Raw genomic sequence first — 68,589 nt, forward strand, 5'->3', positions numbered from 1 at the left:
CTAACCAGCGTGGTAAACACCACTAACCAGCGTGGTAAACTCCACTAACCAGGGTGGTAAACTCCACTAACCAGGGTGGTAAACTCCACTAACCAGGGTGGTAAACACCACTAACCAGCGTGGTAAACACCACTAACCAGGGTGGTAAACACCACTAACCCAGCGTGGTAAACACCACTAACCAGGGTGGTAAACACCACTAACCAGGGTGGTAAACACCACTAAACCAGCGTGGTAAACACCACTAACCAGGGTGGTAAACACCACTAACCAGGGTGGTAAACACCACTAACCCAGCGTGGTAAACACCACTAACCAGGGTGGTAAAACACCACTAACCAGGGTGGTAAACACCACTAACCAGCGTGGTAAACTCCACTAACCAGCGTGGTAAACCACCACTAACCAGGGTGGTAAACACCACTAACCAGGGTGGTAAACACCACTAACCAGGGTGGTAAACACCACTAACCAGCGTGGTAAACTCCACTAACCAGCGTGGGTAAACACCACTAACCAGGGTGGTAAACACCACTAACCAGGGTGGAAACACCACTAACCAGGGGTGGTAAAACACACTAACTAGGGTGGTAAACACCACACTAACTAGGGTGGTAAACACCACTAACCAGGGTGGTAAACACCACTAACCAGGGTGGTAAACACCACTAACCAGGGTGGTAAACACCACTAACCAGCGTGGTAAACTCCACTAACCAGCGTGGTAAACACCACTAACCAGGGTGGTAAACACCACTAACCAGGGTGGTAAACACCACTAACCAGGGTGGTAAACACCACTAACTAGGGTGGTAAACACCACTAACTAGGGTGGTAAACACCACTAACCAGGGTGGTAAAACACCACTAACTAGGGTGGTAAACACCACTAACCAGGGTGGTAAACACCACTAACCAGGGTGGTAAACACCACTAACTAGGGTGGTAAACACCACTAACTAGGGTGGTAAACACCACTAACCAGCGTGGTAAACACCACTAACTAGGGTGGTAAACACCACTAACCAGGGTGGTAAACACCACTAACTAGGGTGGTAAACACCACTAACTAGGGTGGTAAACACCACTAACCAGGGTGGTAAACACCACTAACTAGGGTGGTAAACACCACTAACCAGGGTGGTAAACACCACTAACCAGGGTGGTAAACACCACTAACTAGGGTGGTAAACACCACTAACTAGGGTGGTAAACACCACTAACCAGCGTGGTAAACACCACTAACTAGGGTGGTAAACACCACTAACTAGGGTGGTAAACACCACTAACCAGGGTGGTAAACACCACTAACTAGGGTGGTAAACACCACTAACCAGGGTGGTAAACACCACTAACCAGCGTGGTAAACATCACTAATCAGCGTGGTAAACTCCACTAACCAGGGTGGTAAACTCCACTAACCAGCGTGGTAAACATCACTAACCAGGGTGGTAAACACCACTAACCAGCGTGGTAAACATCACTAACCAGCGTGGTAAACACCACTAACCAGGGTGGTAAACTCCACTAACCAGGGTGGTAAACTCCACTAACCAGGGTGGTAAACATCACTAATCAGCGTGGTAAACTCCACTAACCAGGGTGGTAAACATCACTAATCAGCGTGGTAAACACCACTAATCAGCGTGGTAAACACCACTAACCAGGGTGGTAAACTCCACTAAAACCAAGGTTCTAAACACCCCTAAGCAGAGAGTCTTCAACACCCTACCCAGCAGCCAAGGTCCAGTCCCGAGATAACGACAGCGAATTATTCGGGCCACATAACTCTCAAAACCCACAACTACAGACGACACACACACGCCTTTAAAACTCAAAATCCCACCACCACCAAACACACATACATCAAACACAACACGTGAATCTTCTTACGTTCGGCAAACCCACACACGCACCACGCACACACCACACGGCAAGTGCGACACGTGTGGGGAAAGAGCCTCTACATTTTAACATGCGTCACACATCAATGCCCGCCGAACCCCTTCGCCATGTCTGCAGACTCGCGCAAACTTTACAGTCACCAAAGCCCCAAAAACTCTTCCCCGACACCGCTAAGAACCCTCCAAACACTCAAACCCCTAAACAGTCAAACTAACGTCCCAAATGGTCCCATTTGGGACGTTAGTAGAGCGTGGGACCAGAGCAAACACAACCAACTCAGAGAATTTAAGACGTCAATATATCCACGGGAGTAAAACTTTTTAAAGAGAGAGAAATTTTTTTTACGTGACATTTAAGAAAAGCCCCCCCACCCCAAGCCGAGACCAACTCGGGGGCACATCGCGGCGACAGAAATTCTGGAGAACCAGGGAACTCAAACTCAGCCAGATCCGAAAATCCACCAAAAACACATCATCTCAAACTTGCAGTCTTCCAACAATAACAAACCCCCACCACCACCTACCCCAACCGAGACAATTCAAGATACGGCCGTAAGAAAACTCGCCAAATAAAAATGTAAACTTTCACAATTTAAACCGTGACAAAAAAATAACTCGATATTATGCATCACGCGTTTTAAAAATCAGCAAAGCGATATCGTGAAAGCGTTCAAGCCCCAACGCGGACGGATTGAGCGGTAACACAGCGACTGCCCCCCGACTTAGTGGGGTGAGCAGAGCCGCCCCCATCGCCACCACCATCATCATCACCACGGTCCCGACATCACCTGGGTTCCTGGAAGCGCTGGGCGGTCCTCTCTCTTCCCCGAATGCGTCGCCTTCTGAGAAAGTGGCGACGCGCAGTTCTCAGAACCAGCTCCGGGCGAGCCCATCTCGAGGGGCGCTGGGGGGGGGGGAAGCACCGGACGAGTCTAACTCGAGCGGGCGACGGAGCTGGCAGCCGCCGCTATGCGCCGCCACTGGTCGATTGCCTTGAACGAGGCCGTGACATCCCTCGGTTGTGTGAGGCCGATGGTATCGCCCGCCGGGGTGGGCTACGAACACCCCCGCGGGTATTTCGCGGGTGGTTCGCTCTACTTGGAAAAACTCGAAAACAGCAAAGCAGGGTCACGTGGTCCGCGGGGGCGGGGTATTGGTGGGTGGGGGTGGTGGGGTGGGGGTGGAGGGGCGGGGTGGGGTGGGAGACACGTGCTCTGCGTGTGTATGTATGTCTGTGTGTATGTACGTCTGTGTGTGTGTGTGCCTCGAGCCACACTTCTCCGTGGCTTTGAAGTGCACCTAGCCTGGCACAGCGCGGTGGTGACGTCGCTGTTGATGAATGTATACGAGTGAATGTAATCGAATGTGCGTCCTGTATATTAACGAAGGGCACACGTGTTATATTTGTGCGCGTGTGCACATGCGTACATTGTGCATATACACACACACGTGTACGCATATGTACACGTGCTCTGTATTTATAAAGCCGTGAGGGTATACGCGTGTGTGAGTGTACGTATGCAGGTGTCTGTGTATACGTGTGTAGATGCGTACACGCCTACACTTGTTAGTGTGAAGGTATGTGAGCATACGTGTACATGTGCGTAACGGTATACGCGTGTAGCTGTGTAACACGCTTGCCTGCGCGTACACACACATACACGCGTGAGAACAGATGTACATCTACACTCGCACACGCGTGTACACGCACACCTTGTGCGTGTACACGTGTGTACGTATACACACGCGGTGTACACACACACACCTTGCGTATACCGTGTGTAGGTGTGTATACGTGTACAACACACTCTCACACACACACGTGTATATATTAGTACACACACACATACACACGTGTGTGTGTGTGTGTACACGTGTGTAGGTGTGTACACGCATGCGTGTGTGCCACTGTACACTGCTACCCGTGTCAAATCTCGTCTGCCCCTACCCCCGCTGTTCACACGCGCAAGCTGATTGGCCACTCGCCCCCCCCGCCCCCCTCGCGCCCCCTCCCCCCCTCGCTCCCCCCCTCCCCACGCCGCCCTCCCTTTCCTCTCCCCCCCCCGCTTCACTCTCCCTCCCTCCCTCCCACTCGCCCCGCCCCCCTCCCCCCCGTGTACTCGAATGACCCCGCCGTCTCGCGCGTTCTCTCGACATTTATTTCATTATTTCTAGCGGCGGGGCTTGGGGAGGTTTGGCGGGGGGCGGCGGAGCGAGGGGGGAGGGGCATCGGGGGGAGGGGAGGGGCTGTGGTCGAGATCGGCCCCGGCCACTGTTTCAGCGGCTGGTTTGTGTTGCAGTTCAGCTGTACGAGACGCTGATACAGCTCCTGCTGCAGCTGATGCTACAGCTGATGCTGCTGTTTGTGTAGTAGTAGCTGTATCAGCTGCTGATACAGCTCCTGCTACAGCTGATCGTGTTGTTTGTGTAGTGGTAGCTGTATCAGCTGCTGCTACAGCTGATGCTGCTGTTTGTGTAGTGGTAGCTGTATCAGCTGCTATATCTGCTGCTGTATTTGTAATGATAGCTGTTATCAGCTGCTGTATCACACGCGAGTATACGCTCACACATTAATACATGTGTAATGACGACTTGACACACTTTCTTGAGATGGTTTCTTTTATTGAAGACACGTTCACTTGAACTGCAACAGCCCCGAGTCTCTCGCGGCATCTCCCTTACATACGGTCCGAGACCACGCCCCCATTCCCGAACCTTCTCGCTGGTTCTAGACCGCTCTCTCGACCAGCAGACTCCACCGGCATCTTCCGTCACCTGGCCACGCTCCTATTCTCGATCATTCCCGCAGCCACCAGTCCACTCGCACTGCAAGCTGACTCCCCTGTCATTACCTCCCGTGGCCACCAGTCCAATCGTACTGCAAGCTGACTCCCCTGTCATTACCTCCCGTGGCAACTAGTCCACTCACACTGCAGGCTGACTCCCCTGTCATTACCTTCCGTGGCCACCAGTCCACTCACACTGCAGGCTGACTCCCCTGTCATTACCTTCCGTGGCCACTAGTCCACTCGCACTGCAGGCTGACTCCCCTGTCATTACCTCCCGTGGCCACTAGTCCACTCACACTGCAAGCTGACTCCCCTGTCATTACCTCCCGTGGCCACAAGTCCACTCACACTGCAGGCTGACTCCCCTGTAATTACCTCCCGTGGCCACCAGTCCACTCGCACTGCAGGCTGACTCCCCTGTCATTACCTCTCGTGGCCACCAGTCCACTCGCACCGCAGGCTGACTCCCCTGTCATTACCTCCCGTGGCCACCAGTCCAATCGTACTGCAAGCTGACTCCCCTGTCATTACCTTCCGTGGCCACTAGTCCACTCGCACTGCAGGCTGACTCCCCTGTCATTACCTCCAGTGGCCACTAATCCACTCGGACTGCAGGCTGACTCCCCTGTCATTACCTCCCGTGGCCACTAGTCCACTCACACTGCAGGCTGACTCCCCTGTCATTACCTCCCGTGGCCACTAGTCCACTCGTACCGGAGGTTGACTCTACTGTCATTACACATACAGAACACTTGCACATCGACACACGTGTATGCAAAATATTCGTATCGAGGCCAGTAGCCTATCGAACGTAGGGGACAAAGCTACGAGTTGGTAGCACCCTTTCCAACCACCATGAGATTTGTTTTTTTTTAACAAGGGGCCGTCCATAAATGACGTCACGCGATTTTGGACGATTTTTTACCCCTCCCCCCCTTCGTCACTCTGCGTCACAAAAAGTCAGACCCCCCTCAAATATGACTTCATAAAAAGCTCTGCCCCCCCCCCCAAAAAGTAAAATATGCTTCAAATCGCTTTAAACTATTGTCATTGTAGTGCATATTTAATGTGCCGCTGCACTCTGATGTTGTAAGAGAAAACATTTATTAAAAAGTATATTTAATTAAGTAGAACGTGTTGTCTATATTTATTTAAAGTTGCGCATTTTGATGTGACGTCACATTTCTCAACCCCCCCCCCCTCCTCACACATCGTTACAAATGTCTGATCCCTCCCCCCCCCCAGGTGCGTGACGTCATTTATGGACGGCCCCCAAGAGTGTAAAAGCACAACAACACTTATTTAAAATCTGTCGTAAAAATGCTTTCATTTCCGTTCCACGTTTCACTTTAATTAAATGAGAGCAGCAACGCAACATTGCCAAGAGGAACTACTACGGGGCTCTAGCGTGGCTGCATCGTGCGAAGACGGAGCTCCCCTGCAGCGTTAAATGTTCGAGACCGTGAACGTAACGACGATGCGATGAGGGCAAAGGGGAGGCCGTGCTTTATAACAGCCTCTAGGTGCCACCGTGCGAGACAAATCAAATATTGGGGGTCCCCGCCTGACCGATCGCCGCACCCCCCCGAGCTGATAATGTAAGTTACTATGCCACTGATCTACGCCTGTTCGGATTTTTCCGATTTTTTTAAAAAGCATTCTTACGGAAGTGTGACGTCACGTGAAAATAACGTCAGTTATTTACATCACGACCACGGGTACTTTTCGCGCCAAAAAAAACCGTGTGGCACGTGGTGTTGTGTGACGTCATTTTGGTGGGCACGGCGACGTCACACAACCGGGTAGGATCAGAGGCGTTCTGTACACGATCCGAAATTTTGAAGAAGAAATGTCAAAAATAACAGCTATCGTCCTTAAAACAAAAAAGGTAAATCCGAAACTAATGAATATTAGTAATCTTGTGACGAGAATCGACTATCCCCCGGGCATCTCTAGTGACGTCACTGAGGTGGAGATTGTCCGCAAGGAAGATGGTGGGGGTAGCCAATAAGGATTGTTGGGATTCGGGCCGCAGGAACCAGAGACCTCCGCTAATGATGCACAACCTACTTTCCGTCCTGCCTTGTGCCGACGTCTGTGTCGGCGTCAATCTTATCATGATCCGACAAACGTGACCACAATTTTCTTGATTATCATCATCATCTTTACAGGGTAGATAAATAGTATACCACTTTGTGCATAGTTAACACTTATCAGCCTCCTTGTAAGTTTTCCCTTTGGGAGGCTGGTCACGCCAGGTTAATTTGGAATTTCCACACTTAGGTCACATTCTCAGAGAGTATATGTGAGCAGTCTGTACAGGTGAATAGTATTGTGTCCTCGTATAAACTGTGTACATGTGTACAGGGCATGTGTGTACAGGGGTGTATTTATCGGTGTAGGTATGTATGTGTACACATAGGTTTATTTGTTTAGGTGTATATGTGTAGGTGTGTACACATGCGGATATGTTTGTGTATGTATGTAAGTGTATTTGGGCATGTGTGTGTATACGTGTGTACACATGTATTCGATTCCCACTGACGGCCAACACCAGTGACAATTATTTGAACCGGTCTTGGGCCTCCCTTAGGTCGACTTAGCCTCAAATTGGTACCTGGTGTGGTGTGTAAACATCGCCACTGGGGAGACAAAGGTGGCCGGGCGTGGTATTGGCCACCCACTCCTTTGTGTGCCGTGCCAGTCTTCATAGGTGATCTAACAGTCTGTTAAAGGCTATATGGGGAACCTTTGTTTTTTCTGTATAGGTGTGTGTATAGTTGTGTATGTGTAAGTGTGTAATGACGACCGAAACACGTACTTCGATTCATTAAGAGCCTTCATTGTGGACACGGGCACTGTCTACAAGCACAGTGTTCTTCTCTACAAGCATCCCCACCCCTTGAGCTTCCCCCTTTTATATCCCTCGAGCCCCCCTTTCTCGACGGTTCCCTGACTTACTTTCTAAAGCCAATCCTCGGCCTTCCTTCTCGAATGGATTCTCAACCGTTCTCCTTTCAGACAAACTTAGTTTCCCGCCCTTTGCGTTTGTATCTTTCCTCAAATCCCTTCAATTCTCTGTCTCTAACCAATCCTTTTCCAGGCCTCTCTGTACCTTTCTCCGTGATCTACCCGAAGTGGTCTCTCCCAGACTAGGGGCACCAATCCGAGGCCTTGTTTCGCTTCTTGACTGCCCGTATTTGCACGCACAGCACACGCACGAGGTGTGGCAAGTCGCCTGTTGTGTTTATGTTTTTACGTCATCCCCAATCCCCTAATAAAGAGCCATCCAGGCGAGCACTAGGGAAGGAAATAACCCAGCACAACAGACCAAAGCAAGCCCAAGGAGAAACCCACCAACATGAAAGCGATGACATCACAATGGCATCACGTGTTTGTGACGTATGGGAGCCCCTTGTGGTATGGGCCCACAACAATGTCCTTATGTGTCCGACTTGGGCAATAAACAATTACATGAACAATCGTGACCTCTTGTGTGTGCATGTGAGAATAAGTGACCGGGCAGTGTGAGAGCATTTTCGGCTCGCAAATGATGTACATCCCACAGTTAGCCAAACAACAACACAACAAGACTGCGGGAATGATGGGGTGCAACATTCCCTTCCTCCGTCCAGGAACAGTGCTTGGACAATCATGCATATCTTGCGCGGGTCCTCGTTGCTGGACCGGCGTACGCTGCAGGGCCCAGCGGGTGAACATAACAACAGTGACGTCCCGACTGTGTGTGTAATGAGAGTGCGTCACCTACGTGATGACCGGGGGGTGATTGCAGACACGTGCTATGTTGTCTCACATCCAATCAGAAAGGGGGATCCCATCTGGGTGAAAGGTAAATGGGCGGAGCTAGCGGGAAGCCCCGAGAGCCCTCTAGAAGGTTCCGAGAAGGGCGTGGCTAGAGGCGGGGCCTAGCCCCGCCGAGAGGGATATAAGGAGAAGGAGCAAGGGATTCTGGGTCGTCGGTGTGAAGAGCCTGATGTCTCGACGTCGTCACCGCCTGCGCTACCACCATCAGCCACGTGGCGGGCTCCACCAGCAGAGCCTCCCCTCTCCCCGACACGCCGCCAGCCAGCGGCGAGGCGAGAAGAGAGTGAGTGGCACTGCGGCGGGAGGCGAGCGTGAGCCGCGTCCTGAGAGCAAGAGCGAAGCAGCTGCGACAGAACGAGGGAGACACGTGCTGCACTGCAACTTAAGATTAATGCGCACACATTGCGGCCGATTCACTTAGTTGATTTCGACTGGAGCCTGCCACGGCGATACAATTGTGGGACAGGTTCGTAATGGGACCCGCGGGCAATGCAACCGCGCTTTGTCGCCCACCGCCCAGGGAAGTGCATGAACCTGCCGCAGTGTATTTCGCTCGTAAGCAGCCTGTGCTGTCACGATGTTCACCATATCCGTTGTCCGCGCTTCAAGCAATCGGTCGAGAGCGTGACCTGCAAGGACGCAGGCCGATCGGACACACCTGTAGGAGGCTTACCCAGCTGGGAGGTTCAGGTTCATGGCCGTACATGAGATAGAAGGGAGAAAACCCCGTTGGAGGCATGTGGGGCCAGCCTATATTCTGCCAAGTCCCCCCGAATATGGAGATCTCAGTTGGTTTGCTGTTAGGGTTTTATTCAGTCGTTCCACCACACCATCCATTTGAGGGTGGTACAGGGAAGTCCAAACCGTATTTGTGCCCAGCGCCTCGCACACCTCCTGTAGGAGTTTTGATGAAAAATGTGGTCCCTAGTATCCGTGAAGGAATGCATCAGCAATTGTTGCGGCCGTTTGGTCAGGCAGCGGCCAGGACATTGGCCACCTCGCAAAATACTCGACTCCCACGCGGAGAAATGTATTTGCTCAACAGCACCCTAGAGATGTGGCCACCACCAGACATCGCTGGCGAGCGATCACATCCCACAACATCAGCAACCCCCCGTGCAGCACAAACTGAGACCCTACTAGGGAGGCTGACGCGGATTGGTCTGCATTTACCCCGTGGTCAAGGGTAGCAGTCTGGCGTCATCGACCCGCAGCTGTATGGCAGAGGTCGCAACCGGGTACCCGATACCCGTACCCTACCCGATACCCGGCTACCCGTACCCGGCCGGGTATGGGTACGGGTACCCGTTTGCGACCCTGGTGCGGCCGGGTACGGGTAAGGAATCAAAACCCGTTTGCGACTTCTGCTGTATGGATAGGTCAGACCCAGTGCATAGTCCCAGCGTGGCTCGTCTGCCGGCGGCTCCGCAGGCTGTACTGACGCTACCGTCGCCGGTTCCTCCGGAACCGTGTGCGTGTGCATCGGCCAGCGCCCGATGCACACGCACACGGGTCTTCGCGAGGTGACAACGTGTCAGCATTGCCATGCTTTAGGCCCTTCCGATGTATGATTTGGTAGAAATACTCCTGAAATTTTTCTAGCCAGCGCACCAACTGGCCCGAGGGCTGATCTATGCGTAAGGAGTCCCGCAGGGTGGCGTGATCGGTGGAAACTGAATTTTAGGCCATACAGGTAAGGTCTATATTGCTGCACAAAGTGCAGGATTGATAGTGATTCCTGGTGAGTTACGCAATAACGCTGCTCAGCTGGCGAAAGAACGCGACTACCATAGGCAATGATGACTTCGACCCCGTCCTTCACCTGAGAGAGGACAGCCCCTATCCCCAGATCACCGGCGCCTGTGTCTAGGATGAAGGGCAGAGAGATGTCCGGGTATGCCAGGGGTGGAGCTGTGATGATGAAAGCAGTTTCCTCCTCAGCCCACCAATGAAACTTTTGGTTCTTCACCGTCAACGCGTGAAAGGGCCTCGCCATTGTGGCAAATTTCGGGACAAACCGGCGATAATACGATGTGAAGCCAACAAAGCTACGTACATCATCCATCGATTTCGGGGTCGGAATATTCCACACACACACCTTACGGGCTCACAACGTGGTCCAAATATCATGCGGACGATTGAATCTGGTGACATATGGTTTCAATTTCAGGTTGGCTGTGTGCACTCTGGATAATACCGCGTGGAGTCGCTGGAAATGCCCATCAAACGTGAGACCTAGGGCGATGACATCATCCAGATAAATAAGGCAAAGAGTCCCTTTGCAATCCTGCAAGAACCAACTCCATCAACCTTTGAAACATAGCAGGCGCTGTCTAAAGTCCCATCGGGAGAAAGTTAAAATGGTACAATCCTTCAGGTGTATGAAACGCGGTCTTAGCCTTTGAGGACTCGTCCAATGGTAGTTGCCAAAATCCCAACAAGTTCAACGTGGGAAAAATGCTCCAGAAAAGGCGTCTAAGGAATCATAAATCCATGGGAGCGGGCATGCGTCAGCTAGTGTAACCTTGTTAAGGCGACTAAAATGCATGCAAAAACGCAGATTTCCATTAGTCTTTTTAACTAACGCAACAGGAGCCCCCCAAGGGATAGTGGATTGAGAAATGGTCTTCGTGGCGAGCATGTTGTCCACTGCCTGTTGCACGTATTGTTTTTCTACGCGGCTCATGCGATACAAATTTAATCTAATCGGGGGACCATCTCCCGTATCAAGGTGATGGAACATGCTGAACACATTCGAGAATTGCAGGAGCGTCGATCTCAACAGCTTTTGTAGCCAGGCGTAATTGGCCGATGGCGGTTCCTGTTTTCAGCAAATCATCCAATGCAGGAGACACAGGCACCACATGAGCCAATACCGTCCCTGCCTGAACAGTGGTCGGTTCATATTATTGGTTCTTTCGGTAAAGTCACGTAGAAGGGAAATAATAAAATGATGAAAATAAAACATAATAAAATAAAATTCTCACGACGTTTCGGCCACAACACAAGCAGCCGTCCTCAGGTGAATAACAGAGCTGTCGGAAAAACAGCGTCTGAATGAGCACCGCTAAGCTTGGCAGCGTATTTTTAAGCTGTGTGGGAGGAGCAGAGTGCCTTGACAAATGAGTTTACATATCAAGAGAGGAATTGAGCATATTGATGCTAAACAACTGCAACTACCCTACTACCATAAAATAACCGATGTGAAAAAATTAAATATAAACTACATCAATATAATCAATGTACTCAATATACTCTCCAATAAGCTGAGCTATGAACATTAAGTAACTGGGTATATACTACACTATTTAATGACTACCATATAGTGAACCAATATAAAACAAAAATATAAACTACATCAATATAATCAATGTACTCAATAAACTCTCCAATAAGCTGAGTTTACATATCAACATTGAGCACTTGCAGGAATGGGTCTTTGTTTCGCGCTCAAAGCTGTCTGTGCGCCTGCCAATGTTAACCTGCGGGGCATCTCCTTTGACGGGGAGACCACAATCAGCGAGTCAACCCACGTCGTCACCAGCGGTTTGCAGTACCGTAACGCAATCACATGCCGGAGGCAAAGTCTCCGATTCACTGACCAGCACTTGTGTAGAGGAGTAAAATGTGGACGTGACGTCATGTGTGCCGTTCAGTGCGATGACGTCACGTCTCCTAGAGTACTTAAGGGAGACCCCGTGATGAAAGCGGGGTCACTGTGGGAACGGGTAGAGTAAGACGGGTGAAGAGGGAACCAGGGGTAGAGAGAGGGATCGAGTGGTGAGTCTGGGGAGAAGCCGGTGGTAGCCGTAGAGGTGTTTCTCTCTCCGCTCGGTGGAGTCGGCAGAGTCCACGATCCGACACGAGAGAGAGACCGGAGCTAGCCGGCAGGGACCCGGACTCAGAGTAGGAGCCCTAGCCCCTGGGAGTTGTGTACCCTGCTGTGTGTATTGTGAAGTCTTTAATAAACCTTTGGCGGAAGCCCATAACTTACCTCCGTCTCCGAGTGCGTCCGTGGGAACTCCTCAACACTTGTACAGACAGCCCTGTGCCCGTACACTCGCCCACTGGTTGCAGGAAACAAATACGAGCTCCCGACGGCGTTTCTATGCAACCCTGGTCAGTGAGTATTCGGAGAGGCATCCTATTCAAGAAATCGGTTCCTAGTAGGCAGGCGCCCAGCGACGGCAACTATGTGGTAAAAAGTTGAATTGCAACTTGGAAATAAAAATGGCCGACGCGTCAGTGTCAATTTAAATGGTGGACCTCTACTCCTCCCACTGAGCCCACCGCGACCGAGGTCCCTGCGGCTGCCGCTACGACCTACCGCGGCAGTCAGCGGGATGGCTCCACGCAACAGTTCTCTGGCCGTCCGCTGTCCTCACGGCACCGCAGGTGTCTCCTGCGATCATCCTGACGGGAAAGTTCTTCTCGCCCCGTCCGCCGCTGCAGGACCCATCATCATCTCTGAAGCTCCCGCTCTCCCCTCCTTCTCGGCGAGCTTTGACACTAGCCCAGAGGCTGCATCCACGAGGTGGTTGAAGCGTCCCTCCAGCCTCTCCTAACTCTCGGTCACCAGCGGCGCTTGGGTAATTGGACGCTCTTGTCTCTGCGGCTGCCACGGTTCCATCTCAGCCTCACATGAGTACCTGGGGAGATGAAGGCGATTTGGCATGCGACTAGCCACCCACCTCCTCGTGTGCCATGCCAGCCTCAAAAGGTGCTCGAGAACAGCACTTGGTCCTAAAGAATGTTAAAAGCGATATGGGTGATCGTTGTCTTTGTGTGTAGGTGAGAGGCTTATAGAGCCTCAATGTGGTTTTAGGACGAGTTGGGTCGGCACAGACGTCATAGTCTCTGTCATTCTGCTACAGGAGAGGTGTAGGGAATGCAAGAAGACCTCCACCTATGCTTTATTGACCTGGTCAGTACCATAATCCTCTGTTCACAATCATTAAGGATCGTCATGATGTATGTATCTCGACCATATTTGGTGTATTGTATGTTTAACGGGCCTAGGTAAATCTGTGTGGCCCAGTAGTCGAAGCCATTCATTCGCTGTTCACCTTTGGGTATGACAAGAATGTCCTTTGGTGCCTACATTATTTAACATATTTTTTTACCACATAGTTCGTGAAGCATTCTATTGCAGCTGTACCAGAGGAATGTACATCTGGTACAGATACAATGGGAGGTTGATCGATGCTCGGGTGTGGTCAAGTTATAGCTCCCTATTTATAGGTCAACCATGTTATGTAAGCTGATAACCTTGTAATTGCTGATGACCTGTTCCGGTTCGGCAGCAGAGGTCTCACTCCAAATTAGTTGAGCGGCATCATATTTTCATCGGCTGTGTAACGCTGTGTGGAAGTTACCTGGTCTATGCCAATTGTAACCTCCCTTCTCAATGCTTGCGAAACCTGGACCCCTCTTAAATAACATCTGCGACGGTTTTAAACATTAAGGCTGGCCTGTCTATAATCCATTCTGGGTTTCACTAGGCTGGCTTGTGTGAGGAGCTCACAGATTATTTACAAATCTGGACACCCATTTAATGAACTCCTCCAGCAGGCGAGGCTGCGTTGGCTGGGTCACGTAGCCGCATGCCCAGCCACCACATGCTGCCCAAGCAGATTTTGTTTGGCCGGATAGAGGGGCCTAAACGGACACGACATGGACTGGAGATGAGATGGGCTCAGTGCCGGATGAAGCTAGTGCGGGGCCTGTAGCATATGTTATAAAGGGGTCCTAAAAATAAAAAAATAACGTAACTATTAAAACACATACATTTTGTACTTGCATAGTAAAGTAATTGTATTTTTTCATTTGCTATACAGCCAGGTAATACGACAAAACGCTAACCTTAAACACTCAGTCGTTCATAAAAGTTGACGGCAGTACAGTACTATAGTAATAGAGCAAGTGCAGAATCACTGAATCGGAATTAATAGCTTGAACGCATTTAGCGCGGGCCCCTGAAAATGCGGGGCCCGTAGCATATGTCACTGTTGCTACTAGGAGAATCTGGCACTGGATGGAGTGATGCGGTACGGGAGGATGAGGAGCTGATTGTACTTGCCGAAGACCGGTACCAGCGGTGTCAAGATCGGCCTCTGTGGAGGAGGCTCGTGAAGGACGCTGCTGCTGGGCAGTTGGAGGCAGTCGCCCTCCATCAACAGCGACGCTCACAACGAGTGGAGCCAGTTGGCATAGTCGGGGGCACAGGTGGTGCATCTGCCAGTCATCTCAGTCAGTCAACCGATGGCACCTGGGTCTGTTCCGTGACCTCCTGTCAGCGAGCCTCTGACACTTCATGTGGCCTCAACATGCACCTAGCATGGCACAGGTGCCGTGGGAACGTCACTCTCACTTCGGGGCCAATGGTGATTGTTGTGTGTGTATCGGGGTGTAAGTGTGTGTGTATATCGGTGTGTGTATGTATAGGTGTGTGTGGGAGCAGTAGTGTAACAGTTAGCGCGCTGCGCTACGAATCCTGTTCACGGAAAAGATCAGTGACAATTATTTGAGCCGGTCCTGGGCCTCCCCTAGGTCGACTCAACCTCAACTGAGTACCTGTGTAGTAAACATCGCCACTGGGGAGACAAAGGCGGCCGGGCGTGGTGTTGGCCACTCACCCCCTCGTGTGCCGTGCCAGCCTTCATAGGTGCTCGCTAACAGAACTTGCCCCAACAGTCTGTTCCAGGCTATACAGGCATTCTTTGTCTTTGTCTTGTATAGGTGTGTGTGTGTGTAGGTGTGTGTGTAGGTGTGTGTGTGTGTAGGTGTGTGTGTGTGTAGGTGTGTGTGTGTGTAGGTGTGTGTGTAGGTGTGTGTGTGTAGGTGTGTGTGTGTGTAGGTGTGTGTGTGTGTAGGTGTGTGTGTGTGTGTAGGTGTGTGTGTGTGTAGGTGTGTGTGTGTGTAGGTGTGTGTGTGTAGGTGTGTGTGTAGGTGTGTGTGTGTGTAGGTGTGTGTGTGTGTAGGTGTGTGTGTGTGTAGGTGTGTGTCTAAACAGGTAACCACGTGGTGAAGGAGAGAGAGCGCGCCGGGGTGAAGAGGGTTCGTGCCCAGCCTGCCCCTCCCCTCCCCCGCGGCCCCTCCCTTCTCCCCCAGCGAGGCCCCTCTGGCGTCTTACGTAAGAAGTGCTGTCCCCACTCACACACACAACACACAACAAAGAACCCCCGTATAGCCTTACCATAGTGGTGGGACAAGTGCTATCATTATTCGCGAGCACATATTAAGGCCGGCACGGCACACGAGGGGGTGGGTGGCCAACACCACGCCCGGCCGCCTTTGTCTCCCCAGCGGTGATGGTTGTACACCGCACCAGGTACTTATTTGAGCCTGAGTCGACCTAGGGGAGGCCCAGGACCGATTCAGCAGCGTCCTTCACGGGCCTCCTCCACATAAGTCGATCTTGACACCGCTGGTACCAGTCTTGGGCAAGTCCACTCAGCTCCACGTCCTCCTGTAACACATCGCTCCATCTCTTCTCTAGCCCGTGCCGCGCCCGTTTAGCCCCCTCGATCCGGCCAAACAAAAGCTGCTTGGGCATGCGGTGGCTGGGCATGCGGGCTACATGACCCAGCCAACGCAGCCTTGCCTGCCGAAGGAGCTCATTGATGAGAATGTGTCCAGATCTTTCAAGGATCTGTGAGCTCCTCACACAATCCAGCCTGGTTTATCCCGTGATGGATCGTAGGCAGGCCAGCCTGAATGTTTCTAACCGGCGCAGATGTTCCCTTAGGAGGGGCCCACGTTTCACAAGCGTAGTAGAGAAGGGCGGGCATGACTGTGGCCGGGAAAACACGAAGCTTCGTGTGGAGCGACAAACCAGGTAGCTTGCATACACCATTACGCAGCCGATGAAAATATAATGGCACTCTCTTAATTTGGAGTGAGACCTCTGCTAATATATTGTTAGTACATACTTGTACGTACGTATGTTGAACACTTTTCGCACCGTACGTAGCCAACCGAGCTAATCGGAGGTGCATGGGAAGGACAACAAACTAAACACAAAAAAACTGTTCTCAAGAAGTGAGTTTGTCAACCTCGATGATGATGATCGAAAAGTGCATCACAGCTCCCAGTGGCTTCCTCATATCGGAAGGAGACGAACGTTCCAGACGGCCGCAGAAGCAGCGCATCCGAAAGCGCCGCGCGATGCGGTGACCACCGCCGTCTTTGTTTGATGGGCGTGATGATGTTTATCCTCCTTGACGAGATCACCGAGGGGTCGTGGTTCATTTGTGGCAAGCACTTTGTGCGCGTGGCGAGTGCCAGCTGACAATGGATTCGTTCGGCAACTGGAAGTCAATGCAGCTTGGCGAGCACTGGGCACGACGCGGTGGGATCCTGCAGTTCCCCGTCACGACCCGCGCCAGAGAATGTTGTACTCGCTGCAGCTTGGCCGTGTTTGCCAGACGTCCCCATGTTTTGCAGAGGGGGTCAAATACTTATTTCCCTCATTAAAATGCAAATCCATTTATAACATTTTTGACATGTGTTTTTCTGGATTTTTGTTGTTGTTATTCTGTCTCTCACTGTTCAAATAACCCTAGCATTAAAATTACAGACTGATCATTTCTTTGTCAGTGGGCAAACGTACAAAATCAGCAGGGGATCAAATACTTTTTTCCCTCACTGTATGTCACGACTCAATAGTGCCTTAACAGACTGTAGGAGCCCTGATATGAAACTTGCAGGGCCTGAAGATAGTTTGCGCGCGGCGATAAAACGACACGGTCTGGTCGTGGATGGTGCCCGAGGCTCTGTGGGGGAGTAGAAAACTGAATCCTGGAGTCCGTGACCGCCACACGCGATCCTCCAAGAATTTGTTTCGCCTGAACCTGAGCGCCAACCAGCAGAACCTCCGAACTGTTTTGGATGAAGCAGCGTTTCGTTTGGTGCAGACCTCGGTGTTCAATTGTGTTGCCATCAGCATATCGATGGAACTTGATGTCATGCCATGAGATGACATCGGCCATCGGAGAGACGTTTGTTGAAAATGAGAGCTTGAGGATGGATCCCTGCGGTACGCTGACGAGGCACGGCACAGACGATGACTGATCGTCACTCAGCTTGACGAACTGTGATCGACCACGTAGGCACGACTCAATCCACCCCAGTGCCGTACCCGACACACCGAACCTTGACCTTAGCCACCCGATGAGCATCTCATGCTCGATGGTGTCAAAGGCGGCTGAGAGATCGAAGCCCACTAACGCTACTTAACAACAACAACCGCCATTCGCCATTAAGTGGCGGTGACGTCACCACGACGCTTATGCACACACACACACACGTCTAATACACACACACACATACGCAATACATACGCACACTCATCTAAGAATTGCATGGGTGCATTTACTAATTTTGATCAGCCATATTATTGTAGTGACATGGAATGAGTCACTGTAGCGCGTGCCGCTGTTCTACCAGTTGGACCTGTGGGCAAGGCACGGAGCCACCTGAGGGATCCAGAGGGCGGGGCCTGGCCACGCTGGGCAGGATAAAAGGACGAGCTCCGACTCACAGTCGGGGCTGCTGCGATCTGGAGTGGAACTCGTCGTTATCTTCGTCGTCGCGATCGTCACCGTCAAGATCTTCGCCCTCTTGATGCTGTGGGTCTGTCAGCATGTTGGCTGTCCCGATCCGGTGTGTGGTTATCCCCTAAGGCTGTGAAGGCCGGATAAAAGAGAGAGAGAGAGAGTACCTCCTACTAGTGTCTGTGAATTAGCACACTACATTCTCATCGTCATCGCGATCATCACTACTATCATATATACAATTGACATCGTCACAATCGTCGCTGCCATCATAATCACAATCATCATAATCACAATCAGCAACACTATGATCTTAATCACAATCATGATCGCACTCATAATGGTGATTGTGATTCGGTCATCCTAATCACAATCGCCATTATCACAATCATCACAATCATCATCACGATTATCACAATCATCGCTAATATCATAATCACAATCATCACGACCATCATCATCATCATCAGAACAGAAGCCAGTTTGGCCGCCGTGCACCAAACTTTTCCCCAATGGATTCATTCACGTTGACGCTCGCAGAACCCATGGCACTGAACGTCCTGATGTCACCCGCGGCGCTGCAGTGACACGCGCAGTCTACGTGCAGCAGGGCGCAACGACACCACGAGGAATGGGCCTCCGGGCTCTGGATACCACCTGGAGAAGCTTCCAGGCACGTGTTGACAATGATGACATTTTGAAGTTATGAACATACATTTGTTATCGTGTTACGCCGTATTAGTTATTATTCCTTTCTTTTCCCATTAAAAACGATAGTCCCTTTAAAGTATTCTTGGTTCTTTCGGTAAAGTCACGTAGAAGGGAAATAATAAAATAGTAAAAATAAAACATAATAAAATAATTCTCACGACGTTTCGGCCACAACGCAAGCAGCCGTCCTCAGGTGAAGACCAGGTCTGTCGGAGAGACAGCGTCTGAATGAAACACCACCACGCTTGGAGCGTATATTTAAGCTGGGTTGGAAGGGGGGAAGAGCGCCTTGACAAAATAATTTGCATATCAAGCGAGATTTAGCATATTTATGGGAAATGCAGGTATGTGATTAGTACTACTTGTGAAATGCGTAAGAGGTGGGCGGGGGGTTTCAAAGTCATATTTGATTATGTTTAATTTTTATTATTTTATTATTTCCCTTCTACGTGACTTTACTGAAAGAACCAAGAAGATGAATCCCTGCAGTCACGAAAAATTTAAATCGAAATTCCCATGTAAGTGTTAACTTTTTTTTTTAAATAGCGGGGTATATACACATTATAAACAGCGGGACCACGTGGCGTGTATGCATGTCATTAGCAGCGCACACGCATTGATCATTGGGGATCAACTCTTGCGGTGGTGGAAATTCCTCATTCTTATGACGGGGGGTGGGGGGGGCGAGTCTCTCCATCGGTCAACCGCTCTTGGAACTTCCCTCACAAAGTGGTTACTCGTTTTATCGACCCCGGCGGCAGGGGTGATGATGGGCCGAGTCGACCGCCAACCAGCCGCCGGCGCTATTGCTGAGCCACCGGCTCGGAAGTTTCCCCACACAACAACAACAACAACCGCCATTCGCCACTAAGTGGCGGTGACGTCACCACGACGCTTGTGCCAGGCCATGTACACCTTGAGGCCACGTGAAGTGTCGAACGCCCGCTGGCAGGAGGTCACAGGGCAGACCCAGGTGCCACGGGTCGACTGACCGAGATGACCGAGATGACTGGCTGATGCACCACCTGTGCCCCCTACTGTACCAACTTGCTGTGCTTTAGCCACCCGGCACTCCGCTCGTTGTTGTGAGCGTCGCTCCTCCGCCCTCCGTTGTTGTTGGAGGGCGACTGCCTCCAACTGCCCAGTAGCGTCCTTCACGAGCCTCCTCCACTGAGGCCGATCTTGACACCGCTGGTACCAGTCATCGGCAAGTCCACTCAGCTCCACGTCCTCCTGTACCACATCACTCCATCTCTTCTCTAGCCCGTGCCGCACCCGTTAAGCCCCCTCGATCCGGCCAAACAAAAACTGTTTAGGCATGCGGTGGCTGGGCATGCGGGCTACATGACCCAGCCAACGCAGCCTTGCCTGCCGGAGGAGCTCACTGATGGGACTTTGCCTAGATCTTTCAAGGACTTGTGAGCTCCTCACACAATCCAGCCTGGTTAAACCCAGGATGGATCGTAGGCAGGCCAGCCTAAATGTTTCCAACCGGCGAAGATGCTCCACTAGGGGGGTCCACGTTTCGCAAGCGTAGAGAAGGGAGGGAATGACCGTGGCCGAGAAGACCTGAAGCTTCGTGCGGAGCGACAGACTAGGTAGCTTCCACACAGCGTTACGCAACCGATGGAAAGATATTGCCGCTCGACTGATTCGGAGTGAGACCTCTGCTGATAAACTGGAGCCGGTCATAAGCACACTGCCCACGTATGGGAAACTCTCCACTCTCTCCACAACTGCCCCATCACCAATTGGGAGTTGTGGGGGTGGAGTGTCCGATGGTACAAAATACCCAGGCAGGTGCTTAGTTTTGGTGGGGCTGATGGTAAGGCCCCACCTCTTAGTGGCACGCTCCAGTCTCAGCAGCAGCGTCTCCAACTCCTCTTCTGAATGAGCAGCTATTACCAAATCATCGGCATACATAACGTGGTTGACCAATAGGGAGCCATCCCTTGATCGCACCCGGGCGTCGATCAGCCTCCCATTATATCTGTACCAAATGGAAATTCCCCCGGTACAGCTATTGAAGGCTTCACGAACTACGCAGTCGAAATAGATGTTAACCCCAAGGTGTACAGGGAAAGGCTCCGACTCCCGGCCACGTAGTTTTACCCGGGCCCGCTCACCATCATGAAGGTCCTTAATGATCGTGAGCAGAGGGTCAGGGACTCCGAAAGCACGAAGAACAACCCAGAGCCCAGTCCTACTGATGGTATCATAGGCCTTGACCAGGTCAATAAAGCAGAGATGTAGGTCTTTTTGGAATTCCCTACACCTCTGCTGTAGCAGACGGACAGAAAATATGGCATCTGTGCAGGACCGCCCTTTCCTGAAACCGCATTGGGGCTCCGCAAGCCTCTCCTCAGCGTGCCTAGCAAGGCGATGTTGAATAATCCTTGCCAGGACCTTACCCGGCACACTGAGGAGTGAGATGCCCCTGTAGTTGTTACAGTCGGTACGGTCCCCCTTCTTAAAGAGGGGGACCACCAGGGCATCCTTCCAGTCCTGCGGAACCCGTCCAGTGGTCCAGACTGTTGTTATGATGTCATATAGGGCAGTCTGTGCACAAACGCCACCCTCCCTCAGCATTTCGCTTGGGAGATCATCTCTGCCCGGTGCCTTTTCTGGTCTCAGACTCCGGATCGCCCTCAGTACTTCCTCAACAGCTGGCACCTCAGCCAGCCACTCACAGGGGGTGACCTCTTCCAATATTTGAGGCACCGCAGCCTCAGCAGGGTTATCCCCACTTTGTGCCATGATGTTTTCCTGGCTGAGAGATTTTCCCTCCCCCAGGACCTCACAGAAATGCTCAGCAAATCTGCAAACCTGTTCCTGGGGGTCGGAGATTGGATCACCGTTTTTCCTCTAATGATGGTAATAGGTGTGGCGCTGCAGGTTACTTTTTTGATGGAGTTAAATAGTGATTTGTGATCGCGGGCCACTGAGGCAGACTCCATCTCCTCAGCAACCCGCGACCACCACCCATCCTTACAGCGCCTTACGGCTCTCCGAACCTCCGAGCGAAGGCTGCGGTAAACCTCCTCATTCTCCGACGTGGGATGCTGTAGGCGATGAGAGTGGGCCTGTCGCTGTTTCTCAATTAACCTGAACACCTCCTCTGTCAGCCAGGGTTTCTGGGGAGGTCTGGACCGCGTACCCAAAGCAGCCATTGCAGCTGCATGAGTCACAGTCTTAAACCTCGCCCATTTACCCTCGACATCAGGTGGAGTGGGGGACGATGCCAACCCCAGCTGCAAGCGATGATGAAATTCTCGCTTGCAACTTTCATCAGCTAACTGAGACCAGGCCACTTTTGGTTGGAATGGGATCCTGGGTGTACACCCACCACCGGAGTGGAAGAATGGCAGGCGCATCTTACAGATGACTAGTCGATGGTCAGAGGGCAGATCAGCTCCACACACACGTGCACACACACACATACGTGCACACACACATAGTGCACCCACACACGCGCGCACACACACGCGTGCACACACACGCGCACACACACACGCACACACCCACACACACGTGCACCCACACACACACGCACACACACGTGCACACACACGCACACACACACGTGCACACACGTGCACACACACACACGTGCACACTCACGCGCGCGCACACACACGCGCACACACACGCGAGTCCTTTATTTAATCACCGAGTCTCGAGACCCGTTGTTTGTGAGGGTCCTGCCGCGGGCAGCAGCGGTTCCCTTTGCATGGCAGGAGGAAGCTGGGGGAGAGCACGAGGGGGTACCGCTTGACGGTCCACACAGACGGGTTCACGAACACCGCTGGCCAGTGGTCAGGTTGGGTAGTGGTCAGGTTGGGTAGTGGTCAGGTTGGGTAGTGGTCAGGTTGGGTAGTGGTCAGGTTGGGTTCAGGGCAGGTTCTGAGGAGGACCAGGTAACTTCGTAGGTTCTGGGCATATTGGGGCGTCACGGTGGCGAGATGTCATCTCTCTCGCCTGGTCTACAGGAGGTCGTGGGTTCGATCCCGACCCTGACGCCTGCTGCTGTGTATTTGGAGTTTGCGTCTCTCTCTCTCTCATCATCATCACGGTGGCTAGGTGATGTCAACTACCTCGCCTGGTGTACGGGAGGTCGTGGGTTCGAACCCGACCCTGACGCCTGCTGCTGTGTATTTGGAGTTTGCGTGTCTCTCTCTCTCCCCGTGGTCGCGTTGGTTTTTCTCCGGGTCCTCCGGTTTTTCCCTCCACATTTAGAATCAACGTGTCTTCACTCGAAGAATATGTGGCTACGTGTGTGGCCAGGTCGCCTCTTAAAAATAGCTAATACATCATCGAGCAAGGGCCTGGTGAAATAACACAATTAGAATGCGGTCACACACTCGTTTAGTTACTCAGCGAATGCGAAGCGCCGAAGCCAAGCGGTTGCTTCGGCTCCTGCTGTGTTGAAACCTCCGCTGAGGATGTGGATTGGGAAGACTTCTGGGACGTGGTGAGCGGTTTGCGCCACCCCCACAGGCACACGGGGGAGGCTTGCTCGGGTTCGCTTCTACAAAGCAGAGCAAGGATCGAGCGTTGCTCCCTCGCGCCGAGGCGCTGGTTGTCTCCTCCAGGGCGTGGACTCGTCAGCAATCACCTGTGAACATCTCGCATGTCCTAACACACGCAACACTCACACGCGCGACACTCACACGCGCGACACTCACACACGCAACACTCACACACGCAACACTGTGACGGCAGCGGCAGCAGCAGCAGCAGATTCCTGCGGATACGCCAGTGAGACGGGGGCGTGCAGGTGAGTTCAGAGTCCACGTGGTCGCAGCTAGGCCGCTACCACCGCTCAGTCGCCACCCCGGGCGGTGTTCCATCCCTCCCGGCACCGTCGTCCCTAGCGGGGGGGGGAGGGGTGGGGGGAGTCTGCGATGCTTGTCCAGGTCACCCGCCCCCCCCCCAGTGGCCCGTCTAAGGGGCCGTGCATAAATGACGTCACGCACCTAGGGGGGGGGGGAGGGTCAGACTTTTGTGACGATGTGTGACGAGGCGGGGGGTTTGAGAAATGTGACGTCACATCAAAATGTGCAACTTCAAATTAATATAGACAACACATATTCTTTCGGTAAAGTCACGTATGAGGGAAATAATAAAATAAGAATAAGAAAATATGTTATTATTTCCCTTCTACGTGACTTTACCAAAAGAACCAATAATATGAATCCCTGCAGTCACGAAAGTTTTAAATCGAAATATGGACAACACGTTCTACTTAATTAAATATACTTAATTATTAAATGTTTTCTCCTACAACATCAGAGTGCAGCGCCACATTAAATACGCACTACAATGACAATAGTTTAAAGCGACTTGAAGCATGTTTTTTTTTTGGGGGGGGCAGAGCTTTGTGACGTCATATTTGAGGAGGGGGGGGTCTGACTTTTTGTGACGCCGTGTGACGAGGGGGGGGGGGGTCAAAAATCGTCCAAAATCGCGTGACGTCATTTATGGACGGCCCCTAAGCGCGAGAGGAGTCGCGATCGCGTCGAGGCGGTGACCCCTCGCGACCCGTCGGGTCAGATCTCGCGTGGACGTCACAACGCGTCTCGCTACAACGTCCATCGGGGAATGAGACTTGCCAAGAACACGGAGCGCGCCGATTGTCAAAGAGCCCCTCCCCCCCACCCCCACTGCCCCCCCTCCTGTGGCTCGTTAGGGTCTAAGGCTCTATGCTATTAGAGGAAGCATTTTGGGACGCGGTACAATACACGACAACAACAACAACACAACGATCCCGCGTGTGCTGTTAGCGAGCCGCTCCTATGAAGGCGGCACGGCAACACGAGCGGAGGGGGGCTGACACCACGCCCGGCCGCCTTTGTCTCCCCAGTACTGATGTTTATAGCTCGCTCCAGGCACTCATTTGAGGCTGAGCCGTTCTCGGGGAAAGCCCAGGGCACCGGCTCAGGTCGTCGCCACGGACGTTGGCGGTGAGAGGGAATCGAACTCGGGCCGGTGGAACAGTGGAGGCGGCGGTGGTGGTGGGGGTGGTGGTGGGGGGAGTGGTGGTGATTGTGGTGGGGGGGGGTCGTCGCGCAGCGTGCTAACCGCAGCGCCACCAATCCCTCTGATCGTGGACAAATCGTCCGAGGGTGTCACTCGCGCTACCGCCGACGCCGTGTGGATGCCGCCCCCCCCCCCACCGGGGCCAGCTGAGCCCGCGGCTCGAGACGCTCCTGGTGCAAATCGACGGAGCGAGGCGCGTGGCAGCAGCTGGAGTTGGGGTTTGGTGGAGTGCAGATCAAGGGTGGTTGGTGGAGTTACGCCGCGCGCCCAGAGGGTGACGCCGAGAGGGTGACGCCCAGAGGGTGACGCCCAGAGGGTGACGCCCAGAGGGTGACGCCGAGAGGGTGGATTACCGCGGGAGATGTCGACCATCAACTGCGTTGTGCGCGGTGCCGGCCTTCACAGGTGCTGCTACTCGCTAACAGCACTTGCCCCGACAGTCTGTTGAGGCTACACTGGGTGGGGTGGTGGTTGTGGTGGTGGTGGTTGTGGTGGTGGTGGTGGTTGTGGTGGTTGTGGTGGTGGGGGTGATGGTTGTGGGCGAACGGCTCCGTTGGGGTGTTTGTAGGGCTCGGCCCGGCGGAGATGTGGCCCCACCACATGCGGAGTTTGACTACCACACGGCAACTCCTCTACTTACGAACACAATCGACTTACGAACTTTCAGAGATACGAACAAACCTGTCCGTGTGTCCAGTGGCCTGTTCGGACCGAGAGTCGTAAGTTCAACTGCAGCGCCATAGATAGTGGTGGTGGCATCTACATCTGCAGAACATGAAGAACTAGTGGCATCTACATCAGCAGATCGTGAAGAACCAGTGGCATCTACATCTGCAGAACATAAAAAACAAGTGGCATCTACACCTACGGGAGATTATACAACTTTTAAAGCCATTCCCCATGTTTAGTGTACACGCCGTACAACACGTTTTGGAATCGACAGGAGTAAAGTTTGACTTACGAACAAATCGACTTACGAACAGACCTCAGGAACCTAACTCGTTCGTAAGTAGAGGAGTCTCTGTTTTTTAAACGAAAACAATTTTTATATTGATAATTGGTTTTTTACCTTTCTATCTGGCAACAAAACTGACACCTTTTTTACAAGGAGTCATGTTTGCATTGACCACAATACCTGCAGCCATAATGCAAACAAAAAACACAACTCTGATAATGTATGCACTGTCCTTGAAGTTGATTGGCCCACACCCGAGACAGCTTTCCTTAGAGCCTAATCTCACATGGGTTGGACTAGATGACGCCAAAAGGCGCACAACTCAAAGACAATGCACCATCAGAGTATGTTGCCAGATAGAAGGGTAAAAAAACAATTATATTTTTTACTGGCAAATGAGGTTCCAATGGTGTAAATGCTTACCCCGATGCGGCGATGTCCACACGCCGCATCAGGCGCTCGTTCGAGGCTGAGTCGACCTAAGGGGGAGGCCCAGGAGCGATTCTGATAGTCGCCCTACTCGTGTCGTCGGTGCCGGGTTCGGAGCGCAGCGCGTCAATCCCGCAGGGGCCACGGTCCCTGAACTCCGCGCGTTCCCCAACTGCCGGGAGGACAAAGAGGAGGAGAGATGGGAAATCGAGACGGGGGATATTGTGGGGTTGGAACGAGCTCCGCGGTAGACCCACCGACAGACACCACAGTGGGAGAATGGCCGGCGCGTCTGTACGGATCACGAGCCGGTGATGTTAAACTAAACGCAACTGTTGTATTTAAATTTCGATTTAAAGCTTTCGTGACTGCAGGGATTCATCTTCTTGGTTCTTTCGGTAAAGTCACGCAGAAGGGAAGTAATAAAACAATAATCTTTATTATGTTTTATTTTTATTATTTTATTACTTCCCTTCTACGTGACTTTACCGAAAGAACCAAGAATACGCAACTGTTGTGTTGATTTGCCTTGCCAGGTAAGGGCCCATCGAGCTCAACGAAGTGGGCTGATCATCACGTGGACATTCGTAGCGGCTAAACACTCCACAGGCGTGATGTTGTCCATTCTAAATGTGGAGGGGAAAACCGGAGGACGCGGGAGAAAAATCCATGCAGGCGTCAGGGTCGGGATCGGACCCACGACCTCCTGCGCACCAGGCGAGGTAGTTAACATCTCGTTGCCACTGCGTCGTTCTCAGTGGGCGGATCGGCTCCAGGACGCCTCCTCGTGTCATTCCGCTCGGTGAGAGTATGTGGCTGCTGTGTGTATGTATCTTGAACCTTTTTCGCACCGTACGTAGCCAATCGTGCTAATCGGAGGTGCCTGGGAAGGACAACAAAACTAAACATCACAAAAAAAGCTGTTCTCAAGAAGTGAGTTTGTTAATCTAGATTATGATGACTGTAAAGTTCACACAGCTCCAAGTGGCTTCCTCATATCGGAAGGGGAAGAACGTTCCAGACGGCCACAGACGCGCATCTGAAAGCGCCGCGCGATGCGGTGACCACCGCCGTCTTTGTTGGATGGGCAGCCTGAAGCATCATCATCATCAGCAGCATTAGCAGCATCAGCATCATCATCATCAGCAGCAGCAGCATCAGCAGCATCACCAGCATCATCATCATCAGCAGCAGCATCATCATCAGCATCATCATCATCAGCAGCAGCATCATCATCGGCATCATCATCATCAGCAGCATTAGCAGCAGCATCATCAGCAACATCATCAGCAGCAGCATTAGCAGCAGCATCATCAGCAACATCAGCATCATCAGCAGCAGCATCATCAGCAGCATTAGCAGCAGCATCATCAGCAACATCAGCAGCATCAGCAGCAGCATCAGCAGCAGCATCATCATCAGCATCATCATCATCAGCAGCATTAGCATCATCATCGGCATCATCATCAGCAGCAGCATTAGCATCAGCAGCATCATCATCATCAGCAGCAGCATCATCAACATCATCATCAGCAGCAGCATCATCAGCAGCATCATCAAGATCATCAGCATCATCAGCATCATCAGTAGCAGCATCATCATCAGCAGCAGCATCAGCAGCATCATCATCAACATCATCATCATCAGCAGCATCATCAGCAACATCATCAGCATCATCATCATCATCAGCAGCATCAGCAGCAGCATCAGCAGCATCAGCAGCATCATCATCATCAGCAGCAGCAGCATCATCAGCATTAGCATTATCATCGGCATCATCATCAGCATCAGCATTAGCAGCAGCAGCATCATCATCATCAGCAGCAGCATCATCAACATCATCATCAGCAGCAGCATCATCAGCAGCATCATCAAGATCATCAGCATCATCAGCAGCATCATCAGTAGCAGCATCATCATCAGCAGCAGCATCAGCAGCAGCATCAGCAGCATCATCATCAGCAGCATCATCATCAGCAGCATCATCAGCAACATCATCAGCATCATCATCATCAGCAGCATCATCAGCAGCAGCAGCAGCAGCAGCATCATCATCAGCATCATCATCATCATCAGCAGCAGCATCAGCATCATCATCATCAGCAGCAGCATCATCATGAGCAGCAGCATCATCAACATCATCAGCAGCAGCATCATTGTCAGCAGCAGCATAATCAGCAGCATCATCAGCAGCATCATCAGCAGCAGCATCAGCAGCATCATCAGCAGAAGCAGCATCATCATCAGCAGCAGCATCATCATCAGCAGCAGCATCAGCAGCATCATCATCAGCAGCATCATCAGCAACATCATCAGCATCATCATCAGCAGCATCAGCAGCAGCATCAGCAGCAGCAGCATCATCATCAGCATCATCATCAGCAGCAGCAGCATCAGCATCATTATCATCATCAGCATCATCATGAGCAGCAGCATCATCAACATCATCAGCAGCAGCATCATCAGCAGCAGCAGCATCATCAGCAGCATCATCAGCAGCATCATCAGCAGCAGCATCAGCAGCATCATCAGCAGAAGCAGCATCATCATCAGCAGCAGCATCATCAGCAGCAGCTGCATCATCATCAGCAGCATCAGCAGCAGCATCATCATCAGCAGCAGCATCATCAGCAGCATCATCAGCAGCAGCAGCATCATCATCATCAGCAGAAGCAGCATCATCAACATTAGCAGCATCAACAGCAGCATCATCATAAGCAGCATCATCAGCAGAAGCAGCATCATCATCAGCAGCATCATGATCATCATCAGCAGCAGCATTAGCAGCAGTATCATCATCAGCATCATCATCATCAGCAGCAGCAGCAGCAGCATCATCAGCAGCAGCAGCATCATCATCATCATCAGCAGAAGCAGCATCATCAACATTAGCAGCATCAACAGCAGAAGCAGCATCATCATCAGCAGCAGCATCATGAGCATCATCAGCATCATCATTATCAGCAGCATCATCAGCAGAAGCAGCATCATCATCAGCAGCAGCATCATGAGCATCATCAGCAGCAGCATTAGCAGCAGTATCATCATCAGCATCATCATCAGCAGCAGCAGCATTATCAGCAGCATCATCATCATCAGGATCATCATCATCAGCAGCAGCAGCATCATCAGCACCAGCATCATCAGCATCATCATCAGCAGCATCATCATCAGCAGCACAAGCAGCATCATCATCAGCAGCAGCATCATGAGCATCATCAGCAGCACTATTAGCAGCAGCATCATCATCAGCATAATCATCATCAGCAGCAGCAGCAGCATTATCAGCAGCATCAGCAGCAGCATCATCAGCAGCAGCATTAGCAGTAGCATCATCAGCAGCAGCAGGATCAGCAGCATCATCATCAGCAGCAGCATCATCATCATCATCAGCAGCAGCAACGTCGTCATCATCATCATCGTCGTCTCTGCAACAAAGTGAAAGATCCCTGCTCACGCACGAGTCTCGAGGCTCAGTGAGGCTCCATTCTGGGTAAACAATCGTGCTAACAACAACAACAACAACAATGACGTCACCCGCCGGGGTCCGTGACTCTGTGACGTCATGGAGGCGCGTGTACGTGACGGCGAGAGCGTGTGCATGGGAGTGGGGGGGGGCGAGCGGTGGTGCAGTGGTTAGCGCACTGCGAGAAGGAACCCGGTGACCCGATATTGCAATCCAGTGACTCGTGTCGTTTCTAATGCTGTTGATGGTTTGGCCACGGTTGCTAGGAGATGTTAACTACCTCGCCTGGTGTACAGGAGGTCGTGGGTTCGATCCCGACCCTGACGATGCCTGCTGCTGTATATTTGGAGTTTGCGTGTCTCTCTCTCATCATCATCATCATCACGGTGGCTAGGAGATGTTAACTACCTCGCCTGGTCTACAGGAGGTCGTGGGTTCGATCCCGGTGTCTCTCTTCCCGTGGTCATGTGGTTTTTTCCCCCTCCACATTTGGAATCAGTATCCACGCGTTCAGAGTCAATTTGGCTGTAACAATTGTCCACGCGACGACGACAAGCCACATCGCTGAGCTATCATTACCTAGTAAAATAAAAACAATCGTTTAATCATGTAGCGCAGGGGCTGGCCAACAACATTTTACAAGAATAAACAATATTTTTTTAGAATTCTGTAAACAAAACAAAAAAAACTCCCCGCTCAATATTTCAAAGGGCCGCGCGATGCCACGTGGTGATTGCGAGACTGGTGGCGGGTCCTGAATCAACGAGGGACATGAAGGAGTCCTCCAAGAAAGAGCAGCACTGCGGCTCAGGAGGGATCGCAGAGCTCGGGCAATTGATGGTCAACTCAGCGCCGGCTTCCCTATGGAGCCGCAGCGCTGCCGACCGCTGCAATAAATCTCCACGTGACCACGACGATGATGACGACGACGATGATGATTACGATGATGATGACGATGATGATGACGATAATGATGACGACGATAATGATGACGACGATGATGATGACGACGATGATGATGACGACGATGATGACGATGACGATGATGACGATGATGATGACGGCGACGATGATGACGACAACGATGATGACGACGACGACGATGATGACGATGACGATGATGATGACGACGATGATGACGATGACGACAACGATGATGACGACGACGATGATGACGACAACGATGATGACGACGACGATGATGACGATGACGACGACGATGACGACGACGATGATGATGATGACGATGATGATGACGACGATGAAGATGATGACGACGATAATGATGATGACGACGATGATGATGACGACGATGATGACGACGACGATGATAACGACGATGATGACGATGATGATGATGATGATGACGATGATGATGATGACGATGATGATGACGATAGGCCCACTTGGTGGAGCGATCCTTTGCGAGTGCCAGGTCGCTTCTGAAGACGGTGGCTACGTGGCAGCTCAGTGCGCCTTGCGCCTGGTCACAACACAAAACAAGAAATAGCTTCGCTTGGTTTCTACCGGCGAGACGTGACGGACCCACGTGGCCTGCGGAAGGGTGAGTGTCTGAACCGTCAGGGCCGCGCTCTCTCTATCTCTCTCTCCGCCGCTGTGATGTTCACGGGGTGAGTTTCACAAACGGCGTTCGTGCAAAAAACCCCCAACACCGCGTCCCTCGCCACCACAGCCGAGGAGGAAGTGACGCGGAGGTTGTAAGGGGCAGCAGCAGCAGCAGGAGCAGCAGCAGCAGGAGCAGCAGCAGCAGGAGCAGCAGCAGCAGCAGCAGAAGCAGCAGCAGCAGCAGGAGCAGCAGCAGCAGCAGCAGCAGCAGCAGGAGCAGCAGCAGCAGTAGCAGCAGCAGCAGGAGCAGCAGCAGGAGCAGCAGCAGCAGCAGCAGCAGGAGCAGCAGCAGCAGCAGCAGCAGGAGCAGCAGCAGCAGCAGCAGCAGCAGGAGCAGCAGCAGCAGCAGGAGCAGCAGCAGCAGTAGCAGCAGCAGCAGGAGCAGCAGCAGGAGCAGCAGCAGCAGCAGCAGCAGCAGGAGCAGCAGCAGCAGCAGCAGCAGGAGCAGCAGCAGGAGGAGCAGCAGCAGCAGGCAGGGCCATAGGGAGGCCGAAGCTGAGATGACGATCAACTTCCCCGAGCTCTGCGATCCCTCTTTATTCTAATCGAGGTGGCGGCTGGGTGGGGGTTGTCGTGTTCAATGTAAATCGCGACCTAGGAATCGCGAGAATCGAATCGTGGGAGGATGGGCCTCTCATTGGCTGAGCGAGTGAACGTGTGGTACGGGCGTGCATTATCTCGAAACTCGTAAAGCGCTGTGTAGATTTTTGTCTTGACACTTTTTTGTTTTTTTACGTAAGTAAAATAAAAGTTGCCGTCCTCAGGTGAATACCAGGTCTGCCGGTGAGACAGCGTCTGAATGACGCTGTCTCCCCGACAGACCTGGTCTTCACCTGAGGACGGCTGCTTGCGTTGTGGCCGGAACGTCGTGAGAATTGTATTTTATTATGTTTTATTTTTAATTATTTTATTACTTCCCTTCTACGTGACTTTACCAAAAGAACCAAGAAGATGAATCCCTGCAGTCACGAAAGCTTTAAATTGAAAAATAAAAGTTCTCCAGAGCACAGAGAGCGTGAGAACGGATGGGCGCTCTGCTGGGGCACGAGATCGGCAACGTTTGCGGCTCCAGATCCACGGCGAGACTCTTGAAGGATTCGCGCGCGACGCGCGACTCGTCGTCTAACAGCGAAGATCCTCCGTCTCAGGAAGAGCGCCCGGCCGGCTCCGTGCGTGGCGCGACAGGTGCCGGGGGGGGTCACGAACACCCCCCCCCCGCCTCCTCCTACTCGCCCCCCCCCTGTCCCCCTCGCCCCCCTCCCCGCCTCCCCCTCGCCCCCCTCCCCGCCTCCCCCTCCCACCACTCACCTCCCACCACTCACTCCGCCCTCGGCCCGAATTCAATCCCCAGCAAAACAACATTCTGGACAGGTGCCAAGTGTGTGAACGCGTGCACACGCGTGCCAGTGAGTGTGAGAGAGTGTGAGTGAGTGTGTGTGAGAGTGTGTGTGAGAGAGTGTGTGAGTGTGTGTGAGAGTGTGTGAGTGAGTGTTATGAGAGAGTGTGTGTGAGAGCGTTCGAGTGAGTGTGAGAGTGTGAGTGAGTGTGTGGGAGAGCATGTGAGAGTGTGTGAACGCGTGCACACGCGTGCCAGTGAGTGTCAGTGTGAGAGGGTGAGAGAGTGTGAGGGTGTGAGTGTGTGAGAGAGTGTGTAAGTGAGTGTGAGAACGTGTGAGTGAGTGTGAGATTGTGTGTGTGAAAGAGCGTGTGTGTGAGAGAGTGTGTGAGTGAGTGTGTGAGTGTGTGAGTGTGTGTGAGTGTGTGTGTGAGAGTGTGTGAGAGCGTGTAAGTGAGTGTGAGAGAGTGAGAGAGTGTGTGTGAGTGTGAGAGAGTATGTGTGAGTGAGTGTGTGTGAGTGAGAGCGTGTAAGTGAGTGTGAGAGAGTGTGAGAGTGTGTGTGAGTGTGAGAGATTGTGTGAGTGCGTGTGAGTGTGTGTGAGAGAGTGAGAGAGTGTGTGAGTGTGTGTGTGAGTGTGTGTGTGAGTGAGTGTGTGAGTGTGTGTGTGAGTGTGTGAGTGAGTGAGTGTGTGAGTGTGTAAGTGAGTGTGAGTGAGTGTGAGAGAGTGTGTGCGTGTGTGAGATAGGAAGTGTGAGTGTGCGAGTTGTACTAATAGTAGAAATTACTATGATACATTATGGATATATTATTAGTGGTATTATCCTCCAGCAGAAGCCACGCGTGCAGTCACGTGATCTGTAACTTTGATCCTTACCCTTCAAGTATTCACAGTTCAACGTCAATGCTCTATTATCACGTGCGCTATGTTTGGCGCGGTCTGGGACTGCTGTTGTTGTTGTTGTTGGGACTGTTGTTGTTGTTGTTTGGATTGGACTGTTGTTGTTGTTAGGACTGTTGTTGTTGTTGTTTGGATTGGACTGTTGTTGTTGTTAGGACTGTTGTTGGGACTGTTGTTGTTGTTGGGATTTGGCTGATGCAGTTACTGTTGTTGTTGTTGTTGTGACTGTTGTTGTTATTGGGATTTGGCTGATGCGGTTACTGTTGTTGTTGTTGTGACTGTTGTTGTTGTTGGGATTTGGCTGATGCAGTTACTGTTGTTGTTGTTGTGACTGTTGTTGTTGTTGGGATTTGGCTGATGCAGTTACTGTTGTTGTTGTTGTGACTGTTGTTGTTATTGGGATTTGGCTGATGCAGTTACTGTTGTTGTTGTTGGGACTGTTGGTTTCATGGACTGTGCTTGTTGTGTAAATTGGACTGTTGTTATTGTTGGGACTGTTGTTGTTATTGTTGGGATTGGACTGTTGTTGTTGGGACTGTTGTTGTTGTTGTTGTTGGGACTGTTGTTGTTGGGACTGTTGTTGTTGTTGTTGTTGGGACTGTTGTTGTTGGGACTGTTGTTGTTGTTGTTTGGATTGGACTGTTGTTGTTAGGACTGTTGTTGGGACTGTTGTTGTTGTTGGGATTTGGCTGATGCAGTTACTGTTGTTGTTGTTGTGACTGTTGTTGTTATTGGGATTTGGCTGATGCGGTTACTGTTGTTGTTGTTGTGACTGTTGTTGTTATTGGGATTTGGCTGATGCAGTTACTGTTGTTGTTGTTGTGACTGTTGTTGTTATTGGGATTTGGCTGATGCAGTTACTGTTGTTGTTGTTGTGACTGTTGTTGTTATTGGGATTTGGCTGATGCAGTTACTGTTGTTGTTGTTGGGACTGTTGGTTTCATGGACTGTGCTTGTTGTGTAAATTGGACTGTTGTTATTGTTGGGACTGTTGTTGTTATTGTTGGGATTGGACTGTTGTTGTTGGGACTGTTGTTGTTGTTGTTGTTGGGACTGTTGTTGTTGGGACTGTTGTTGTTGTTGTTGTTGGGACTGTTGTTGTTGGGACTGTTGTTGTTGTTGTTTGGATTGGACTGTTGTTGTTAGGACTGTTGTTGGGACTGTTGTTGTTGTTGGGATTTGGCTGATGCAGTTACTGTTGTTGTTGTTGTGACTGTTGTTGTTATTGGGATTTGGCTGATGCGGTTACTGTTGTTGTTGTTGTGACTGTTGTTGTTATTGGGATTTGGCTGATGCAGTTACTGTTGTTGTTGTTGTGACTGTTGTTGTTATTGGGATTTGGCTGATGCAGTTACTGTTGTTGTTGTTGTGACTGTTGTTGTTATTGGGATTTGGCTGATGCGGTTACTGTTGTTGTTGTTGGGACGGTTGGTTTCATGGACTGTGCTTGTTGTGTAAATTGGACTGTTGTTGTTGGGACTGTTGTTGTTATTGTTGGGATTGGACTGTTGTTGTTGGGACTGTTGTTGTTGTTGTTGTTGTTGGGACTGTTGTTGTTGTTGGGATTGGATTATTGATGTTACTGTTGTTGTTGGGACTGTTGTTGTTGGGACTGTTGTTGTTGGGACTGTTGTTGTTGTTGGGACTGTTGTTGTTGTTGGGACTGTTGTTGTTGTTGTCGGGAATGTTGTTGTTGTTGGGACTGTTGTTTCTGTTGTCGGGACTGTTGTTGTTGTTGGGACTGTTGTTGTTGTTGTTGGGACTGTTGTTGTTGTTGGGACTGTTGTTGTTGTTGTTGTTGGGACTGTTGTTGTTGTTGTCGGGACTGTTGTTGTTGGGACTGTTGTTATTGTTGTTGGGACTGTTGTTGTTGTTGGGACTGTTGTTGTTGTTGGGACTGTTGTTGTTGGGACTGTTGTTGTTGGGACTGTTGTTGTTGGGACTGTTGTTGTTGTTGTTGTTGGGACTGTTGTTGTTGTTGGGACTGTTGTTGTTGTTGTTGGGACTGTTGTTGTTGTTGGGACTGTTGTTGTTGTCGAGACTGTTGTTGTTGTTGGGACTGTTGTTGTTGTTTGGACTGTTGTTGTTGTTGTCGGGACTGTTGTTGTTGTTGGGACTGTTGTTGTTGTTGGGACTGTTGTTGTTGTTGTTGGGACTGTTGTTGTTGGAACTGTTGTTGTTGTTGTTGTTGGGACTGTTGTTGTTGTTGTTGGGACTGTTGTTGTTGTTGGGACTGTTGGTCTGGGACTATCCTTGTTGTTGTTGTTGTTTTTCTGCCTTGCCCCGAGCGTGCAGTCGGTGTTGATGCATCTGATGTGCATATTTGTTGTTTACTGATTCCTCGTGGCCCTCTTCGTCTCTCCGTTGCCCGCGATCGCTCCGCATTGCTCGCCGCTCCTCGGATTCACCCCACAAGTCTCACGAAACATTCTGACTGTGAACGAATCAGTGGCATAGACTCGCCCCCCCCCCGCCATAGGAATGTGGAATTACCACCACCGCCTCTGCAGGACTGCAGTAGAGAGACGAAGCCCGTGGACTCGACGCCTGACCAGGGACTCGCCGAGTTGGTTTTTGTTCTTCGGTAGGAACCCCGAATCGTGATTCAGCTGCTCGGCGGTGCCAGCCCAGGTGCCCTGAACCCTGGGTCACCCCCCCGCCCCTCCCCCCTCCCTCCCCCACCCCCCTCCCCCGCCCCCTCCCACGCCCCCAGCCCGTCTCGCCAGTCGCATGTCGGCAGCGGTGGTGTCGGATGATGAATCTCTCTAAACAACGCGTCCAGACAGCGACGTTAATTAATCGACAGCAGTGGATGGATGCAGCCGTGGTGGTGGTGGTTGTTGACAAGATCGGCCTCTGTGGAGGAGGAGGAGGAGGCTCGTGAAGGTCGCTGCTGCTGCTGCTGTTGGGCAGTTGAGTTGCAGGCGCCCTCCAGCAACAGCGGAGGAGCGACGCTCACAACAACGAGCGGAATGCGGGGCGCATAAAATTCAGCGAGTTGGCCCAGTAGGGTGCCCAGCTGGTGGTGCATCTGCCAGTCATCTCAGTCAGCCAAACCCACGGCACCTGCTGGGTCTGTCCCGTGGCCTCAAAGTGCCTCCAAGTGCACCTGGCCTGGCACATAGAGCCATATAGTAGCTCTTCTTCAGAAGCGAGCTGGCTATCACGAATGATAGCTCAACTAAGTGGGGTTATCATCGTGTGAACATTTATTGCAAGCCGAACACTCTGAACGCGTGACGTCGATTGTAAACGTGGAGGGAAACACCGGCGGACCCAGGGAGAAGAATTCACGCGACCACGGGGAGAGAGAGACACGCAAACTCCAAATATACAGCAGCAGGCGTCAGGGTCGGGATCGAACCCACGACCTCCTGTACACCAAGCGAGTTAGTTAACATCTCCTAGCCACCGTGATGATGATGATGGTGAAAGAGAGACACGCAAACTCCAAATATACAGCAGCAGCAGGCGTCAGGGTTGGGATCGAACCCACGACCTCCTGTACACCAGGCGAGTTAGTTAACATCTCCTAGCCACCGTGATGATGATGATGGTGAAAGAGAGACACGCAAACTCCAAATATACAGCAGCAGGCGTCAGGGTTGGGATCGAACCCACGACCTCCTGTACACCAGGCGAGTTAGTTAACATCTCCTAGCCACCGTGATGATGATGATGGTGAAAGAGAGACACGCAAACTCCAAATATACAGCTGCAGCAGGCGTCAGGGTCGGGATCAAACCCACGACCTCCTGCGTGCCAGGCCTGTAAAGACCCCGGCAGGTCACCAGTGGTGGTTCAAGTCAAGTTCCACTCAGCAGCTGATGAGACACCGAATGTCAAAACCGGTGCAGAGTTTCCGCTTGTGTTGAACCAACGCCGGCGGCGATGACGACGGCGAGGCGATGCCGCTGATTGGCGATGCAGCCGCCGCTGCTGCCGATGATGACGATCAACAAGCATTCGCCTGCGTGGATGACACAGAAGAGAAGCTGGTCCTCAGCCATAGGAACGTGGAGAGTCACGCCGGGACAGGAGCCCTTGGAGGCGGTGCGAGTCGAGGCTTCCCCGGACACCGCGGAGCCAAACTCCGTCCGGCTCCTGCGACTCAGACCCCCCCCACACACACAATGTGCGTGCAGTGGAGGACTGATGGGGGGGGGGGTGTGAGGTTGAATGAGTTCGCGCTGGGGAGGAGGTCAGCCAGGGTGAGGGGGGTGAGGAGGGGGGGGGGCTCTGTTTGTCTCGCACCCCCCCCTCCTCCTCCTCTCGCCTTCGCCTTAAAAGCCCCCCACCCCACCCACCACTCCCCCCCTTCCTTCCCTCCTCATCCTCCTCATCCGATCCCTTACCTCCTCACCCACCTCCTCCGCTCCCTCCTCCTCCCCTCCTCCTCATCCTCCCCCTCCTATCCCTTCCCTCCTTCCCCCCCTCCTCCTCCTCACTCCCTCGAAATGAAATCTCCCCGCGGCTGCTCCCCGCGCTCTGCCGCCCCCCGCTAGGGGGCCCCGGGGGGAGGGGCGGAGGTGGGCAGGGGGGGTGCTCTGTGTGGTGTGTGTGTGTGGTGTAGTGGTGTGTGTGTGTGGTGTGTGTGTGGTATGGGTGTGTGTGGTGTGGGTGTGTGTGGTGTGGGTGTGTGTGATGTAGGTGTGAATGGTATGGGTGTGTGTGGTGTGTGTGGTATGTGTGGTGTGTGTGTGTGGTGTGTGTGGGTGTGTGGTGTGGGTGTGTGTGTGTGTGGTGTGTGTGTGTGGTGTGGGTGTGAGTGGTATGGGTGTGTGGTGTGGGTGTGTGTGGGGGTGTGTGTGTGGTGTGTGTGGGTGTGTGTGTGTGGTGTGTGTGGGTGTGTGTGTGTGGTGTGTGTGGTGTGGGTGTGAGTGGTATGGGTGTGTGGTGTGGGTGTGTGTGGTGTAGGGGCACGTGCGGTGTAGACGTTACGTGGAAAACCAGCGACGTGGAAAACACGCACCAGCACTGTTGGAGACAAAGGCGGCCGGGCGTGGCGCTGTCCACCCACCTCGTGTGTCACGGCGGCGGCCCCCTCCACAGGTGACAACAGCCTGTTAGAGCCTCCACACGTTGGAGCCTCCACACGTTGGAGCCTCCACACGTTGGAGCCTCCACACGTTGGAGCCTCCACACGTTAGAGCCTCCACACGTTATAGCCTCCACGTTAGAGATTCTACACGTTAGAGCCTACACGGGGCGCCTTTGTCTGTGCGCCGGGTGGGGGGGGTAGCGATCGACGTCTGCAGACACTTTTCTAAAATTAACCCCCCCGAGTCTCTCGGCCACGGCAGTGGAGGAGGAGGAGGGGGGGTCACGTGGGAGTCGGGGCGCCGTTTCTAGAGGTGTCGCGTGCGTGCGAGGAGCGGTGGCAGCGGTGGTGAGCGCAGCCGTGGTGAGCGTAACGTGGTCACGTGGTGTGACTGTGTGAACCTGCCCTAGTCACGTGGTGTGACTGTCACGTGGTGTGACTGCGTGAACCTGTCACGTGGTGTGACTGTGTGAACCTGTCACGTGGTGTGACTGCGTGAACCTGTCACGTGGTGTCACTGCGTGAACCTGTCACGTGGTGTGACTGCGTTAACCTGTCACGTGGTGTGACTGTGTGAACCGGCCCTGGTCACGTGGTGTGACTGTGTGAACCTGCCCTGGTCACGTGGTGTGACTGCGTGAACCTGTCACGTGGTGTGATTGTGTGGACCTGCCCTGGTCACGTGGTGTGACTGTGTGAACCTGCCCTGGTCACGTGGTGTGACTGCGTGAACCTGTCCTGGTCACGTGGTGTGACTGTGTGAACCGGCCCTGGTCACGTGGTGTGACTGCGTGAACCTGCCCTGGTCACGTGGTGTGACTGCGTGAACCTGCCCTGGGCCTCCGCCTCCCCCGAATGAGTTGCCTGGTATCCCCACGTGTAAATGTCTCAGCGTTGGGGAGACAAAGGCGGCCGGGCGTGGCGCTCGCCCCCCACCACGCGTACCCCTACACCACACCTACTGCTACACCACACGTACCCCTACACCACGCGTACCCCTACACCACCCCTTCCCCTACACCACACGTACCCCTTGCACCACGCGTTCCCATGAACACCACACGTATCCCTTGCACCACACACGTACCCCGACACCCACGCCTGTTGAAAGGCTATACGGGGGACCTTTGTGTGTAGCTGCGTGCGCGTTTTTGTTTCGTCGGGTGCAAGGCCGCGCAGCCAGAGAGCTCCGTTACGTGAGTTGACATGCGGGGCCTGTGAGTGTGTGTGTCTGTGTGTGTGTCTCTGTGTGTCTGTGTGTGTGTCTGTGAGTGTGTGTGTCTCTGTGTGTGTGTTTCTGTGTGTGTGTCTGTGTGTGTCTCTGTGTGTGTGTGTGTGTCTGTGTGTCTGTGTGTCTGTGTGTGTGTCTCTGTGTGTGTGTCTGTGTGTGTGTGTCTCTGTGTGTGTGACTGTGTGTGTGTCTCTCTGTGTGTGTGTCTCTGTGTGTGTGTCTCTGTGTGTGTGTCTCTGCCTGTGTGTCTCTGCCTGTGAGTGTGTGTGTCTCTGTGTGTGTGTGTCTGTGTGTGTCTCTGTGTGTCTGTGTGTGTCTCTGTGTGTGTGTGTCTCTGCCTGTGAGTGTGTGTGTCTCTGTGTGTGTGTGTCTCTGTGAGTGTGGGCGTCTCTGCCTGTGAGTGTGTGTGTCTCTGTGTGTGTGTGTCTCTGCATGTGTGTGTCTGTGTCTCTGTGTGTGTGTGTCTCTGCCTGTGAGTGTGTCTCTGCCTGTGAGTGTGTGTGTCTCTGTGTGTGTCTGTGTCTCTGTGTGTGTGTGTCTCTGCCTGTGAGTGTGTGTGTCTCTGCCTGTGAGTGTGTCTCTGCCTGTGTGTGTGTGTCTCTGTGTGTGTCTGTGTCTCTGTGTGTGTGTGTCTCTGTGTGTGTGTGTGTGTCTCTGCCTGTGTGTGTGCGCGCCCGTGTACGTGTGACGGTGTGAGTACACGTACGTGTACGTGTGAGTGTGCGTATGTGTGTGTACCTGTGTGTGTGTGTGCATGTGTGTGTGTACGTGTGTGTGTGTGTACGTGTGTGTGTGTACGTGTGTGTACGTGTGTGTGTACGTGTGTGTGTGTACGTGTGTGTGTTTACGTGTGTGTGTGTACGTGTGTGTGTGTGTACGTGTGTGTGTGTACGTGTGTGTGTACGTGTGTGTGTGTACGTGTGTGTGTGTACGTGTGTGTGTGTACGTGTGTGTGTGTGTGTACGTGTGTGTGTTTACGTGTGTGTACGTGTGTGTGTGTACGTGTGTGTGTGTACGTGTGTGTGTGTGTACGTGTGTGTGTGTACGTGTGTACGTGTGTACGTGTGTGTGTGTACGTGTGTGTGTGTACGTGTGTGTGTGTGGGTGCTTGTGGGGAGCCGCAGTGCTCGCGTTGAGCGCGCCGCGCTACGAACCTGGCGACCCGAGTTCGATTCCCGCTCCTCACGACCACGAGCGGTGTCGACCACCTGATACCGGTCCTGGGCTCTCCTCTGGGTAGACTCAGCCTTAAATGATACCCGGTGCGATATGTATACACGGCCACTAGGGGAGACAAAGGCAGCCGAGAGTGGTCACGCCACCCTCTCATAAGGTGCCTACCGACTAACGGCACTTGCCCCAGCAGCCTGTTGAGGCTACCCTGGGAGTCTTTGTCATGTGTACGAGCGTGCGGACACGTGGCCCCAATACGTGGGGCATTATGGGTAAACTTGTCTCTAACCGTGAAGGATTATGGGTAAATCTGTCCTCAATCAGGGTGACTGGGGGTGAGGAGAGAGACAAAGGTGGGGTGGGGGGAGAGACAAAGGTGGGTGGGGAGAATCATTGCGACTTCTGACAAAGCCTTGACACGGACAACGAAAACACAGAGATAAGACGAGAGCTGAGAGAGAGTTGAGAGAGAGAGGGAGTTGTGAGAGGGGGGTGAGAGATAACGAGGGTGGGAGAGTTGTGAGAGAGTTGTGAGAGTGAGAGAGCGTCGAGAGATAAGCGGAGAGTGCGGGAGGGAGGGAGAGTTGTGAGAGAGACAGAGGAAGAGAGAAGGAGAGAGTTGTGAGAGAGGAGAGTGTGAGAGTGAGAGTCGTGAGAGGGTTGAGAGATAAGAGAGAGAGCGAGGGACTTGGGGGAAAGTCCACGAGAGAAAGAATTCTGCAGAGACACAGAGACAGAGATGGGGGGGGGGGCGATCACGACGCTGTTCACGGGAGATGATACGGGGAGGATAGTAAAGTTCATTAGCGGGTTGGGGGGGGGCTCTGAGTGGGAGGAGGGGGGCTCCCGGCTGTCTAGACCCGTCTAGAGAGTTCGGCGGACGGGAGGGAGGGAGTCCGGTTCAAAGGTTCCGGGGTTTCACTCGGAGCGGGGACGGGGTGGGTGGCGAGGTGGGGGGGGAGGTGAGGGGGGAGGTGAGGGGGGAGGTGGGGGGGGTGAGGTGAGGGAGGAGGTGGGGGGGGAGGGGCGAGGTGAGGGCGAGGTGAGGGGGGTAGGCGAGGTGAAGGGGGGTGAGGGGGGAGGTGAGGGGCGAGGTGAGGGGGGGGGGCGAGGTGAGGGGGGAGGTGAGGGGCGAGGTGAGGGGGGGGGGCGAGGTGAGGGGGGGGGGTGAGGGGGGGGTCGGGGTTTGGGTGAAGGGGAGGGGAGCGCGGCGGGTTTCGAGCCTGAATCCCGTCGCGTTAGCGGCTTGGCTCTTACACCCCCTAGGTCGGCTCGGCCGTAAACCGATCATCAACATGGCAAGCTGCCTCGGCTGTGGCGATGGCGCGCTTAAGGTTGTGTCATGGTGGGGTCAGGGTGGGGTCATGGTGGGGTCACGGCGGTGTCGGGTGCAGTCAAAGTGGGGTCAGGGTGGGGTGAAGGTGAGGTCAGGGTGAGGACAATGTGGTTGTGAAGGTGTGTGTTTGTGAGGGTGTGTGTGGTTGTGAGGGTGTTTGTGGTTGTGAGGGGTGTGTGTGGTTGTGAAGGTGTGTGTTTGTGAGGGTGTGTGTGGTTGTGAGGGTGTTTGTGGTTGTGAGGGGTGTGTGTGGTTGTGAAGGTGTGTGCTTGTGAGGGTGTGTGTGGTTGTGAGGGTGTTTGTGGTTGTGAGGGGTGTGTGTGGTTGTGAGGGTGTGTGTGGTTGTGAGGGGTGTGTGTGGTTGTGAGGGTGTGTGGTTGTGAGGGGTGTGTGTGGTTGTGAGGGGTGTGTGTGGTTGTGAGGGGTGTGTGTGGTTGTGAGGGTGTGTGTGGTTGTGAGGGTGTGTGTGGTTGTGAGGGGTGTGTGTGGTTGTGAGGGGTGTGTGTGGTTGTGAGGGTGTGTGTGCTTGTGAGGGTGTGTGTGGTTGTGAGGGTGTGTGGTTGTGAGGGTGTGTGTGGTTGTGAGGGGTGTGTGTGGTTGTGAGGGGTGTGTGTGGTTGTGAGGTGTGTGTGTGGTTGTGAGGGTGTGTGTGGTTGTGAGGGTGTGTGTGGTTGTGAGGGTGTGTAGTTGTGAGGGTGTGTGTAGTTGTGAGTGTGTGTGTGGTTGTGAGGGTGTGTGTGATTGTGAGGGTGTGTAGTTGTGAGGGTGTGTGTGTGTGGTTGTGAGGGTGTGTGTGGTTGTGAGGGTGTGTGTGGTTGTGAGGGTGTGTGTTTGTGAGGGTGTGTGTGGTTGTGAGGGTGTGTGTGGTTGTGAGGGTGTGTGTGGTTGTGAGGGTGTGTGTGGTTATGAGGGTGTGTGTGGTTGTGAGGGTGTGTGTGGTTGTGAGGGTGTGTGTGGTTGTGAGGGTGTGTGTGGTTGTGAGGGTGTTTGTGGTTGTGAGGGAGTGTCTGATTGTGAGGGAGTGTGTGGTTGAGGAGTGTGTGTGATTGTGAGGGTGTGTGTGGTTGTGAGGTGTGTGTGTGTGTAGTTGTGAGGGTGTGTGTGTGAACAGGTGTGTCTGTGTAATGTCTGTGTGTTGTGTGTATGCTGCGCATGTAGGTATGTGTAAATATGCATTGTGTGTATGGTGTCCATATGTGTGCAGGGTGTTTGTATGGGGGTGTACGTGTGCGTCTTTGTGTGTATGGGTAGGGTGTTGATGTGTGAAGGTGTGTGCATATATGAATGTGTGTGTGATGTTTGGGGGTGTGTCTGTGTACATTTGTTTATGAGCGCAGGCCCCGCCGTTATCCCGCTGCGATAGAAACCCTCCCCGTAGGTTGACTCAGCCTCAAAATGAGTTACCTGGAGTGGTGTGTAGTGAGCAGCGCCACTGGGGAGACAAAGGTGGCCGGGCGTGGTGCTGGCCACCCACCCCCTCGTGTGCCGTGCCGGCCTTCATAGGTGGTGCTCGCGAGAACAGCACTTGCCCCAGCAGCCTGCCGAGGCTACACGGGGCACCTTTGCGTGCTGTGTCTTTGAAGGAGGAGGGGAGGGGGCGGGGCTGTGTACAATACATACGCTTCTCTGATTGGTCCACACGGGGGTGGTCTCTGCCCCGCGCCTCGCTCTTGATTGGTCACCCGGCGAGGGGTGGAGCCAGGGGTCGAACCAGGACTGCGCGGGGTCTGGGGACCCCAGAGGGATACGGGGGCTAACGGGACGGGGGTCGAACCGGGACTCGCGAGAGTCGGGAGGGGTTGGGGGTGGGGTCACCTGAGGACTCGCGTAATGATCCCCCCCCCACAGCCCACACTGGCCCCTCCCCTCACGTGTACAGACGCTCAAAGTGACAGCATCAGCCACACGGAGTGGTGTGTGGTGTGTGGGTGTATGTGTGGTGTGTGAGTGGTGTGTGTGTGTGGTGTGTGTGTGGTGTGTGTGTGGTGTGTGAGTGGTGGTGTAGTGTGTGGTGTGTGTGTGTGTGTGTGGTGTGTGAGTGTGTGTGTGTGTGTGGTGTGTGAGTGGTGTGTGTGGTTGTGTGTGTGTGTGTGTGTGTGTGTGTGTGTGTGTGGTGTGGTGTGTGAGTGGTGTGTGAGTGGTGTGTGTGTGTGAGTGGTGTGTGAGTGTGTGTGTGTGTGGTGTGTCTGTGTGTGTGTGTGGTGTGGTGTGTGTGTGTGAGTGGTGTGTATGTGTAGTGTGTGAGTGGTGTGTATGTGTGGTGTGTGAGTGGTGTGTGTGTGTGTGGTGTGTGTGAGTGGAGTGTGGTGTGGTGTGTGTGTGGTGTGTGTGTGTGGTGTGTGTGTGTGGTGTGTGTGAGTGAGTGTGGGTGTGTGTAGGTGTGTGTGTGTGTGTGTGTGGTGTGTGTGGTGGGGCTGTGTGTGAGTGGAGTGTGTGAGTGGAGGGTGGGTGGTGTGGGTGTAAGTGGTGTGTGTGTGGTGTGTGTGTGGTGTGTGTGGTGTGTGTGGAGTGTGTGTGTGTGTGGTGTGTGTGTGTGAGTGAGTGGAGTGTGTGTGTGCTGTGGTGTGTGTGTGTGGTGTGTGTGTGAGTGGAGTGTGTATGAGTGGAGTGTGGGTGGTGTGTGTGTGAGTGGTGTGTGTGTGTGGTGTGTGTGTGTGAGTGGAGTGTGTGTGTGGTGTGTGTGTGGAGTGTGTGTGTGTGGTGTGTGTGAGTGGGATGTGTGTGTGAGTGGTGTGTATGTGGTGTGTGTGTGAGTAGGATCTGTGTGAGTGTGTGTGTGTGTGGTGTGTGTGAGTGGTGTGTGTGTGTGGTGTGTGTGTATGAGTGGGGTGTGTGTGAGTGGAGTGTGTGTGTGGTGTGTGTGAGTGGTGTGTGTGTGGTGTGTGGTGTGAGTGAGTGGTGTGTGTGAGTGGAGTGTGTGTGGCGTGTGTGTGGTGTGTGTGGTGTGTGTGAGTGGTGCGTCTGTGGTGTCTGTGTGTGTGAGTGGGATGTGTGTGGTGTGAGTGGGATGTGTGTGAGTGGTGTTTGTGTGTGGTGTGTGTGGTGTGTGTGTGGTGTGTGTGAGTGGTGCGTGTGAGTGGTGTGTGTGTGTGTGAGTGGGATGTGTGTGAGTTGGGTGTGTGTGTGGTGTGAATGTGTGGTGTGTGTGTGTGGTGTGAGTGAGTAGGGTGTGTGTGAGTGGGGTATGTGTGTGAGTGGGGTGTGTGTGTGTGTGAGTGGGGTGTATGTTGGGTGTGTGTGAGTGGGGTGTGTGTGTGTGTGTGGTGTGTGTGAGTGGAGTGTTTGTGTGATTGGTGTGTATGTGTGTGGTGTGTGGGAGTGGGATGTGTGAGTGGGGTATGTGTGTGAGTGGGGTGTGTGTGTGAGTGGGGTGTGTGTGAGGTGTGTGTGTGTGAGTGGGGTGTGTGGTGTGTGTGTGTGGAGTGTGTGTGAGTGGTGTGTGTGTGTGGTGTGTGTGAGTGGGATGTGTGAGTGGGGTGTGTGTGTGAGTGGTGTGTGTGGTGTGTGAGTGGGATGTGTGAGTGGGGTATGTGTGTGAGTGGGGTGTGTGTGTGAGTGGTGTGGGTGTGTGTGGTGTGTGTGAGTGGGATGTGTGTGGTGTGAGTGGGACGTGTGTGAGTGTTGTGTGTGAGTGGTGTTTGTGTGAGTTGGGGGTGTGTGTGGTGTGTGTGTGAGTGGGATGTGTGTGAGTGGGGTGTCTGAGTGGGATGTGTGTGAGTGGTGTGTGTGTGAGTGGGGGTGTGTGAGTGGTGTGGTGTGTGTGTGTGTGGTGTGAGTGGAGTGTGTGTGTGTGGTGTGTGTGAGTGGTGTGTGTGGTGTGAGTGGGATGTGTGTGAGTGGTTTGTGTGTGTGGTGTGTGAGTGGTGTGTGTGTGAGTGAGGGTGTATTTAAGTGGGGTGTGTGAGTGTGTCTTTGTGAGTGGGATGAGGTCTGCGTGTGAGTGTGTGTGAGTACGTGTGTGGGGTGGGGTGTATGTGGAAGGTCTTGTGAATGTGTGTGCAGTGGTCTTTGTGTGTTGTTGGTGTGTATTCGTTTGTGTGTTTGTGTATATATGTGAATCAATGTGTGTGGGGGGCAGTAGTGCAGTGGTTAGTACACTCCGCTACAAACCGGGTGACTCGAGTTCGATTCCCGCTCACGGCCAACACCCGTGGCGATTATTTGAATCGGCCCTGGGCCTCCGCTAGGTCGAATCATCCTCAAACGAGTACCTGGTGCGTTGTGTAAACATCGCCACGGGGGGAGACAAAGGCGGTCGGGCGTGATTCTGACCACCCACGCCCTCGCGATACCATGCCGGCCTTCGTAGGTGCTCGCTGAGCGCACTGGTACCCCCCTCCATCCCTTGAACTCGAAGTACAAAATTAAAGTCGGTTATTGAGAGAAAACCACAAGCACATGCTGGAGGCCCCGAGAGGGATAGACGCCTGTGACGTAGCCTGTGACGTGGCCTGAGCCAGGGCGTGGGGGGAGGGGAAGTCAACCGTCGCCTTCCGGGGCCCCTCCGACAACAGGAACAACAGGCAACCACTGCGGCTACCTGAACGCTAGCTAGGCAGGAGAGGCTGCCATTCCTCCGTAGGGGAGCTAGACCACTACCACCTGGACTCCTGTAGACAACAGGAGGTCCGGTGGACTGCTTCTGGCGCCACGAGGGTGGACAGTCCTCCCCTCGGGTGTAGGACGATGTCAAACAATGGGGGAGTGGCTCTTATGAAAGTAATGAAGGGGGTGGTGGTGCGGTGTGAGATTCTGTGCGCTATGGACTTTTGTGGGCTCACCTCTTTAACAACACCAGGCGGTGGTTGTGGTGCTGGTTGTATCCAAGGCCCCAACGAAAGACGAGGTGTTCCAGCTGGTTGAGAGAAAACGACAGGCCCACTCCCGTCGTCTTCAATATCCAACGTTGGAGAATGAAGAGCCTTACCGCAGCCGTAATTCAGAGGTTCGGAGAGCCGTGTGGCGCTGACAGGATGAGTGGTGGGCGCGGATTGCTGAGGAGATAGGATCTGCCTCAGTGGTCAGAGTTCACAAATCACCATTTAATTTCATTAAAAAAGTAACTTGCAGTGCCTCACCTATCACCATCCTTAAGGGAAAGAACAGTTATCTAAACATCATCTTTGACCAGGTAGTTTGAAAAATTTTCCATGGCTGTACCGGAGGAATTTGCATCTGGTACAGATAAAATGGGAGGCTGATCGATACCCAGGTGCGATCAAGGGATGGCTCCCTATTGGTCAACCATGTCATGTATGCTGATGATTTGGTGATTGCTAATTACTCAAACGAGGAGTTGGAGGCGCTGCTGCTGAACCTAGAGCATGCCACAATACAAAGCACCTGCCTGGGTATTTTGTGCCATCAAACACTCCACACCCTCAACTCCCCATTGGTGATGAGGCAGTTGTGGAGAGAGTGGAGAGTTGTCCATTCCTGGGCAGTGTGCTTATGACCAGCTTCGGTTTGACAGCAGAGTTCTCACTCCAAATCAGTCGGGCGGCATTAACTTTTCATCGGCTGCATAATGCTGTGTGGAAGCTACCTGGTCTGTCGCTCCACATGAAGCTTCGGGTCTTCTTGGCCACAGTCATGGCCTCCCTTCTCTATGCTTACGAAACGTGGACCCCTCAAATGGAACATCTGCGCCGGTTAGAAACATTGGGTTGGTCTGCCTACGAGCCATCCTGGGTTTAACTAGGCTGGATTGTGTGAGGAGGTCACAAATCCTTGAACGATCTGGACAGTGAGCTCCTCTAGAAATCAAGGCTGTGTTGGCTGGGTCATGTAGCCCACATGCCCAGCCAGTGCATGCCCAAGTCGTTTCTGTTTGGCCGGATAGATAGGGCTAAACGGGCATGGCACGGGCAGGAGAAGAGCTGGACTGATGTGGTACGAGAGGATGTGGAGCTGAGTGGACTTGCCGAATACTGGTACCAGCGGTGTCAAAATCGGCCTCTTATGGAGGAGGCTCGTGAAGGACGTTGCTACTGGGCAGTTGGAGGCAGTCGCCCTCCAACAACAACGGAGGGCAGAGAAGCGACGCTCACAATAACGAGCGGAGCACCGGTGGCTAAAATGCAGCAAGTTGGCACAGTTGGGGTACAGCTGGTGCATTTGCCAGTCATCTAAGTCAGTCAACCCATGGCACATGGCTCTGTCCCATGACCTCCTGTCAGTGAGCCTTTGAAACTTCGCGTGGCCTCAACGCGTACCTGGCCTTGAATATGCGCCATGGTGACGTCACCGCCACTTAGTGCAAAATGGCGGCTGTTGTTGTTTGTTGCTGCTGCCCCAACGAAGGTGAATATTTGTGGAGAAATGCAGACAAGGTGAAACATTCAGATGGTTTCTGTGACCTCCGGTCCTCGACTTTGGCTAAAGTGTTCCCTCCGAATAGAGTGATCTTGTTTTGCGCCTTGAATGCTTGAGTGGGTAATGGCGCAAGCACTCGCGCTGGACGCACTGGAATGCGTGGACCACAAACGATACACACCCGGGAAGTCCTCGGGTTACCTTGGTGGATGCGACACTCGGCAAAACAGTTGGAACCGAATTTTGACCATTTGGCTTCACGATGTAAATTGATGATATTGTTTTTTTGGGCAAACGTTTGCATAAATAGTTAAATATGTAACAACAAAACAGGCAACAAAGTATACCCCCCTTTCAAAATATGTGGAATCGCGCGACTTTTTTTGCCAGTATCAAAGTATGAAAGATAAGAGTGGGTTTCACCCTTTCTGGCAATACGTTGATACCCCAAGCAATAAATGCGCTGATACGTGCATTGTCTTTGTACTGTTCGACTTTTGGCGTTCTCTAATCTGACACTGGTGGTGAGACTAGGCCATAAAGAAGGCCGTCTCTGGTGCAGGCCAATCTGTTTAGAAAACAAATGCAAATATTATTATCAGAACATATTTGTTTGCATGTTCACCACAAGTACGTGTGGTTAATGCAGTACTTCATTCCTTGCAAAAGGTTTCTATTTTGTGTTTGAACATCTTAACACCTCCTGTTTTATGGCCAGAACAGGTAAATTCTACATTTGAAGTTTTTGTAACTGCAAGGATCCATACTCTTTGGTTCTTTCGGTAAAGTCACGTAGGTGAAAAAATAAGTAATAAAAAATTTAATCACGACGTTTCAATCGCAACACAAGCAATCATCACCAGGTGTGAAACCAACAGCGAGAAAACCTGCACTGAAGTGGGAGAGAAGCCGGGGCCAATGAAATTATATGAGTCAGAGAGAGGTGGGGCTATAAGCGAGAGGCCAAGAGGAAAGGGGGAAAAACGGTTGGGGAAAGACAGTGGAGCATCGTCAATGGCGGGGGAGCCCAAAGTAAAATAGCAGTACTGCTAAACTTTGGGGATGCAGTTAGCTCGGTAAAATAAGCTACTATCTGAAAAATAAGATGGGACAACTATGAACAGTAACATTTTTACCTGGTTAATAACATCTTTCCAATGATTGCTCAATTTGTAACCATCTTCTCGGTTGAAGTTATGTCTATGTTTGTATATTTGGATGGCTTCATGAACAAATCTTTCATGGTAGCCAGACGGCTTGCAGAGCACTTTGGTCTCGGAAGAACCAAAGAGAACAGGTAAAACCTATTCTTGTTTTTCATCATGTAAGTTAATAAAGTGTAGTGAGTCCAACTGAGTCGTAGACGTTGTCTTGGGAGCAACACTATTTATTCAATGAATCAACACAACACAACACAACCTACACTTGGGTGTTGAATGCCCATCTAGCCACGCTACGGCAGAACTAGACACGGTTCGTTATCCCGGCCCGGACCACAAGCTCAGTCCTGGACCGCGTGGCTGGAGGCTCCTTTTACCCGACGTGGATCTTCATCACCAGCAGCACGAAGAACCCCGAGCCCCTCACGGGGCCCCCGTTATATCGGCCTGGGCTGGGGCTGGCTCCGCCCCTCGCCCCGCCCACCTTCTAGATCTCTCTCGAGCTCTTTCCCGAAGGCTCCCGAGAGCTCTTTTATACCACGTGACTGCCCAGTGGCCCCAGTCCACCAGTGCCCCCTCTCCAATATCATTCGGTCACGTGTCAGCAGGTCAACCAGCGTATCGTGCCCCAACGTCACCCTGGCTGGCTGACGCTCCCTCACCGGGAGCCCGCACCGCACTCTGCTCGCGGTGCCTCCGCGCTGACCAGCGCTCACCCAAGCCCCGCTAAGCCAGTAAGCGGGCTACACGTAATGAGAACACATTATCCGCTGTGGCTTCGTAAGCCCGGCACCACAGTGCATATATAGCCAGAATTCCCGTACCTCTCAGCCACGCAGCTCAAGAAAGTAGTTCGTCGTTGGCTGCTCAGAAAACGCTTCATGACGGGAGCGCGTTCCACATAACAGGCGCGTTCCTTGTTATAGCAGGCACATTCCACGTTATAACCGGAACGTTCCACGTTATAACGGGCGCGTTCCACGTTGCAACGGGTGCATTTCTTGTTATAACGAGCGCATTCTAATTTATAACAGGTGCATTCCTTGTCACAACAGGCGCGTTCCGCCTTATAACGGGCGCACGTTCTGTGTAATAATGGCGAGCTTTCCCGCATTACAACGGCACGCTCCGCGTTGCGCGAAAAGCGTCCCCCAATAGAAGCATCGCGTTACGGCGAGAACGCGTTGTAGCGTGAACACCGCACGCTAAGCGAGGACTCGGCCTGCTCACCGGAGATGGCAGCGAAGATTGCAGTCAGAGCGGGGTAGTACAGTATCCAGCATGGCGATGTACAGTGTACAGCATGGCGATGTACAGTATCCAGCATGGCGATGTACAGTGTACAGCATGGCGATGTACAGTATCCAGCATGGCGATGTACAGTGTACAGCATGACGGCGGTGCTCCGTCGCATCGCACGCCGCCCAAACTAAACCGCGTGCTTTCCATTTTTTTCCCCACTCCAACGTTTTGAAGCGAAACCGGCGCATTTTCAATCGAATTGCGATTCGTTTGCGACGTTCTGGGGGAAGCAACGTAAACGGGAGCAACCTGAATGGAGGGCTTACCGTCGTAGTAGGACTTCTTTGTGGCCCACAGGCGCACACACGCACCGCGTCACGGAGACACGAGGAATCTCTTCACGACGCGGCGGAGAAAACGCGGTGAAAGTAGCAACCGCGCAAGACGCCTCTGCAGTGTGGGAAGTGCCGGCCGGAGGTGAGAGAATATGGTGAAAAGAAAGTTTCGGAGAGGGGACAAACACAGGCTTTCTTACTATCGCTTCTTCGTCAGGATCTGAGGCGTCTTGCAGTGCAGTTTTCATCATCATCATGAATTCTCGCCAGTTCCAAGCAAGCATGTCTGCTGGACAGCATCATGGGCCCGTGTCCACGACACCGGGACCGACCGTGGAGCTAATTTGTCTGCTGACACTCGGCTGGTTCTGCGTAAGATGATGTCCCCTGTCATTCGTCCACTAGCCCTGGTGGGCCATCCACCCAGGGACCCCCATTCAAACCCAAAATATCCCGCTCTCGTTTATCCGATGAAAATTTTGCGAGCAGCAATTTTGAACGCCCGCTGGCAGCCGCGATTGACATCATACTCTTAAATTTCGATTTAAAGCTTTCGTGACTGCAGGGATTCATCTTCTTGGTTTTTTCGGTAAAGTATTTCCATTCTACGTGACTTTACCGAAAGAACCAAGATGATCATACGCTTAGTTTTTTTCTGGTAAAGTCACGTAGGTAAAAAATAAAATTAAAATTAATGAAAAATAAATTTTATTTTTTACCTACGTGACTTTACCGATAAAACTAAGAGTATGAATCCTTGCAGTCACGAAAGCTTCAAATCTAGCGATTGACATCCTTCCAGCCCTCCTGCGCATGTGGCGGTCGTGTGAGCGCGGGAGAACACGAGCCACCGTAGCTCAGCACCACCGCTCTGGCTGGGTTACGGAGTCCGCAACCGGCTGACGGACGGAGGAGATGTTTCCAGCGGGCTGCACTGCAGCGGGTCCGGCATTCCACGGCGGTGAAAGGAGGAGAAGCTTGGGTTCAGAGCGGCGTGCAGTACTCGGAACGCGTGACGTTGTTGATTCTGAACGTGGAGGGGAAAAAAACGGAGGACTCGGAGAAAAATCTACGCGACCACGGGGAGAGAGAGAGACACCCAAACTCCAAATATACAGCAGCAGCAGGCGTCAGGGTCGGGATCGAACCGATGACCTTCCTGTATACCAGGCGAGGTGGTTGTCATGGTAGCCAACTGGATGCATTACATCTGACACCGTGACATTGGAGAATGGGCCCTCCCCCCCAAAGCGCGGGGCCCGGGCAGTCTTGCGTGATGTCGTTGTTGACAAATTTCGCCGGGCCGTCACCCCACCCACCCTTGTGACGTCACCCCACCCACCGTTGTGACGTCACCCCACCCGTGTCGTCACCCCACACACCATTGTGACGTCACGCCACCCACAGCCCTTCATGGACCGGTTGCCAGCACTGCTGGAAGAGAGCGAGAGAGAGAGACGCCCTTGAGCTGCGAGTTGAGCTCACGGCCAGAGAGACGCTTTGGTGCCAGAGGTCTCAACCCCAAATAAAAGTCGTCGTGCGGATTTTTATCTTCTCATCGGCTGCGTGGAGGCTTGCCCGGCTTCCCCACGGGTCTTCTCGACCAGTTACGCCCCCCCCACCACCCCCCTCTCTCTTCTCTGTCGATTGTCCAACGACGGAACAAAGACCCCCAACTCAAGCACAGCGAGGCATACTCGTACGCAGAAGCATGCCATCAACACACAGTGGCGTCGTGACGACATTATCAGCTCAGAGGGTACGGCAGTCTGACCAATTAAAGCTTTGTTTTATCTTAGCAGGTAAAGCCCACCGAGCTAGCTATATGGCTCTGCTTGAGAAGAAACCTCTGGCCACACGTGAAAGCTCATCGATGTGGCTTATCATCACGTGGACATTTATAGCAGGCAAACACTTGTTAATGCGTGATTCTAAATGTGGAGGGGAAAAACGGAGGACCCGGACCAAGTTCCACGCGACACGCAAACTCCAAATATACAGCAGCAGCAGGCGTCAGGGTCGGGATCGAATCCACGACCTCCTGGACACCAGGCGAGGTAGTTAACATCTCCTAGCCACCGTGATGATGATGAGAGAGAGACACGCAAACTCCAAATATACAGCAGCAGGCGTCAGGGTCGGGATCGAACCCACGACCTCCTGTACACCAGGCGAGGGAGTTAACATCTCTTAGCCACCGTGATGATGATGAGAGAGAGACACGCAAACTCCAAATATACAGCAGCAGGCGTCAGGGTCGAGATCGAACCCACGACCTCCTGTACACCAGGCGAGGTAGTCAACATCTCCTAGCCACCGTGATGATGATGATGAGAGAGATACACGCAAACTCCAAATATACAGCAGCAGGCGTCAGGGTCGGGTTCGAATCCACGACCTCCTGTACACCAGGCGAGGTAGTCAACATCTCCTAGCCACCGTGATGATGATGAGAGAGAGAGACACGCAAACTCCATATATACAGCAGCAGGCGTCAGGGTCGGGTTCGAATCCACGACCTCCTGGACACCAGGCGAGGTAGTTAACATCTCCTAGCCACCGTGATGATGATGAGAGAGAGATACGCAAACTCCAAATATACAGCAGCAGGCGTCAGGGTCTGGATCGAACCCACGACCTCATGTACACCAGGCGAGGTCGTCAACATCTCCTAGCCACCGTGATGATGATGAGAGAGAGAGACACGCAAACCCAAATACAGCAGCAGCAGGCGTCAGGGTCGGGTTCGAATCCACGACCTCCTGTACACCAGGCGAGGTAGTTAACATCTCGCCACCGTGATGATGAGAGAGAGAGACACGCAAACTCCAAATATACAGCAGCAGGCGTGAGGGTCGGGATCGAACCCACGACCTCCTGTATACCAGGCGAGGGAGTCAACATCTCCTGGCCACCGTGGCGCCCTCGTCGATTAGGTGGACCCCCATAATGTGATTTGTCTCTCACGGTCACCACGCGTCACCGCTCTGCGTGACGTAGAAAATAAAACGCGGAACGCAAATGAAAGCATTTTCCTAAAATAAATAAACAAAGTAAACCTCTTTTTCATTCAATGTTGTCCTTTCACAACTGTTGTTGAACGTATATCTCATGGTGCTTGTGAAGGGGGGCACATGGGGGGGGGGGCAAGGCACCCCCTGCCCCCCACCCGCGTTATGCTGCTGCCCACACAACAACAAAGACAAAGATCCCCCGGGTAGCCTCAACAGACTGTTGGGGCAAGTGCTGTTAGCGAGTGGCACCTATGAAGGCCGGCACGAATCACGAGGGGGTGGGTGGCCAGCACCACGCCCGACCGCCTTTGTCTCCCTAGTGGCGATGTTTACACAACGCACCAGTTACTAATCTGAGGCTGAGTCGACCTAGGGGAAGCCCAGGACCGGTGCGTATAATCGTCACCGGTGTTGGCCGTGAGCGGGAATCGAACTCGGGTCGCCAGGTTCATAGCGCAGCGTAGCGCTAACCGCTCCGCTCCCACACCGTCACACCTACACACATACACACCCCAACACACCCATCAACACCATCACACACGCATATCACCACCCGTTCACACCCACACCACCACACCGGTGCATGCACGCGCACGGGGAGCGGTGGCGCAGTGGTCAGCACATCGCGCTACGAACCCGGCGACGAGAAAGTTCGATTTCCGCTCAGGGTCACCAACAACAGCGACGGTGATCCCAGCCGGTTCGGGGCGATCTCCAATCGATCTCCAATCGATCGACTCAGCCTCAAGCGAGTGCCTGGCGAGGATTAAAGGCGGCCGGCCGTGGTGCCCACCACACCACTGGCCTCATGTGCCGTGTCCGGCCTTCACAGCAGCAGCAGCTGCTGCTCGCTAACAGCACTTGCCCCGACATCCTGTCCAAGGCTACACGTGGGAAGCTTTGTCTTTGTGTACACGCTCGCGCGCGCGCGCACTGACACGTAACCGCCACTGTGGTTGTTGTTGTTGTGTTGTTGTTGTGTGTGTACGTTCCGGAAAGTTGAGGTCGGAAACGAAATGAATTCCTGCTTCTGCTGATGCCGATTGCGAGTTCCCGAGGCTTGCCGGGACGCGCCGCTCCTCGGTGCCACCCAGGGAGCCCCGGGACGGCGGCGGCGGTGACAGCCTCGTCACCTTTGGGGCAGAGGTCGCACACGGGGTTTGATTCCTTACCCGTACCCGTACCCGGCCGCACCAGGGTCGCAAACGGGTACCCGTACCCTCCCCGATACCCGGCTACCCGTACCCGGTCGGGTACGGTACGGGTACCCGATTGCGACCTCTGGGATGAAGCCATGTTGCAGGCGCGGGTGGGTTGATTCTATGAACTTGAATTGTGAGAAGAGACAAGACGTTGGGAAATGAGTGACAAACGGTGACTCACCAGTGACTCACGGCCTACCCGTACCCGTACCCGGCCGCACTAGGGTCGCAAATGGGTACCCGTACCCGGGTACGGGTAGCCGGGTATCGGGTAGGGTACGGGTATCGGGTACCCGGTTGCGACCTCTCCCTTGGGGTGTTCGGGTTCGCGTCCCATCCACTGCCGTCGGCGTTGTGTGAGACCAGAGGGACACGGGATCTCCACCGGCCGTCGAACGCCACGTCGCAGGGATGTCGCCACCAAGAGCATCCACAGGAGACGTTGTTGTTTTTTGTTGGCGTTAGGTCGCGTAGATATGTAAATGTGTCGTGAAACCCGCCGCCACCCGACACAGCCAACTAGTAAGGCGGGTCGCGTACACGGAACGTGACCAATTCGTCACTAGTACAGCACTATTGTGTAGTGTAGTGTATAGTAGTGTATAGTAGTCTATAGTGTAGTGTACCGTGTAGTGTATATTGTAGTGTACAGTAGTGTATAGTGTAGTGTATAGTGTAGTGTATAGTGTAGTGTATAGTAGTGTATAGTGTAGTGTATAGTAGTGTATAGTGTAGTGTATAGTGTAGTATATAGTGTAGTGTATAGTGTAGTGTATAGTAGTGTATAGTGTAGTGTATAGTGTAGTGTATAGTAGTGTATAGTGTAGTATATAGTGTAGTGTATAGTAGTGTATAGTGTAGTGTATAGTGTAGTGTATAGTGTAGTGTATAGTGTAGTGTATAGTGTAGTGTATAGTGTAGTATACAAGTACAGCACACCGGTTGTGTGTTGGAGAGCAAATCCACAACGTTTGCAATCTGAGTACGACGTTTTCGCCGGTAATTACAACCAGCTTCATCAGGCGACAGCCAGGTTTGTGGAGAAGTCCACCTGTTTCGTTCCTTAAACAGAATCGACCGCAGTGCTGTTAGCGAGAAGCGCCTATGATTATGATGATTATTAAAAACACAGTGGCTCTTAACCTTCACTGCAGCCTTGCACCCACTTTCGTTCTGGGTCCTAAACAAATTGTAGAATTTTGATTTAAAGCTTTCGTGACTGCAGCAGGGATTCATATTCTTGGTTATTTTGGTAAAGTCAGGTAGAAGGGAAATAATAAAATAATATAAATATAAAACAACAAATAATAAAATTATATAAATATAAAGCAATAAATAATAAAATTATATAAATAAAAAAATATGTTTTATATTTCTATTATTTTATTATTTCCCTTCTACGTGACTTTACCGAAAGAACCACGACTATAAATTGTAGAATGTTAACAAATGTGTTGTGTAGTAAGAACGACGCGGAAGCGAGTTGTATAGGGGCTAACGCCGAACTGTTGATTAGGAGCTTACGCCGAAGTCGTGGGAAGGGTTAACACAACTCGGTACTAACTCATCTCCCCAGGGGGAGGTTACTGGGAGTTCCCTCCACCCTACCAGGCTACCCGGGCTCTACCCTCAGCACTGGCCGAGGGTTCAGCCAACTCGGCCAGTCGGGTAAAGTAGCCCTCTAGCCTGGCGCTAATTCCCCGGGGTCCCTACTGCCCTACCACTCACTCCCCTAGCCCTCTACGTCACCGGTCCCCCCCTCAAATACCCCGAGGGGACATGACGTCACTCCTCCTGAGGCGAGTGTGACATCCCGTCATCACTCATCCCGTCACCACTCTACTCAACAAATACAGAGATTTGATGATTATTTACCTTCTAAAACAAGATCTGGGCCCTGTCTCGCACCCCCAGGGAGGGCATCTCGCACTCCCTAAGGGGTGAATACCAGGCTAAGAATCACTGACCAAAAACAAATTTAACAAAAAACGATGCTTTTTAAAATATTTATTTGACCATCATTAGACCTCCTTTGCCAGTACCAAAATATCATAATGGGGGTTTCCCCTTTGAGCTGCACGCCTTTGGCGTCCTCTTGTCTAGCACCAGTTGAGACGAGGCTCAAAAGAAAGCCGTCTCTGGTGTGGACCAATCAGATTCAAGGACAACGCATATACTATCAGAGTGTTTTTTGTTTGCATTTTGACCACAAGTATTGTGGTTAATGCAGTTACATGATTCATTGTAAAAAGGTTTCAGTTTTGTTGCCATAAAAAAGGGGAAAACCCCTATTATTATTATTAATTTGACCAGTCAGAAGCGACCTGGCCACTATTGATTGCTCAACAAAGTGGCTCTTCGTCACGTGGGACATTTACAGCAGCCAGATACTCTAAGGGCGTCCATAAATGACGTCACGTGATTATGGACGAATTTTACCCCCCCCCTCCTCGTCACACGGCGTCACAAAAAGTCAGACCCCCCCTCAAATATGACGTCACAAAGCTCTGCCCCCCCAAAACCATATTTCTATTTTGAAAATAAAACATGATTCGAATCGCTGCACTCTGATGTTGTAGGAGAAAACATTTATTAAAAAGTCTATTTAATTAAGTAGAACGTGTTGTCTATATTTATTTAAAGTTGCGCATTTTGATGTGACGTCACATTTCTCACCCCCCCCCCCTCTCGTCACACATCGTCACAAATGTCTGACCCCCCCCCTAGGTGCGTGACGTCATTTATGGACGGCCCCTAAACGCGTGGTGTTGATTATAAATGTGGAGGGGCAAATCCACGCTACCACGGGGAGAACCTGCACACTGGAAATACACAGCAGCAGGCGTCAGGGTCGGGTTGGAACCCACGACCTCCTGCACACCAGGCGAGGTAGTTAACATCTCCTAGCCACTGTGATGATGATGAGAGAGAGAGAGAGAGACGCAAACTCCAATATACAGCAGGCGTCAGGGTCGGGATCGATCTCACGACCTCCTGTGTACCAGGCGAGGTAGTTAACATCTCCTAGCCACCGCGGAGTGTGACCCTGAAGCCGGTAGAAGGCCAGGCCTGCCATTGGCTACGGGCACGTGCACACGCATCGGGCGCGAGTCCCATCCGCATGAAATGCCATATTAATCTATTTTGTGCCAGGCTAGGTGCACTTTGAGGGCGTCAGCAGAAGCGTGGAAGGCTGTCACGGCTGCTGACAGGAGGTCACGGGACAGACGCAGTTGCCAGGGGTTGACTGACTGAGATGACTGCCTCCCAACTGCCCGCAGTAGCGTCCTTCACGAGCCTCCTCCTTCTCCTCCGCAGAGGTCGACCTTGACCAGTGTTCCTCATTGCTGACGGCCCCTGTGCGTCCTCCCCAATGGTTTCAAATCATGTGTTGGTGGGGGGCCCTGACACTGACGATGTCTCATCGTCGCCCGCCCTCTGAAAATGAGCGACGAGCTCGTCGTTGGCAAGTCCACTCCGCTCCACGCGTGCCACTGGTCCAGCTTCCGACAGAGGACTGGCAGCCTCTCCATCCCCAGAACAGCGTTCAGACGCTGCGTGCGGTTTGCCTCTTGTGTCTGGAGGTTGTCCAGCAGCAGTGCGGAGGGGGGGGGCTCCGTCTCCTTGCTCAGCACCAAATGGGGGGTTTGGCCCAAAGTCAAATCCGCGTCGTCTCGGCGCGCTGCGGTAGACGCAACGTGAGCTACATACGTCGCGCTCTGGTTACATAACGAGGTGGGGGTGGAGGGGGGTTCACCCTAAATCTACGGAGGGTGTTTTTTTATTTTTTACAGATAGAAACCTCAGTTTTTATTTCACTCTGCGTCGTTTCTAAATACTCATTTTCTGAGACAGCTTTTGTTAGGGGGATACATTTTATTTAAGAATAGATTCACGTTTTTTTTTTTATCCACGCGTTTCGATGTATGCTGCAGCACGGTTCGTCTCTGCTCTGATTCATATTTTTGTTGCTTTTGCTCGTGATCTTCGGTTCCCTTGACGACTGCATTTTGTTTTGTATTCGCGTTGCCTTCGACGTTTTGGTGATCCCAGGAAATTAGACTCCTATCCTGTGCACCTGTAGGGCAGTGATTGAGTGTTCACCTGTAGGACAGTGATTGAGTGTTCACCTGTAGGGCAGTGATTGAGTGTTCACCTGTAGGACAGTGACTGAGTGTTCACCTGTAGGGCAGTGACTGTGTGTTCACCTGTAGGACAGTGATTGAGTGTTCACCTGTAGGGCAGTGACTGAGTGTTCACCTGTAGGGCAGTGATTGAGTGTTCACCTGTAGGACAGTGATTGAGTGTTCACCTGTAGGGCAGTGACTGTGTGTTCACCTGTAGGACAGTGATTGAGTGTTCACCTGTAGGACAGTGACTGAGTGTTCACCTGTAGGACAGTGATTGTGTGTTCACCTGTAGGGCAGTGACTGAGTGTTCACCTGTAGGACAGTGATTTTGTGTTCACCTGTAGGGCAGTGACTGAGTGTTCACCTGTAGGACAGTGACTGAGTGTTCACCTGTAGGGCAGTGATTGTGTGTTCACCTGTAGGACAGTGATTGAGTGTTCACCTGTAGGACAGTGATTGAGTGTTCACCTGTAGGACAGTGATTGAGTGTTCACCTGTAGGGCAGCGATTGAGTGTTCACCTGTAGGACAGTGACTGAGTGTTCACCTGTAGGGCAGTGACTGTGTGTTCACCTGTAGGACAGTGATTGAGTGTTCACCTGTAGGGCAGTGACTGAGTGTTCACCTGTAGGGCAGTGATTGAGTGTTCACCTGTAGGACAGTGATTGAGTGTTCACCTGTAGGGCAGTGACTGTGTGTTCACCTGTAGGACAGTGATTGAGTGTTCACCTGTAGGACAGTGACTGAGTGTTCACCTGTAGGACAGTGATTGTGTGTTCACCTGTAGGGCAGTGACTGAGTGTTCACCTGTAGGACAGTGATTTTGTGTTCACCTGTAGGGCAGTGACTGAGTGTTCACCTGTAGAACAGTGACTGAGTGTTCACCTGTAGGGCAGTGATTGTGTGTTCACCTGTAGGACAGTGATTGAGTGTTCACCTGTAGGACAGTGATTGAGTGTTCACCTGTAGGACAGTGATTGAGTGTTCACCTGTAGGGCAGCGATTGAGTGTTCACCTGTAGGACAGTGACTGAGTGTTCACCTGTAGGGCAGTGACTGTGTGTTCACCTGTAGGACAGTGATTGAGTGTTCACCTGTAGGGCAGTGACTGAGTGTTCACCTGTAGGGCAGTGATTGAGTGTTCACCTGTAGGGCAGTGACTGAGTGTTCACCTGTAGGGCAGTGACTGAGTGTTCACCTGTAGGACAGTGATTGAGTGTTCACCTGTAGGACAGTGACTGAGTGTTCACCTGTAGGGCAGTGACTGTGTGTTCACCTGTAGGACAGTGATTGAGTGTTCACCTGTAGGGCAGTGACTGAGTGTTCACCTGTAGGGCAGTGATTGAGTGTTCACCTGTAGGGCAGTGACTGAGTGTTCACCTGTAGGGCAGTGACTGAGTGTTCACCTGTAGGACAGTGATTGAGTGTTCACCTGTAGGACAGTGACTGAGTGTTCACCTGTAGGGCAGTGACTGTGTGTTCACCTGTAGGACAGTGATTGAGTGTTCACCTGTAGGGCAGTGACTGAGTGTTCACCTGTAGGGCAGTGATTGAGTGTTCACCTGTAGGACAGTGATTGAGTGTTCACCTGTAGGGCAGTGACTGTGTGTTCACCTGTAGGACAGTGATTGAGTGTTCACCTGTAGGACAGTGACTGAGTGTTCACCTGTAGGACAGTGATTGTGTGTTCACCTGTAGGGCAGTGACTGAGTGTTCACCTGTAGGACAGTGATTTTGTGTTCACCTGTAGGGCAGTGACTGAGTGTTCACCTGTAGGACAGTGACTGAGTGTTCACCTGTAGGGCAGTGATTGTGTGTTCACCTGTAGGACAGTGATTGAGTGTTCACCTGTAGGACAGTGATTGAGTGTTCACCTGTAGGACAGTGATTGAGTGTTCACCTGTAGGGCAGCGATTGAGTGTTCACCTGTAGGACAGTGACTGAGTGTTCACCTGTAGGACAGTGATTGTGTGTTCACCTGTAGGGCAGTGACTGAGTGTTCACCTGTAGGACAGTGATTGTGTGTTCACCTGTAGGGCAGTGACTGAGTGTTCACCTGTAGGGCAGTGACTGTGTGTTCCCCTGTAGGACAGTGATTGTGTGTTCACCTGTACGGCAGTGACTGAGTGTTCACCTGTAGGGCAGTGACTGTGAGTTCCCCTGTAGGACAGTGATTGAGTGTTCACCTGTAGGGCAGTGACTGAGTGTTCACCTGTAGGGCAGTGATTGAGTGTTCACCTGTAGGACAGTGATTGTGTGTTCACCTGTAGGGCAGTGATTGAGTGTTCACCTGTAGGACAGTGACTGAGTGTTCACCTGTAGGGCAGTGATTGAGTGTTCAAACAAACACGCTACACCAATCATCATCATCGCAGGTGGATAAAATTGGTATCCCTGCGGTGACGGTGGGGGCGGAGGGGGCCCACAGGGCTCCTGTACTCCGCTGGGTAGAGAGCTCTGCTACACTGGCCCCGGTTCAGCAGTGGAGAAGAGGGGGCGCTGGCTGGCACGAGCTGCCTGGCACGGACTGCCTGGCACGGGCTGGCTGGCACGGGCTGGCTGGCACGGGCTGGCACGAGCTGCCTGGCACGGACTGCCTGGCACGGACTGCCTGGCACGGACTGCCTGGCACGGGCTGGCTGGCACGGGCTGGCACGAGCTGCCTGGCACGGGCTGGCTGGCACGGGCTGGCACGGACTGCCTGGCACGGGCTGCCTGGCATGGGCTGGCTGGCACGGGCTGGCACGAGCTGCCTGGCACGGGCTGGCTGGCACGGGCTGGCACGGACTGCCTGGCACGGGCTGGCTGGCACGGGCTGGCACGGACTGCCTGGCACGGGCTGGCTGGCACGGGCTGGCACGAGCTGCCTGGCACGGGCTGGCTGCCACGGGCTGGCACGAACTGCCTGGCACGGGCTGGCTGGCACGGGCTGGCACGGACTGCCTGGCACGGGCTAGCTGGCACGGGCTGGCACGAGCTGCCTGGCACGGGCTGGCTGCCACGGGCTGGCACGGACTGCCTGGCACGGGCTGGCTGGCACGGGCTGGCACGGACTGCCTGGCACGGGCAGCCTGGCACGGGCTGGCACGGGCTGCCTGGCACGGGCTGGCTGGCACGGGCTGGCACGGGCTGCCTGGCACGGGCTGCCTGGCACGGGCTGGCACGGACTGCCTGGCACGGGCTGGCTGGCACGGGCTGGCACGGGCTGCCTGGCACGGGCTGCCTGGCACGGGCTGGCACGGGCTGCCTGGCACGGGTTGCCTGGCACGGGCTGCCTGGCACGGGCTGGCTGGCACGGGCTGGCTGGCACGGGCTGCGTGAAGACGCCGCTGTTTAAACCACTGCCGTCGTCGTCAGCGCTCGGCCGAGGTCAGGCGAGTTCGGGAGCATCGTGACCCAGACGGCGATGGGGGCGGTGTGAGGGGAGGGGTGAGGGGTGTGAGGGGAGGGGTGAGGGGTGTGAGGGGAGGGGTGTGAGGGGGAGGGGTGTGAGGGGAGGGGTGTGAGGGGGAGGGGGGTGAGGGGTGTGAGGGGAGTGAGGGGTGAGGGGTGTGAGGGGGAGTGAGGGGAGTGAGGGGGGTTAGGGGTGTGAGGGGAGTGAGGGGAGTGAGGGGTGTGAGGGGAGTGAGGGGAGTGAGGGGTGTGAGGGGTGTGAGGGGGAGGGGTGTGAGGGTAGTGAGGGGAGTGAGGGGAGTGAGGGGGGTGAGGGGAGTGAGGGGAGTGAGGGGAGTGAGGGGTGTGAGGGGAGTGAGGGGAGTGAGGGGGGTTAGGGGTGTGAGGGGAGTGAGGGGAGTGAGGGGTGTGAGGGGAGTGAGGGGAGTGAGGGGTGGGGTGTGAGGGGGAGGAGGGTGAGGGGTGTGAGGGGAGTGAGGGGGGTGAGGGGTGTGAGGGGAGGGAGGGGGGTGAGGGTTGTGAGGGGAGTGAGGGGCGTGAGGGGAGTGAGGGGAGTGAGGGGTGTGAGGGGAGTGAGATGAGTGAGGGGTGGGGGTGTGAGGGGGAGGGGGGTGAGGGGGGAGGGGGTGAGGGGAGTGAGGGGAGTGAGGGGAGTGAGGGGAGTGAGGGGTGTGAGGGAGTGAGGGGAGTGGGAGGGGGGAGTGAGGGGAGTGAGGGTGTGGGGTGTGAGGGGGAGTGAGGGAGTGAGGGAGTGAGGGGTGTGAGGGGAGTGAGGGGAGTGAGGGGTGTGAGGGAGTGAGGGGAGTGAGGGGTGTGAGGGGTGTGAGGGGTGTTGAGGGGTGTGAGGGGAGCGAGGGGGGCGAGGGGGTGTGAGGGGTGTGAGGGGTGTGTTGAGGGGTGTGAGGGGAGCGAGGGGGGCGAGGGGAGTGAGAGGAGTGAGGGGTGTGAGGGGTGTGAGGGGTGTTGAGGGGGTGTGAGGGGAGCAAGGGGTGTGAGGAGAGTGAGGGGAGTGAGGGGAGTGGAGGGGAGTGAGGGGTGTGAGGGGAGTGAGGGGTGTGAGGGGAGTGAGGGGAGTGAGGGGAGTGAGGGTTGTGAGGGTGTGAGGGGAGGTGAGGGGTGTGAGGGGAGTGAGGGGAGTAAGGGGTGTGAGGGGAGTGAGGGGAGTGAGGGGTGTGAGGGGAGTGAGGGGAGTGAGGGGAATGAGGGGTGTGAGGGGTGTGAGGGAGGAGGGGAGTGAGGGAGTGAGGGGTGTGAGGGTGTGAGGGAGTGAGGGGTGTGAGGGGTGTGTGAGGGTGTTGAGGGGTGTGAGGGGAGCGAGGGGGGCGAGGGTGTGAGGGGTGTGAGGGGAGTGAGGGGTGTGAGGGGTGTGAGGGGTGTTGAGGGGTGTGAGGGGAGCGAGGGGGGTGAGGGGTGTGAGGGGTGTGAGGGTGTTGAGGGGTGTGAGGGGAGCGAAGGGGGCGAGGGGAGTGAGAGGAGTGAGGGGTGTGAGGGGTGTGAGGGGTGTTGAGGGGTGTGAGGGGAGCAAGGGGTGTGAGGAGAGTGAGGGGAGTGAGGGGAGTGAGGGGAGTTGAGGGTGTGAGGGGAGTGAGGGGTGTGAGGGGAGTGAGGGGAGTGAGGGTTGTGAGGGTGTGAGGGGAGTGAGGGGTGTGAGGGGAGTGAGGGGAGTAAGGGGTGTGAGTGGAGTGAGGGGAGTGAGGGGAGTGAGGGGTGTGAGGGGTGTGAGGGGAGTGAGGGGAGTGAGGGGTGTGAGGGGAGTGAGGGGAGTGAGGGGTGTGAGGGGAGTGAGGGGAGTGAGGGGTGTGAGGGGAGTGAGGGGTGTGAGGGGTGGTGAGGGGGTTGTGAGGGAGTGAGGGGAGTGAGGGGTGTGAGGGGTGTGAGGGGGAGGGGTGTGAGGGTAGTGAGGGGAGTGAGGGGAGTGAGGGGGGTGAGGGGAGTGAGGGGAGTGAGGGGTGTGAGGGGAGTGAGGGGAGTGAGGGGGGTTAGGGGTGTGAGGGGAGTGAGGGGAGTGAGGGGTGTGAGGGGAGTGAGGGGAGTGAGGGGTGGGGTGTGAGGGGGAGGAGGGTGAGGGGTGTGAGGGGAGTGAGGGGGGTGAGGGGTGTGAGGGGAGGGAGGGGGGTGAGGGTTGTGAGGGGAGTGAGGGGCGTGAGGGGAGTGAGGGGGAGTGAGGGGAGTGAGGGGAGTGAGATGAGTGAGGGGTGGGGTGTGAGGGGGAGGGGGGTGAGGGAGTGAGGGGAGTGAGGGGAGTGAGGGGGTGTGAGGGGAGTGAGGGGAGTGAGGGGTGTGAGGGGAGTGAGGGGAGTGAGGGGGAGTGAGGGGTGTGGGGGTGTGAGGGGAGTGAGGGAGTGAGGGAGTGAGGGGTAGTGAGGGGAGTGAGGGGAGTGAGGGGTGTGAGGGGAGTGAGGGGGAGTGAGGGGGTGTGAGGGGTGTGAGGGGTGTTGAGGGGTGTGAGGGAGCGAGGGGGGGCGAGGGGTGTGAGGGGTGTGAGGGGTGTTGAGGGGTGTGAGGGGAGCGAGGGGGGGCGAGGGGAGTGAGAGGAGTGAGGGGTGTGAGGGGTGTGAGGGGTGTTGAGGGGTGTGAGGGGAGCAAGGGGTGTGAGGAGAGTGAGGGGAGTGAGGGGAGTGAGGGAGTGAGGGGTGTGAGGGAGTGAGGGGTGTGAGGGGAGTGAGGGGAGTGAGGGGAGTGAGGGTTGTGAGGGGTGTGAGGGGAGTGAGGGGTGTGAGGGGAGTGAGGGGAGTAAGGGGTGTGAGGGGAGTGAGGGGAGTGAGGGGTGTGAGGGGAAGTGAGGGGAGTGAGGGGAAATGAGGGGTGTGAGGGGTGTGAGGGGAGTGAGGGGAGTGAGGGGTGTGAGGGGTGTGAGGGGAGTGAGGGGTGTGAGGGGGTGTGAGGGGTGTTGAGGGGTGTGAGGGGAGCGAGGGGGGCGAGGGGTGTGAGGGGTGTGAGGGGAGTGAGGGGTGTGAGGGGTGTGAGGGTGTTGAGGGGTGTGAGGGGAGCGAGGGGGGTGAGGGGTGTGAGGGGTGTGAGGGGTGTTGAGGGGTGTGAGGGGAGCGAAGGGGGCGAGGGGAGAGGAGAGGAGTGAGGGGTGTGAGGGGTGTGAGGGGTGTTGAGGGGGTGTGAGGGGAGCAAGGGGTGTGAGGAGAGTGAGGGGAGTGAGGGGAGTGAGGGGAGTGAGGGGGTGTGAGGGGAGTGAGGGGTGTGAGGGGAGTGAGGGGAGTGAGGGTTGTGAGGGTGTGAGGGGAGTGAGGGGTGTGAGGGGAGTGAGGGGAGTAAGGGGTGTGAGTGGAGTGAGGGGAGTGAGGGGAGTGAGGGGTGTGAGGGGTGTGAGGGGAGTGAGGGGAGTGAGGGTGTGAGGGGAGTGAGGGGAAGTGAGGGGTGTGAGGGGAGTGAGGGGAGTGAGGGGTGTGAGGGGAGTGAGGGGTGTGAGGGGTGTGAGGGGTGTGAGGGGAGTGAGGGGTGTGAGGGTTGTGAGGGGTGTGAGGGGAGTGAGGGGTGTGAGGGGGTGTGAGGGGAGTGAGGGGTGTGATGGGGTGTGAGGGGTGTTGAGGGGTGTGAGGGGAGCAAGGGGGGCGAGGGGGTGCGAGGGGAGTGAGGGGTGTGAGGGGAGTGAGGGGTGTGAGGGGAGGTGAGGGGAGTAAGGGGTGTGAGTGGAGTGAGGGGAGTGAGGGGTGTGAGGGGAGTGAGGGGAGTGAGGGGTGTGAGGGGAGTGAGGGGAGTGAGGGGTGTGAGGGGAGTGAGGGGAGTGAGGGGTGTGAGGGGAGTGAGGGGTGTGAGGGGTGTGAGGGGTGTGAGGGAGTGAGGGGTGTGAGGGTTGTGAGGGGTGTGAGGGGAGTGAGGGGTGTGAGGGGTGTGATGGGTGTGAGGGGTGTTGAGGGGTGTGAGGGGGAGCAAGGGGGGCGAGGGGGTGCGAGGGGAGTGAGGGGTGTGAGGGGTGTGAGGGGTGTGAGGGGAGTGAGGGGAGTGAGGGGTGTGAGGGGAGTGAGGGGAGTGAGGGGTGTGAGGGGAGTGAGGGGTGTGAGGGGTGTGAGGGGTGTTGAGGGTGTGAGGGGAGTGAGGGGAGTGAGGGGTGTGAGGGGTGTTGAGGGGTGTGAGGGGAGCGAGAGGGGTGAGGGGTGTGAGGGGTGTGAGGGGTGTGAGTGGAGTGAGGGGTGTGAGGGGTGTGAGGGGGGCGAGGGGTGTGAGGGAGTGAGGGGAGTGAGGGGTTGTGAGGGGTGTGAGGGGTGTTGAGGGGTGTGATGGGAGCGAGGGGGGTGAGGGTGTGAGGGGAGTGAGGGGTGTGAGGGGTGTGAGGGGTGTGAGGGGAGTGAGGGGTGTGAGGGTTGTGAGGGGTGTGAGGGGAGTGAGGGGTGTGAGGGGTGTGAGGGGAGTGAGGGGCTGTGAAGGGTGTGAGGGGTGTTGAGGGGTGTGAGGAGAGCAAGGGGGGCGAGGAGTGCGAGGGGGTGAGGGAGTGAGGGGTGAGGGGTGTGAGGGGTGTGAGGGGTTGTGAGGGGAGTGAGGGAGAGTGAGGGGTGTGAGGGGAGTGAGGGGAGTGAGGGGTGTGAGGGGAGTGAGGGGTGTGAGGGGTGTGAGGGGTGTTGAGGGGTGTGAGGGGGAGTGAGGGAGTGAGGGGTGTGAGGGGTGTTGAGGGGTGTGAGGGGGAGCGAGAGGGGTGAGGGGTGTGAGAGGGTGTGAGGGCGTGTGAGTGGAGTGAGGGGTGTGAGGGGTGTGAGGGGGGCGAGGGGTGTGAGGGGAGTGAGGGGAGTGAGGGGGTGTGAGGGGTGTGAGGGGTGTTGAGGGGTGTGATGGGAGCGAGGGGGGTGAGGGGTGTGAGGGGAGTGAGGGGTGTGAGGGGTGTGAGGGGTGTGAGGGGGAGTGAGGGAGGGTGTGAGGGTTGTGAGGGGTGTGAGGGGAGTGAGGGTGTGAGGGGTGTGAGGGGAGTGAGGGGTTGTGAGGGTGTGAGGGGAGTTGAGGGGTGTGAGGGGAGCAATGGGGGCGCGGGGTACGAGGGGAGAGAGGGGTGTGCGGGGTGTGAGGGGTGTGAGGGGGGTGAGAGGGAGTGTCGGGGAGTGAGGGGTGTGCGGGGCGGGTCGAGTGAGGGTGTGAGGGGTGTGAGGGGAGTTGAGGGTGTGAGGGGTGTGAGGGGTGTGAGAGGGTGTGAGGGGTGTGAGGGGACGTGTGAGGGTGTGAGGGTGGAGGGGTGTGAGGGGGGCGAGTGGGGTGTGAGGGGAGTGAGGGAGTGAGGGTGTGAGTGGGGGTGAGGGGTGTTGAGGGGTGTGAGGGGAGGAGGGGGGTGAGGGGGAGTGAGGGGTGTGAGGGTGTGAGGGGTGTGAGGGGAGTGGGGTGGTGAGGGTGGTGAGGGTGTGTGGGAGGTGAGGGGGTGTGGGGTGGTGAGGGGTGTGAGGGGAGTGAGGGGTCGTGGTGGGGAGTGTGGTGAGGGGGGTGGGGCGGTGTGTGGGAGAAGGGGGGCGAGGGGTGGAGAGGGGTGTGAGGGGTGTGTGGGGTGTGAGGAGG

At 53.9% G+C, this 68,589-nt stretch overlaps 1 protein-coding gene and 2 long non-coding RNA genes across 3 annotated transcripts in view; all 3 read right to left on the reverse strand.

Annotated features, from left to right (window-relative positions):
• The window catches only part of LOC144730774 (uncharacterized), an 18,823-nt gene extending 15,952 nt beyond the window's left edge, over nucleotides 1–2,871 (reverse strand). Inside the window, 1 exon segment of the mRNA XM_078611519.1 lies at nucleotides 2,693–2,871. Within this exon segment, the coding sequence (XP_078467645.1) occupies nucleotides 2,693–2,797 (105 nt within the window). The 5' untranslated portion in view covers nucleotides 2,798–2,871.
• A 14,999-nt stretch (nucleotides 2,872–17,870) lies between these two features.
• On the reverse strand, nucleotides 17,871–26,656 carry LOC144730775 (uncharacterized). The gene is made up of 2 exons (XR_013587850.1): nucleotides 26,201–26,656; nucleotides 17,871–18,202 (listed from the first exon to the last, which is right to left on the reverse strand). It is a non-coding gene; the product is annotated as an uncharacterized LOC144730775 (long non-coding RNA).
• A 10,070-nt stretch (nucleotides 26,657–36,726) lies between these two features.
• On the reverse strand, nucleotides 36,727–43,943 carry LOC144730776 (uncharacterized). Its single transcript, XR_013587851.1, has 2 exons — nucleotides 43,721–43,943; nucleotides 36,727–37,505 (listed from the first exon to the last, which is right to left on the reverse strand). It is a non-coding gene; the product is annotated as an uncharacterized LOC144730776 (long non-coding RNA).
• Between the last annotated feature and the right edge of the window lie 24,646 nt (nucleotides 43,944–68,589).

This window comes from Lampetra planeri, chromosome 36 (assembly GCF_965212315.1).
Source record: "Lampetra planeri chromosome 36, kcLamPlan1.2.h2, whole genome shotgun sequence".
Lineage (NCBI taxonomy): Eukaryota > Metazoa > Chordata > Hyperoartia > Petromyzontiformes > Petromyzontidae > Lampetra > Lampetra planeri.